This window comes from Lycium ferocissimum, chromosome 9 (assembly GCF_029784015.1).
Source record: "Lycium ferocissimum isolate CSIRO_LF1 chromosome 9, AGI_CSIRO_Lferr_CH_V1, whole genome shotgun sequence".
Classification (NCBI taxonomy): Eukaryota; Viridiplantae; Streptophyta; class Magnoliopsida; order Solanales; family Solanaceae; genus Lycium; species Lycium ferocissimum.
The window spans coordinates 10,949,805-11,021,893 of NC_081350.1; the positions used below are offsets into that span (position 1 = coordinate 10,949,805).

The following is a 72,089-nucleotide window of genomic DNA, read 5'->3' on the forward strand; positions in this document are numbered from 1 at the left end:
AACCGGATAGATACGTTCGGACCCAATGATTCTCGAGGAGCACACCTGTAGTTGGCAACATTGCGGGAAATCCGGTCCGTTGCGGATTTCACTCCGCACGACGCAACGACAGTTGTCAATCCCGTGATTTCAAGGATCTTTATCTTCAATTGATTTAGTTACCTAGTTTAATGTAAATTCTTGTACTATAAATGCGGAGGGGAGTAAACCCTCAACTCCCATCTCTTTTTACCTTCTTCCACACGATCACATACTCTTTAACTTGTTCTCTCAGCTTTATCAAAAATATCAAATAATAAGAGCATCCATAGTTCGGTCCGAGCAAAGCCCAAGTCTCAGGCCGAGTTGTACATCCAATTGAATGGCTATTTCTTATTCTTTTATTCGTAATCTGTATTTCGTTATTGTCATATTTCCTTTCTATAGCAAATCAAATCGCATATCCTTTAAACAAGTTACAAATTCAATTGTTACCTTTTTAAGGGGTAAACACATATCATTGATAACTTAATCTCGATTTAAATATGAATTAATTAAACTTAAGGACACTACTAAGTCGAACATAATGAATTTCCATGTATGTTCGGATTCATGGTGGTCTAGTAATGATGCCATGATGCTATTTTAATTAACTGAAATTGGTTTATGTTAGTTTTTGAACCTACTATGTTATCATTACTGCTAGTGGACAATTCTTTTGCAAGTTGCACCATAGACTATTGCCATTTGTTTTGATCAATATTGAAACTAAGAATCTTAAGCAGTTGGCCCAAAAGGCAATGAGGTAGGAGTACATTTTAAATGGTTTCTTTTTTGGCCCATATTAGACTATTCAGGTTTTGGGATTGATTGCTAAATGTCTTAGGTTTCTTTTTGCAATATATTTAATGTATTATATTATCTCTGTTCCACTCTTTTCATTTCAGTTCATTCAAGAAAAAATGACATCTTTTCATATTTAGTAAGAATTTAACTTTAAGTTTCTCATTTTGCCCCTGATTCAATGATTTAAGCTTGTTAAGTTGTTTTAGACTATAACATTCAAAAGCCCTTTTTGTTAAAAAAAAAAATTCCAAGCTCAATCTAACACCTTAACATAAATTGGATAGATGATTACAATTTAGTGGGAGTGACTCCCATAAAGATGTGTGTGAATTTACCAGAGTAGTTGTTTAAACAAAAAACTATTTTACTAATCGAAAAGGCTAGTTTCTACCAAAAGCTTTATAGTTTAATTTGATAGGGATTGTAAACTTATCTTTATACCTAAAAAGCAATTTACGATCACTTAAAATTTCTGCGGTAAAACGTGGCAACTAAATTGCTCAAGGTTATCGTAATTCTCTTTTTATCTCTGTTTGCTCTTTGTTTTGTAAACTTCTTGGGTTTTTTCCCCACATATACTTCAATTGCTTCGACATACAATTTTTAAATCATTCATAGGGAAAATAAAGCTATAATTTCATATTAAACATAGTTCCTCTTCAAACAGACTGAACTTAAACAATGCCTTAATTTCTTATGTTTTGTTACAATGAAGGCACTAAATTTTCTTTAAACTTTCATCGTTAAGGAATGAACAATGATTCTCTACCTACTCCTTATTTTACTTGAATTTTCAACTTATTAATCGAACGTAGAAACGTCTCATGGACTGATCAATCCACATTTGTAAGGTGAATCTTTTAACAGCAATCTATGGGAGAAAAGTGCACCTGATACTAACATATAATCATTATAAATTGTGAACCAAATAATGTATTAAAAAAACACAACCAATAATGTGAAAGCTTTTCTAGTTTTGTCTAACACATATGAGACTAGAAACCATGGTAACAATTGTCACAAACTAGCGGCTTCCAAAGCCTTTTGAACCAGCAAAACAATTTGCCCATTGTATCAAGGATGCCGCGCTCGCCTATTTGGCGAAACTTTTAAAATCAGCTTATTTTGAAAAGTGCTTATAAAAAAAAGTACTTTTGGCGAAAAATAGTCTGTGTTTGGCCAATTAGTGTAAAAAACACTTTTGAGCAGCAATTTGTGTTTGGCCAAACTTTCAAAAAGTGCTTCTATGTGTATTTTTTTTCTCAAAAGTGCTTTTCAAAAAAGTGTCTTTGGGCAGAAACTATTTTTTTTAGCTTATGAAAAACTGCTTTTACTACTCCCCAGAAGCAGTTATTTAAAAAAATAAGTACTTTTGAAAAAAAAAAAAAAAAACTAATACCAGAATACCACAAAGTCATATGCTTTGCTTCATATACCTGAAATTGCATTGAGGCGGCCTTCATAGAGAGAGAGATCTGTGCGCCGTGCCTAAGAACCAGTGAGAAAACTGTCACGACCCGGCTACGGGCCATGACGGGTATCCGGGACTAACCCCCGAACATCGCTCATTCTGTTACTCATCTGCTCTCATTCGTAATATGTGCTCGTAATCATGGAAAACTAATAACATTTGAAACATATTTACTTTATAAACATAAACCCTTTAGGCTATCATAATAATATATACACATACATATACATAAGAACTAGTGAGACCATATTGCCCACACATATGTATCTACGAGACTCTACTAAAGTACTAGACGTGTAGACGGTATAGGACCCCGTCGTGCCCAAAACATGAATATATACCTATGTACCAAAATAATAAGCAATGGCACCTCCGGAAAATGGAGTGCTCTCAAATCAGCTACTAGCTCCTACGATTCTGGATCACCTCCCTGCCTACCTGTGGGCATGAACACGGCGTCCAAAGAAAACGGATGTCAGTATGAACATTGTACTGAGTATGTAAGGCATGAATGAAATGAACATAATAGAGAAATCATAAGACATAAGATGAGGACATAACCTTCGAATGGATACATTTTATGCATATATCATACGTAGCATATCATATGACTTACCATAGCGTATACATTATCATGTCATACATATATCATCATACCATTCATACATCATCATATCATTCATACTTCATCATCGTTAACCCGCATCCGGGTAACCATCATATGCAGCCCACTAGTGGTGATCGTGTCCGGCCTTCTAGGCGCGGTGGAATCATAGTAGCCTGCCGTAGCGGTGACATGTTCGGCCAATTAGGCACGGTGGAATCACAAGCAGCCCACCGTAGCGATGACATGTCCGGCCAATTAGGCGCGGTGGAATCACAAGCAGCCCGTCATAGCGATGACATGTCCGGCCAATTAGGCGCGGTGGAATCATATCATCATGCATATCACAAACTTATCATTATCATTCGTCTCATAGGCACATCATCGCTTTATCATAACTTAGCATTACTATATATTTGTCATCAAACATACATTAGGACTTGGAAGTAGCTATGGCTATATCGGGGTGACATAAGGTCGTGAACCCCCGATTAGGTTATGGAGTGTTCATAATCGTTATATCTCACCTTGGAGGAACTAACATTTTAAGGGGAGCGCACATAAGGAAAACATTAATAGATCATAGTTAACACCATTAACTTCGTAGGAGCATCATATCATGAACTCTAGGATATTTAGACTTAAGCTCATCATTATCATTGTCGTATTCGTAATGTGTCTCCCATCTCATAAGGCTATTCATGAACATAGGCTCTTAGTCTTCCGGAATATAGGAAATTCATGAAGAAGAAGGAAAATCATGCATAGGATTCATGCCTTAGGAAGAAAGGTTGAGCCTTACATACCTTTGTCGCTAACTAAACTACCACTTGCTTGTCCTCCTTTAATGTACACGTTCTACCTTCAAGAGAATTCATATCGACATTAGCTAAACAATCATAAGAACGTGCTTACTAATGCTAGAGAAAATTGGGCAGCATTTCCCTTGTTTATATGACTTCCTCCATATTCCATATCAACTCCCAAACATTCATAACAACAATCACAATATCATAAACAATAATTCTCATTCATTTACATTATTCGCATTTCACAATTTCCCTTCAATTCTCCAAAATCATGATCGTAGTTCACCATCATGTTCCTTCACATATAATACTTATTCCATGTTCTAAATCTCATTTATAACGTATTCATAGTCACAACATATCCATATTCATGATTCAATCCAAACTACTACTCAACAATGATACTATTCACACATTTATGACCCATTTTCTATACTCTTCTACAATCCAAGTGTTTCAACTTATCAATACTTCAAACATCATGAAAATACCATGAAACTTACCTTGGATAGTGGTAGAATAAGTCTTGAGTGGAGTACTCTTCTTACACCCAAAACCCTAGTTCACTCCTCTTGAGATTCCTTAGCTTAGATGAACTTTGATGAATTTCATACACTTAATTCACTTGAATTCTTGATATTGATCTTTGATTTCCTTTGTTTTCTTGTGGATGAAATATGTGGAACCTTCTAGAGGTCTTGAGAGGTTGAAGAAGTGTGTGGAAATGAAATAAATGGTGGGAACAAACTTATATAATCAGAACTTGTTCAGTTCTTCAGGACTTCCATGGACACTTTCACGGTCCGTGGAACCTTTCACGGTTTGTGGAACTGGTCGTGGTTCACCACTGGCCAGACATAATTTCTGTTGGGAGTTATACGGACCCTTCCACGGTCCGTATAAGGTTACACGGTCCGTGGAAGTGGCCGTGTAATCCACAGCTTCTCCGAAGTTGTTCCCGTCGTCTCGTTTGATCTCCAATCCTTATGGAACCTTCTTAACACTTGTTTAACACCTCAATACCAATCTAAGGGACATTATAACTCTTCCTCAAAGCATCCTTAAAACATCATTAACTCGATACTCGTAATTTTGCCCGACACACAACTTATGACTCGCTTTCCTTAACAACTTTCTTTCCTTAACTCGAATGTCTCTGGAAATCTTAATTAGGACCATTAAAGACTATTTCTTACTTGTCAAAATATCGTATACATCCTGCCCTTCGTTAGTCTATTCACTGTGTGCTAACGGGGATTTTTTCGAGGTGTAACAAAAACTTTAGTCCAGGGGTGTATGCAGCATTGAAGGTGGGGGTTCAACCCCTAACTTTTGACGTGGAGCATAAATTTATGTGTAAAAATCTATTAAAATTGCAATAAATAGTAGACATGAACTCATAAAGTTTAATTTCTGGATCCGCCTCTGCTTTAGGCCTTGCCCTTTAGGTTTTCCCAAACTAAATACATAAATAGATACATGGATGAGAGGGGGGCAGTAAGGAGTTCAACTTATTCAACATAAATACAACACATTATTGTATCTGATAATGTATAAAAGTTGTGAAGGTAACAGGGAAATGACGGTATGAAATTTTCATCATAAAAGGGATAAACCTTTAATCAATGCATCATTTTACTAAAGATCAATGACAGGGAAAACGTCATTACGGATCTGAAATAACCCAATTAATGCACCAATCTGTGCTTATTACATAAATGCAAAGAAAAGTCTTTTACGGGAAAGCACATTATTCCGGGAAACAAAGGAAACACATAGTTTCGGGAAAAGGCAACGCATCATTACAGGAGAAGAGAATAATGCACCGTTTACATAATTGCAGAAGCCCAAATGATTTTAACCGAACCATCCGTAAATATTACCTTAATATTCAAAAGCTCTCTGAATATATGCTCTTCTTCTTCTTCGACCATATTGCTAAAAAAATATGTTCTACTTCTTCTTTGACCATATTGCTACAAAAATCATGAGACAATTACTTTATGTCTGAGAAAATCTTTCTACACAAAATCATATGCAGTCGACTCAACATTGAAAAACTACGCTACTGTTATCGGTCATGCTATGTTTGATTGTTGGAAATATTTTTTGTTATACTCCACATTTCCAGAGCCTGAGCGTGACACATGCTTCCTCAAACATTGACAATCACGTTGTTACTACATAATTTAAACTCACGTTGACGATTATATTTCGTATTTTTGTGCGCCGATTATTCGCAAGCTGAGGTGGGGCCCACACATTGAGATTTTTTTTTGGGACATGTGACAATTTATACGAATCACATATGCGAAGTTAAACATAACTCAAGAAGGACCCTTGAGCCAAATCAAAGTGGAAGTCCTCCAAACAAATATTTTTAAGTAACGTTTTCGGGTGATCTGACTTCGAGGGCAGAAACGGTATTATAAGTTTAGAATTTGGAAACATACCAAATACAGAAGTTGTAGATAATTGAATTAGCTTTCCAACCATAGGTCGTGGGTCCACAGGTGATGTCGGGACAATGAGATATGGACGTTTTAAGGCGGAAAGGTCGCTGCTAGAAGCCCAAACCGGACCAACCGGGTTAGGCCCATGACCCATGTTTATTTAAGTGATAAATCAGCCTTTTCTACTCATTTTTCAGAACAAAACACCCAGAAAATTCTGGAGAAAAAGAGAGAAGAGAGCTTAGAGAGAAAAGATCAATTTTGACCAAAATCGAAAATGAAGAGAAAAGTGTTCTACGTTGCGTCGCTCCCAATTTGAGCTAAAAATCGACCAAAAAGAAGGGGGTGGACGTGGTGGCTGCACACTTGAGGTAATATTAAGGTTCCTTTTCATTGCTAATAAGTTTATTTAGAGTTCTACCGAACTAGAACTTATAAAATAGTGTGATAAATTCATTTGTTGGCGTTGTGAATCATGGAATGAGATTTGAAGAGAATTTTGAATGAAAATGAATGTATTCAACTTGTAGAATGTGGAGGATGTTTCTATTGATGTTGTTAGTATTAATTTCGACTTCGTTACGGAAATAAAAAAAAATTATGAAATAGTTATATCGCGAATTGGTTGGTTGGAAAATTTGGAAAATAATGATTCTATGGAATATTTTGGAGCTGGAAATATTATGTTTGTTGGTATTGTTGATAATGATTTGGCAGTTAAATTCTCGGGGATGTCCAATTTATAGGAGGAGTCAAATTTGGAAAAAGTAATGGCTTGGAATTGGGTTCTTCGATGTTTATGGCTAATGTTCGATGCCTACCGATGTTATTGATCGTGAGAAGTCGAGGCTTGAGTTGGATTAGCTTAGGAAGCGATCGAGGTATGTAAGGCTTACTTTTTCCTCTTGGCATGTCTTAGACGTACTAAGGTATGACATGACTTGTGCTTTGGGGGTAATTCCGCTCTTACGTTCCGAGTATGTGTATGATCCTTAATTGCTCATAATGTGACACACTTCATATAGTCCTTAAGTCTTATGTATGTTTGGGTTTCAAATAGTGAATAAAGGATTTTGTTCCTAAAAGATTTTAAGTCTAAAAACGTCCCTAACTTTTGCAAACAAAACCGGATTACCTCGATATGCTTGAAATGATCCTCTAACGTACAATGACTTAAGTTTACATAGACTCGGAATGATTTGATATACGACTATGGCCTCTATTATACTTTGATATACTTGTAATATAAGATGTGTTTCCGAGTACCGTCCGAAAGCTATTTGATATTACTATTGTCCGGATTTTTAAATGATGATTCATGTTGACTACTTCATTGAGTCTTTGAAAATATTTTATGTGTATAGTTTCTCACTACTTCTCGTGCCCCCTCAATATGTCCTTTTCGCGTCCCGGCCAGATCGTATTCGAGCACCTCATTGCATTGTTCATCGCGCCCTCACCGCAGGGCGGCACGTTATATTTACCGCGTCCACTGTGTTATATGATATGATGATATGGGAGAGGTGGCCGGATGGCATATGATGATTCCGCACCGCGTCCTCACTCGAGGCCGGGCATCACGCACGTACGCATATGTTATGATTTTAATTTACCGCGTCCCTATCGAGGGCCGGGCACGTTACATGAACAGCTTTTATATACGTGTGTGTTATGATTTTACTCACCGCGTCCCTCCTCGGTAGGGCGGGCACGTTATATGTTCATATGATGATTTTATGACATTGATACGCGTAATACATGTTTGTAAAGGCAAGTTTTATGATTTTCCGTACTCCTTACTTCGCATGATCCCGCCACCACGTGTCATGCTTTACATACTCAGTACATATTCCGTACCGACCCCTTTTTTTATGCGCGCGTACACCCGTATGAGCCGAAGACTTTTTAGTAGGAGACATTCCGGCGGGATCGGCGAGCTCCTGGAGTTCCTCGGATACCGAGTCGAGCATTATGTTGCGACGCTTATATGTTAGAGACTTTGCGTACGTGTTGTGGGTATAAGACGTTAGACGATTTGTTACGCATTGTATTATAAGTCCTATATTGTTTTATATGTTCCGTATTTTCATTGATTCGAGAAAGGAAAAATGTACACTATTCTCCGCAAAATTTTCATTATGTATTTGTGTCATAATCCGAGAGAGGCCGTGTGATTATAAGAACAGAGTCGGAGGTTCGCTTTTGCCCATCACGCCCTAACGGAAATTAGGGTGTGACATTTTTCACCTTTTAGTTCACAAGAATATGATTGAATTTCACATACATTTGGAAGTTTGAAAGGCGAACGTTTTGGATTTAGAGTTTAAAGCGGTGCCTTTCTCTTTCGTATGGTGATGCAATTGTAGCCTTAAGTTGCTGAAATAGGTAATGTATAAATAGAAACCCAAGGAAAACAGTAAAATGAATACCTTTTCGGATCCCGACCCTTTTCAGGATGTTCTTATATGGTGGCTTTCTGCCTTCAGTAATACTGCCTCGCGGTATATGTGGGTTGTGAAGAAAATAGTGAAAAGGAAGAGTAAAAGTTAACGTTCGCGCTTCGTTGGTTTTCTTTTGGTCGAAGTTTTTGGGATTCTTAAATAGGGTTCCTTTTGAAAACCAACTTTATATATATAAGGGACGCTTTTAAGTTGCATGCCCTTTTACTATAAGTAAGATAAAGCAAAATAATAGGAAGAAAAATCAAAAAAAGGAGAAAATAGATAAATAGGATTCCTAGCTTTTTAGAACGTCACGTCACCTGATCTATGTTCTGCAATTTTATATATATAGATAGATAGATGATTATATAACCGTTGCAATAAATGGTCTATTGCAATAATTATAACTGTTGCATAAGGATAAGGTTATAGGTGATATTGAGACACTTTTACCCTTAAACCATTGTATTAGTGTAAAAAATGTTGCTATAGGGTTACTTATTGCAACGACTATGATAACCGTTGCAGTAAATAATCAGCAGCAACAGTTTGTTCGAAAAAAATAATCTATTGCAAAAGTTATTAATTCTCTCATTATTATTTCCCCTCTATTTTAACTGAACGCCACAAGCTTTTAAGCGGTTCTTTTCTAATTGAATCTGCTAACTAACTAATTACAAATGCAGCGAACTAATTTAAATACACTTTTTTACATATCTCAATAACACTGATATCATGGTAAATAATATATCATTGTACTTTTCGACATATCTCAAGAAGATTAATTAGTTTACAAATATTAGGAGTAAATAGAAAAATTGGTACTTAATAAATGTTACAATTAAACTGTGAATTTTGAAACTCTAATATATCTTACCAGTTACCAACTAGTAACTTTTAATTAATCTGAATACCAAAGTTATAATTTCAGCCGTACAGTTTATAAAAGTATTTAATTTACAGTTTTCACAATATAATGATGAAAAACTTTGTTACTTGGCAACAAAAGAGCAGGTAGAAAAGCATTTAATTTATACACACTGATGTACCAATATGATTTAATACAACATACCATGCAATTTATCTTATTTTTTCATTTCACTATCCCGCTATTTATAGACGGCTAGTTATTGTTATCCTTTTCTTTTTTTTTTTTAATTAAACCATCACATAGTGATGGGAATTTATTAAAAGAAAAAATCTGTACAAGAGTACTGCTCCAAAAAAAAGCAGAGTATGAAAGCAAAAAAAAAAAAAAAAAAAAAAAAAAAAAGCTATGAAAGAAGCTAACAGCAACAACTTAAAATAAGCAAAAAAACAGTAAAAAAAAAAAGAAGTCTTCAACAATGACCAAAAATTCACATATACGCGGGGTTCGGGGAAAAGCAAAAAACAGCAATGAAAAAAGCAATTTGAAATACAAATTCTGGTGCCTTGGCCTTCCTCCATCTCACACCTCCAAGCTCTCACCAGGTGTGATAGTTATCTTTTGAGTGGTCTAACCGTATAAATATTCTTTTATACTGTTGGTCTAGAATAGCAGTAAAAAAATTTTAAAAAAACAAAGAATATTTTTTTAGAGATTGTGATGATATGGAGTGAACAGCTAACAGTCCAAGTGTGCTGGCAGGAGTCAACATGGACCAGCTGACACAAATCATCACATATCTAATTACATTGCCACCACAAAGAAAATCAACATTGATTTCTTGCTATCCTCAAGATTTATCTTAGCTCCAATTTGACTTTTATCTTAATCTTTCCGATTGTTCTTGTACAGTACATCAACCAATCAACTTTCTTGAATTTAGTGCAACAACTATGAGTGATCAAAAGGATCAGGTCAATGTAGGCTCTGATCTCCCTGCTGGTATGAAACTTTTAATCTTAATGAATTTGGATCATTTCATTTGCTAACTGATTCACATTTTGATTGTTTTATCTGTTAATGTTGTTGTTTTAATTAGCTCTCACTGCTGAGGATCGTGCAGATCTTGTAAATTCCATCAAGGTGCTCATTTTTCCTGCTTAAGTTATTTTCATCTATACTATGCATGTGGCTGATGAGTGTTTGTGGATATTGAAATGAATGTTTTCACTTTTTAGTGATTTGACTTTTTTGTTTTTTCTGTCAGTTTATTGTTTTTACTTGTATTTTTTGGTTATATGTGCTGCAGAACAAGCTTCATGATTTGGCAAAGGATCACTCTGGTTTTCTGGACAAACTTCCCCCAAACATTAGGAAACGTGTTGATGTCCTCAAAGAGATTCAGGTTTTACTCTAATCACAAGACTTTTATCTATCTATTTTCTTACTTGACAATGATTATTTCAAGTTGTATATAGTGCTTGATCCTAATTGCATTCTTTATAGTAATTATAGATAGTATGTGAAGAAGTTGACCCCTCATTGCATTTCTAGTTATTTCTTTCCCTTTTTGACCAATGCTATGCAAGTACATTATTCTATCACAATAAATCAGATTTTTTGTAACCATTATTCACATCATCTAATTGAGTTCAATTTGATAATTAGTGAAGTTAGACTTATGCACTACAGTGTGGTGTTGAGACAATCAAGAAAAGACGCGCTGTTGCCTTGTTCAGTTTTATGTCATTTTTCCTTTTTTTAATTGCTTGAATAGGGTAGTAATTCAATGCCTAGTTGGGTACAACATTAAAATCTTTGACATGATCAATGCAGACCGAATATAATGAATTAGAGGCACAGTTCCTTGAGGAGAGGGCAAATTTGGAAGCAAGGTTCTACAAGTTGTATGAGCCACTTTACAACAAGGTAATGTGTGTGTGTGTGTGTGTAGTACATATATATGTATAGTTGATGTAACATACTCTTTGGTGCATTTGCAGCGATATGGGATTGTGAATGGCATTGTTGAAGCTGGAGATGAGAGCACAGTAGATAAAGAAACCAATGAATCAGCAGGAGGTATCTTGCAAGTCAATTATGTTTTCAGTCCTATGTTTGCTAGCTTTTTTCTGATAAGTAATGAAACTTGGATACAGATAAAGGTATTCCCCATTTCTGGCTGCTAGCAATGAAAAATAATGAAATACTTGCTAAGGAGGTAATGTGTGTTCTATTCCTTTTAATTTATCTGCCTATATAGCTTGTTCAACTTATTGATCAGCCTGCATATATTTCCACCGTTCAGATTACTGAGCGAGATGAAGATGCCCTTCAGTATCTCAAAGATGTCAAATGGAGTAGACTTGATGATGCCAAGGGCTTTAAGATTGAGTTCTTCTTTGATACAAATCCCTATTTTAGCAACAGTGTGCTTACAAAGACATATCATATGATTAGCGAGGATGAGCATATCCTAGAGAATGCAATAGGGTACAGCTATATTTTTCTTTCGCCATTAGGAAAATTCTCTCTGAAGTACTTCCTTCTAAATGCATGTCTTTGTTGGGTACCTTTAGGACAGAGATCGATTGGTTTCCGGGGAAAACCTTGACACAGAAGATCCTAAAGAAGAAACCAAAGAAGGGATCCAACGATACAAAGCCAATCATAAAAATTGAGGAATGTGAAAGTTTCTTTCATTTTTTTGATCCACCTCAACTACTAGAGGATGCAGAGGAACTTGATGAGGAAACTGTAAGTCGCTTTGGGGAATAAATTACTTCAAGATGCAAGTTGCTTTCCGTTCCTTGCTGCTGATTGGTCTCACTTTTTGTGCTGTATGTTTTCAAGGCTGAATTGCTTCAAAGTCAGATGGAACAAGATTATGAGATTGGGTAAGTCCTGTAATATTGACTGTCTTAAAACCGGAGTGGCTGTTAGTTTAACCAGTTATTAGGTAGATGAAAAATTGAAATGACATGAAAGGCATGGTTTCAACTTTGATTGCATATGCTGAACCTTAACAATCTTGTCAACTTTTCTGTTCTTGATAAAGTGGCCTTCTGCACTATCTTTTATTTGACATATGCTACACCTTTTGGAGAGATGCTGTTGTAATCTTTGAGGTACAATTCTACATTACGAGCCTCTTGTGCTGTCAGATCATTTGTCTCTTCAGCTTAACTGCCCTGCTCGGATGAGTGACTTTGTGCAGACTGGAATGGAAAATCCTTCTAGTAGTATTCTTTAGATTAAGAATAAGGACTGAGTCGAAAGTTCCAGAATGACATTTGTCAGTTAAAAATATCTGTTGAGAAAAAGAACAGGAAGGGTGCTCCCTATGTTTGCCAAGTACTAGCAAGTAAAAAAATATCTCTATAAAAGATCATTATAACCATAAATTGTCTGGCACTTGGACTGTTTGTTAGCATTTTCTTTCTAAAAATGGATTTCCCTGCATTGATTGCCAGGTATTTTTCTGATCGATTTGAGGAAATACGCTGAGCAGTTATAGTGATTTGTTATTGTAGGTCAACCATTCGAGAGAAGATCATTCCTCATGCTGTGTCTTGGTTTACTGGAGAGGCCGTTCCCACTGATGATGAAGAAGAAGGCGATGATGATGAGGAAGAGGAAGATTATGTGGAAGAGAATTATGAAGAAGAGGATGATGACAATGAGAATGAGAAAGGCGATGAAAAGAATGTAAAGAGCACCAGTGAGGTGTAATATCCCTTCACCTCATGTAAGAGAAAGCAAGAAATACCCAGCATTTAAAGTTGAAGCATTTGCATTTAAGCATACAACTGCTAAGATAGTCTGAAATGTAGCTTCAGTAGATGTTTGACCTTACAGCTATTCTAGCGATTGTTTGCAAATGTTCATCTTCTTGTTATGCTTTGGCATACTATTATTGTAGTGATAGTATGCCAAAGAGCATATTAAATTTGAATTTTGCGTCATTTTCTTGTTATCTTCCCATCTCTTAGTCTAGACTAGATAACACTTCTTCACTTTTGGTAATTGCAGGATGGCAGTGCAGAAACTAGAGGACAATAGAGGTATCCGAAGCTGCACGGAATCGTACCTTGTGTTGTGGAAGCGATTTGCTAAATACATTGATTTTATTTATTTATTATTTATTTGTTTATTTGTCTGATATATTTCTCTAAAATAGGACTCTTGCAGGAAGATAATTCATATGTTTGAACAAGCAGTTCAATGGTTTATTCAACAATTTAGCTGGTATATGAGATTGCAATTTTGAAATTTTAACATGCGATATTGTATTCCCGATGACTATCATTTTTTAGTATTATTCATTTTCACTATTTACTAGTTTAACTTGGGGAGTACCTTCTTTTTGAAGAATTTAGGCATGCGGAGAGAGGAAAATGAAAAGCAACTTTAGATATTATGCAACAAAATCCTTTGGTACAACAGAAATGTTTTCCTCAAAAATACTTGCAAGTGTTTGGCTACCTTATAATTTGGAACGTTTTCCACCAAAATGGGAAAATGACTTCGTTTTTTTCACAAATATTCCAACTCTTATTCAATCTCATCTTGTGTCAATCAACAGTTGGACACTGTCAGCAATATTTAATGTCCAAAATATCACCAAAAGATTGCCAAATGCAATACCATACACCTTGCACAATCACAATATATCACCTGCTTTTATGTCCAGTCAAATAATATATGAGGGAAAACATTTTCAACAAACAGTATTTCTGTAAAAATATTTTTCACCATACCGAACACAATATTTGCAAGAAAATAGTACACTGGAAATGGAATGGAACTGCAATGTGCTTAGCTTTGATTGTAAAAAGTTCTGATCTTTGTTATTATCCAAATGTGGAAAAAATCTGGACATGTTTTACAACATTGTATGTTTGTCACGTTTGAGGCTATCAAAATGCATCTCTACCAAGTAAGGCTAATATAATTAGGTCTTTATAATCCCATTTGTGATGACTAATATTAACCTGAAACACCTTATGCTATAATCCACTCCAATTCATGAATTTTTTCACCTCATCATATAACACTAAAACAGCTGCTGCACCAGTACTTCTGAAAATATTAGACATAGCTCCACGGTAAAATGAATTAAATCCTTCTGTCTTGTAAATCCTCCGCCAACAATCAAATGTGCTTCTGTACATTGGCTTTTCTAAGCCAGATTGCATCATCATTCGCCTCCGAACTGTATCCAAAGGATAAGAGAACAGGCCAGCAGATGTTGTGACTGCTTGAGCGACTACCCAGCGTTTCCATAATGGCACATCTGCTTCAGAATTTTCAGCCATCCTGTCTTTTATGGTGTCAAAACCCCCAAAGTAAAGCCCTCTGTGAACAATCATTCCATGAAGAGAGGCGGGAAGTCCCCTGTAAATGCCTCGAATTCCATCTTTCTCATGTATTGTCCTCAGAAAGTGGTAAATGCCACGAAACTGACGAGCTTCATACCGACCAAGGTCAGCTGCGAGTCGTGTATGGGCAATATCTAGTGGATAAATGATGATCAATGTTGTACAACCAGCTGCAGACCCGGCAACAAAATTAGCTGATGAACCAGCCAAAAGGTGACCATCTTGAAAGTTGCTGTGTAAGATATTCCTATAGAGATCCTGTGTTCAGAAAGTATGCAATTAGTTCTTGAGACACAATAAGCAGTAATTGAACTCTTCAATCCTCACTCAAAAGACACAATAAGCAGCAACAGAAGCTCTAGAGGATTTTAGTGGAAAAGTTAATGAAATATTTAAAATAATAGTCACGCCCCTCCCCACAGGAAGCATGCACAATTTCTTATCAACCACTAGAGGTAATTTCTGTGGCAACTCAAATATACACTAAGTCAGGGGAGTGTATATATCGTGCATAAAAATATCAACAATCGTGTTTGCATATGACATGGCTGGTTCTGTAAAACCAGAAATAGGTTGCAGATGCCTTCGGGTGGTGGTAAGTTTAGAAAAGACACTCTTCCATTAATGTATTTGGCTGTGCTAAGAGAGCCAGGAAAGAGGCAGCACATTGACATTTGTAGTCAATCACATAACAATGAGAATAGGTACTTTTTTGAAAAATAAAACCTGTTCCAGACTCAAAACTCTGTGCCCGTGGCCGGACAACTCAGAGTTGACAATAACATGATCTCATAGTATATGCTGACCTTAACAACTATACCTAAAGAAAATGAGGTACATGGTGGATTTAACATGCCAGGAAAACAATGGAGTAGAAAAGGGTCTCAACAAATGACTTGTAATTCCGAAATATTTTGGTGTAATTGTTTTACAATTATAATATGAGCAGACTGTAATTTTCAATAGACGATTATGTTATGAACTTTTTTGATAACCGAAAGATCAAAGGTAAAACTATCATGCTGTAAACTAAAGCCAGAAACTATTCAAATGCCTGTTTTGTAGTGTACAAACAAGATGCATGGATCCCCATTCTCCAATGACCTTTCACATCGGATTCCATTTTGGAGAAAATAGAGGAGGAGGAAAACAAGCAGCTCAGAACTCAAAAATCTTCTCATAAAGAGTCACCTCTTGCTGCTGTAACAAGATACTTGCTAGCATGAACAGGAAGTATGATAGATTTCAGCTTTACATATGATAGATTTCAGCTTTACAACCATAACTCAAGCAAATATAGCAAAGGATTATGTTTCGCGGAGATTTTATCTTTTGTATTTCCAAGCGCTTAGTTCCGTGAGTTTATCTTTTTAATTTAGCTTTACCACTGGAATATGATAGTTGATGTGCTAGTTGGAGTATTAGCAAGCTAACTATATAATAACACACACTTTTCAAGCAGAAATTCAATTATTCTCATAGTATGCATAAACGAGGAATTATGGATACCATTAAAACATGTTGATGCTTCCAGCACAGCTACAGCTATGTCTTGTAACTCAACATTAATTGCCATAAACATTGGTTTCAATGGTCTGAGAGACTAGGAAGGGAAGAGAAGGACCTAGAGAGTAGCCAAATTGAGAGTGGCCAAATTGCTAGAGGACATAGAGAAATTCCCAGGTACCAGCAATGTTCTTGATTCATTGAGATGGAAACAGAGTGAAGATGGGGCTTTCTCTGTTAGCAGGGCATACAAAATGGAAAGTATCCAGCAAAAAAGTAGCTTTGAGGAGAATGGTTTTGAGAAACTTAGCACCAACCAAGGTAAAATGTTTTACATATTTTGTTGCCAGAAGGGCATGCCTGACATATGAAGTTATAAAGAAACAAGGAATGACTATAGTATCCCGGTGTTCATTATGTGGGAAGGTAGAAGAGACCAACAACCATTTATTTTTGCATTGTAGTTTCACAGCACAGATTTGGGCCACCTTCTTTAGTCTCACTGAGACAAAGTAGACCATGCCTGAACATACCGCAGGTCTACTGAGTTGTTGGATTAGAAGAGGGGGAAGTAAGAGCCAAAAGGCATGGTGGAGGATAATCCCACATTGCATATGGCGGACAGTTAGGAGAGAAAGGAACAGTAGCTATTTTGAAGATAGGTCCAATTCCATTCAGAAGGTTAAGTGGAATTGTATTGTGTCTTTTTATTTTTGATGTAAAGAAGATAGGTCCAATTCCAGTAGTATTTTCCTTTCTTGTTGTAGTAGTATTATTTCCAGAACAATTCATTTACATAACTAAATTTGGGAATTTCTGGATTTTAATATGCGAGAGTTCGAAAAAGATTTGACATTTTTGATGTGAAACAAGAAGACAAGAAGTACAATTAGTTTTAAAAATTCAAGAATGATGCATTTCTTATTTTAGTATTCGCATATTACGTGTTCTTAGTCTTCTATTACTACTTACTGTTTCTTCTGCTTTAGTTTTCTTGCTATCCTGATGATTGTTCCTGTTTTACTTGAGCCGAGGGTCTATCGGAAACAGCCACTCTACCCTACAAAGGTAGAGGTAAGGTCAGCGTACACTTTACCCTCCCCAGACCCTACTTGTGGGATTACACTGGGTATGTTGTTGTGTAAAGAAAAAGGTGTAGAGGAAACAGAACAGCTTGTAGAATTATTAAGATCTTTTTTTTTTTGTTTGAAACTGGTAATTTGTATTCCTCAGCATTTAGGATATGCTGGAGACCATCAAAAAGAGTTAAACTGAAGACAGAAAGAGTAAAAGAAATAGTTACATTGACCTTAATAAATCTACAAACTGATCTATATCGTCTAATCCTATTTCTTTACACCAAAAGTAGAAAGATACTATACAATTCCATTTGACTTTCTGAGTGGAATTGGATCTATCTTCAAAACACCTTTCATTCCGTTCTTTCCAAATAGTCCACCAAATACAATGAGGGATCATCCTCCACCATTTTTTCTGGCTCTTGCTGCCTCCTCTTCTCATCCAACAACTTAGTAAATCTACAGTATGCCCAGGCATAGTCCAGGTAGTCTCTGTCAGGTTGAAGAACAAAGACCAAAGTTGTGCTGTGAATTTGCAGTGAAGAAAAAGATGGTTGTTAAAGGGGAGCCTTGGCGTAACTGGTAAAGTTGCTACCACGTGACCAGGAGGTCACGGGTTCGAGCCGTGGAAACAGCCTCTTGCAGAAATGCAAGGTAAGGCACACGTACGGTGAACCCTTGTGGTCCGGCCCTTCCCGGACCCCGCATAGCGGGAGCTTAGTGCACCGGGCTGCCTTTTTAAAAAAAAAAAAAAAAAAAAAAAGATGTTTGTTGGTTTCATCTGTTTCATTGCAAAGATAACATCTGGAAACTATGATGCGTCCCTTTCTTTTCAATACTTCATGTGTTAAACAAGCTCTCTTTGCCACCAGCCAAGTGAGACGTTTCACCTTGGTTGGGGCTGGACACTTCCATATTTTGATCCAAAAGTTTGACTGCTCCCCATTCTGCACCATGTCCTCCTTTTTGTAAGCCCTGTTTACAGTGAATTGCCCATCACTATTGTGTCTCCAACTCAAAGTGTCTGGATCAGAGGTAGTGCCATGAAAATTACCAATCCTATTCAACAGACTAACCACCCTTTCCACCTCCCAGTCATTCAAAAATATTCTAAAAGTTAAGTCCCATCCCTGAGCACTCCAAACTTCATGTATAGCGACCTCTGGGTTGTCACTTAAAATGAATAGATCTGGATAAACTTCCATAAGTGGGACTTGTTCATTCCAAGCATCTTTCCAGAACTTTGCTTTTTTCCCATCTCCTACTTTCATCTGTAAGTTCCTTTCCAACTTTGGCCACAGAGCTCTTATTGTTTTCCAGACTCCAACACCATAAGTACCATTGCTCACATTAGTACACCGTGGAGTGAGTTCACCAAATTTGCATTTAATAACCTCCTTCCACAGTGCATTTTCCTCACTATTGTACCTCCATAGCCATTTCATCAATAAGCTATTGTTTTGTGATCTCAAGTTTCTGATGCCCAAACCACCCCCCTCTTTCCCCTGCATTGCTATCTGCCATTAAGATCTTTGTAAGTATTTTTTTCTCTGTTTCTGCTTCTGAAGGTCCCTAGCATCTCCTTAATGCTGAAGAATACAACATTACCATTTTCCAAGGGGGAAAAAAAAAAGGAAAGAGGAGGACCTAATAAAATAGCTGCCTAGTAAAAACCATTCTTCCATTTCATCTTCTTCTGTTCCCACCCTAAACAACTGAACGTAAGGCAGCAATACTTGTGTTGAACTTGAGTCTGAACCAGAACCAGTTGAACATGACTTTAGCAAGACTATGATTAGAAGGAAATGATGAGAGCTTCCAAATAAATTACACATGCTGTGTAGCATTATGCTCAATCTAGGATGTGGAACTACATAGTGCTAAATCATTGTTGTAATGTTGAGTTACTTAATACTCTCTCTCTTAATGCTAGAATCAATGAATTTAATAAATGATTATTATGTCTTTTCATTTTTATTTTTTTTCTTTAGTATGTGGTTAGTCCATGATATTTCCCCTAGTTTTCACTTTTCACCAGAAGATTCGAAATAATTCTTTTCCGACTCATCCCCAGTTCTCACACAGGTTTGAGACTCGAGGGAGTATTGGCCTGCCACTCTATCCTCCTCCCACTTAAGTACCAGGCTTTCATCGGCGGTAGGATTCGAACTCGTTATGTGCGCCTAGCCGCCTACCACACATCCCGAATCATACTTTCTTTACCATTGAACCAAATTCCTGGGGGCAAGATCCAGAATAAATCAAGTGGTTTGATTTTTCATTTAGCAAACTCTTAGCTTTTGTACCGCCTTTTTCTCCAATCTAACCAGTGTGGCAAAGTCCAGCTGGCAGGATTTTTGGCCAGTGCTTCTCCTGTTGAAAACGAAAGTGAAAGTGGGAATCGAAATGAAGCAAGGTAGAGTACTACCTGCTACATGCAGAGTGAAGAAAGACAAGAAGGGGGAAATGTTATCTGGGAGCACGGCCGGGTGAGAGAACCTTTCAGAGAAGGCAAGAGGCGGGACAGAGTGAAGTGGGAAAAATCCGAACAGGCGGCAATCTCTCTTCAGATCAACTCTTCGTCCCTCTCCTCCTACAGCAGCATGTCCATCGTCAGCCGAAAATATAACCCACAGGTACCCCCTCATTTCCACCCTCATCCATAACGCGGTAACGGCCTCTTCTTCAAGCCCCTCCACCTGTGTCGTTCTGTGGAAAATTCCTTTCAACCACCCAAGACAAATCCTTTGTACAGAAGAAAATATTCTTCGTTTTAAAAATCAGTTCCCTGTACAAAAGAAATTGAATACAGTGAAGGGAACGTAACTGCTGCAGTCAACATTATCTGAAGAAGACAGATGATAAGATTTTCAGACCTAATGATTACTGACGTTGAGTCTTTAGAGGAGTTTGGTTTTCGATTCATAAACTATATTCCAAGAATGATTGGTAAGTGGTATTTTTATGAAACTCCAGGTCTATTTATCTAGTTGCCTTCAAGGTTGTGGGATTTTCTGATATCTCAGAGAAAATAGATGAAATGGAAGAGAAAGAGGGAAATAACTCTGCGAGCAGGGCCGGGTGAGAGAACCTTTCAGAGGAGGCAAGAGGCGGGACAGAGTGAAGTGGGAAAAATCAGAACAGACGGCAATCTCTCTTCAGATCAACTCTTCGTCCCTCTCCTCCTACAGCAGCATGTCCATCGTCAGCCGAAAATATAACCCACAGGTACCCACTCATTTCCACCCTCATCCATAACGCGGTAACGGCCTCTTCTTCAAGCCCCTCCACCTGTGTCGTTCTGTGGAAAATTCCTTTCAACCACCCAAGACAAATCCTTTGTACAGAAGAAAATATTCTTCGTTTTAAAAACCAGTTCCCTGTACAAAAGAAATTGAAAGCAGTGAAGGGAACGTAACTGCTGCAGTCAACATTATCTGAAGAAGACAGATGATAAGATTTTCAGACCTAATGATTACTGACGTTGAGTCTTTAGAGGAGTTTGGTTTTCGATTCATAAACTATATTCCAAGAATGATTGGTAAGTGGTATTTTTATGAAACTCCAGGTCTATTTGTCTAGCTGCCTTCAAGGTTGTGGGATTTTCTGATATCTCAGAGAAAATAGATGAAATGGAAGAGAAAGAGGGAAATAACTCTGCGGGTCAGGGTAGTGGCAAAGCATACAGGGCAGAGCAGTAGTGGGTAATGAACCTGTGAGGCAGGGTTGTGTTGAAGAAGGGTAAGTCTAAAAGCCTCTTCCCAAAAGCAACCTAGTGTTTGAGAAGACAGAGAAACTGTATATGATTGAACTGTCACATATCCAACTAGGAAAGTTACACTTGAACACATCTACTGAACACGGACAGAGTTTCCTCAGATGGAAGGAAGTTGATTTTGTTTGCTGAAAGAAAGCTGATTTTGTTTCCAGTATCATGTTTCCAGAACAAATCGTGGTAGCTTTTAGTTTTCTGATACCTCAGAAGCAACAACTTTGTCCTAAGCTTCTAGAAACAAAAATGATGAAAAATTTAGAGTGGACTTAACATTTACAGGTATAGATACGGGAAGGAGTTGGAAGCAGGTGTCAGATTAGTGTTAATTTTGGGAAGTACAAAAACACGAGACTAAAACTAGGATCTTATTCGCAGTTGATCTCAGATTAAGTCCACTTCCATTGGCAGATCTGCTAATCCAAGAAATAAAAAATTGAAGTGCTGTATGCATATGATCTTAGACAATGCTATGGTAGGCCTCATATTGTCTTCGACCAAAGCAGTTGTTCCACGAGCATTGAGCTGCTTGAAAGAATTGGAAACAGCTTGGGTGGAAAATAACATATATTATCATGTTATTCATCAATTCATGATGCTCTATGACAAGCCAACCCCAATCTTCTTACATTCATGAAATTTAAGAATCAAATTATTTTCAATTTATATTTCCTTCCATGTGGTACTTGGAGCCAGGATAAAGGTGGAGAAATTTGGCAGGTTGATGAGCCAGCTTAGAAATAGTTAAATATAGTCTAAATATGATGAATCCTCTAGTCCTGAAATTGGATAGCCACAACTAAGTCGAGATTAAGGGTAGTTGATATATTGACAGGTCAATGTTGGAGCATCACACCTCTAAAAGAACACAATATGTGTAAAATCTCAAAACATCAAAGACGCAAATAGGACGCGAGACTACATCTACTAATCCTTCTTACTATTGACAGCCTCAACCTCCACAAAGCAAGTCAAAACCAAATAGAACATGAGTGTTTTTCCCTTTTTTTAATTTATTTAAACATAAGAAGACAGAACATAACATCCACTATATCACGAATTCATATATGATTGCCTTCTTTTGAAATTAGATCCTTGAAACTATTCATCTCGTACTAGGATAAATTTTGAATTTTCATTATTCCCCCAAATATCCTTGTGTTTCTGATTTTCATTAGTAAAAGATTGTGACTCCAGTCCAAAAAAAAAAAATGCCTTAAAAATTCTCAAACATCCATCTGTTTGAAGCAAGAAATGTTAGTATTTTACTGGCACTTAATAGTTCATAATAACTGGCATTTTCCCACTCTGCATTTCCAAAATCGAGCCCTATATAATAGCTTGGGCCTCTATTATCCATTCAACTATTACAGCTACCCTGTCCTCTGAACATTTTTTTTCCAATATCAATTAGTTTTATAAATAGACACCAAGATGGATTATGAGGATACAGATATAAATGTTACAAGGATGAAGTAAGCATCCCAGAAACCAATCCAACAATCTATACAACAATGAATATCCTCAATGCGCCAAACAAATTAATTAAATAAGAGGCAGTTCCTTGACATTTAACATAGCTCTCAAGTCTGTCAAATGTTTTTATATTTCTGTCATCAACACCAGCCAAAAAATACACAATGAAACTGTCTAAACATTTCCTTGCATTTTACTTGTTCAATCCCAACCATCTATGAACTGACCTACTGTTCTCTGAAGTACTGATTTCACATTGAGAATGGCAAATATTGTGGCTCATTGTTCAAGGTAAAACTACAATGAAGTAGTAAGTGATCCACATCTTCCACATGGTTGTTACACATGCAACACCCACTGACAAAATATAACCTCTACTTCTTAAGCTATCAGCTGAAAAAAAAAAAAAAGTAGGGACTTAGTAGCTCAGTTGGTTGGCTACCTGAACTTTCACCTTATTGGTGAGAGTTTGAATCCCCAAGTTGTAATCCCCTCCCCATTTCCCCCTCCCTACCCCCTATGTAATTTAAAAGAATAAAAATAAAAAATAAAAAAAGGAACATCTGAAAAAATGGCTTCCCATACAGCACACCATGCACAAAGAAGCTACTCTTTTAAGTTCTTCGTTTTCCATAACGACAACCATATGAAACTTGTATTTCAGCCAGTACTCGGTTTCTAGGATGACGTTATAGAGATTTTTAGGAAATTTACCTCTAAAAGTTTCTCTGAGAAGTCATGCTACCCTATCCTCTAAACTACTCCAAAATAACCACGTTTCGTATGCGTTTGTTACTTTCTTCCAACATAACTAACACTTCGAACTAAATGGATCAATAAACTTCAGCATACTTTTGCTCAAGACTATCATAGCTTCTATTCATGACATCAAGCCACATTACACCTTTAATCACCTTGACAAAATGGCATTTGAAACTCTTAATCATCCACATACACATTAACCAATAAAAGAAACTGTCAAAGGACAATAATCACCAACTGAAATATCAAAGTCGACTACACGTTACTAACTTTTTAATCTTCAATCCTCACACAGATTACTATTTCTTGTCAGCTCTAATAAATATCACCATACATTTTAAACAAAGAAGAGAAAATATCGTCACAAAACAATCAGTTCAGCAGTTCACATAAACAAGAAGTTACACAGCAAATGTTCAATAAAGACATCCATTTCAACAGCAACACAAAGATAAGCAAAAGTAAAAATAAAAAGAAATATGAGTACCTTACCTTAAGAGAGAAGTTGAGAGCAACAGAAGGATAATATCTGATAACACTGCTACCATTACCTCTCCAAAGAGAAAGAACACCTTCTTCCTTAACAGTTCTAACTATACAATCAACCATTCCCTTAAACCTCTTATGAGGACCACTCAGTATAGCTATATTGCTTTCTTGGGTTTGTAACAATAGTTTTGCTCTCTCAATTGGTGCCACAATTGTGTGTACAGCACCACCCATTACTGCTCCAGCCATTAGATCTCTATTGAATGTTACCCACCAATTTGATGGCTCAGATTTTCTTGAAATACCCTTTTGTTCCCCTTCACCATCCTCTTCCACCATTTTCTTGTTATATTAAAAGTAAAAATGCAATATTTGTATGGTTTCTTGATATGAAAAGATAAATACAAACTTATGGGGTTGCCTTAAAAATGAAATAGCTTGCAAGGTTTTCTATATGGGGTTGCTTTGATTTTCTTAGTTTCACCAATCTTGAATAACGATGGGGGTGTTTCTGTTTCTGTTGTAATGTTATATGTTTATCCTTTTCAATTTTTGTGTCTTAAAGACTGTTTTTTCTTGATAGAGTCGTGTATAACAGAATTACAAAGCGTGGTTCATTTCATTTGCTTGATGGGATTGTTGACAATTGAGAATTGAGAAATGAGGTTTTGAGATAGATATTCGGGTTGGATGTTCAGCTTAGCTTCTAACTTGACCCTTTCCTATATAAAGTTTGACATCTCTTGTTATATCATACTCCTCTTTCTAATTTACGTGCCACAAAATTAAGTCTATTTTTGAAACTATATTTACGCTGTGTAGTTTATATTTTGTGTATAAACACCTGATTTAGTGTATAAATACTTTTTATACATTTTGTACAAGATTGATACATTATATTTAATATTTTTTCGTCGGTATAATATTGTATTAGGCTACGTGACATAAATATTTTAAAAGGCTGTGTATTTTTGAAAATTTTCTTCTTTTTTTTTTCTGTTCCAAAATAGATTTTTTTAGATCACAATATAGTAGTAAAACTTAACTTGTTAAACTTTGTGTAATTGAGACGGAAACAGTACATAATAGAGTAGTAAAATGACATAAAAGGTCCCATCCCTCCTCTTCTTTTTTTTTCTGTTACAAAAGAGAATTTTATTAGAATATAATATCATTATATCTTTGAGAAATCGCAAAGAGTAAACTCAGTAAAGGGTAGCATAAGTAACACAAAATTGGAGTATAAGGAATGCAGTAGTAGGTACATATCTTACTTTCTTTTCCATTTCACTTCTTTCTTTTTGTTTGGTTGAGAAAAGGAAGCATGCATAAGAAACTCAAATTAAAGTAATCAGACAGGTTGATTCGATTCGATTTTATAAAATTTCGATTTTCGTTTTTTTCAGTTTTGATAACCGAAATCGAACCAAAGTAATTTCTGCTCGATTCGATTTTCATATTTTGATTCAATTTTTCAATTTTGGGCCAGTCAAATTAAACTTCCTTTTCAAACAAATATATAGGTCTTAAATTTATTTTTGTTGCAATTTTTTTTTTTACTCCAAGTCATAAAATAAATTACTTAAGTAGTTTATACAGTAGCTTCTTGGAACTTCAAGCCAAACTCAAAATATCAAACAATATTGATAAGAATAAGAAAACGATAAATCAATTCCGGCAAAATTGAGTAGCACAGCTACTTCATCGTTCTTTTAGAGCCTACTTCCATGATTTGTGGAAAGTGATTAAAGTGGACCATTGATTATCTTTTTGAATCATTTAAGAGTTTAATGACGAGTAAATTACAATTTTTCGACGTAAAACTCAAATTTCTGCTATGAAAACCAAAATGCACACATAGCACCAAAACATTAATGCATGAGACAACCTTAGCATGAGATAAGATTGTTGATCAAAATGAGAGGTAAGGCACAGGCAGGCGACCAGCAACACAATAGTTTGAAATGGATATGTGCTTCTTCGGAACTGGATTTGATTTTGGATTTTTAAAAAAAAAAAAAAAATCAGTTTTTTGATTAAATTGAAAACATGAACCCTTAAAATCAAATACCTCACCGAAATATTGAAATTGTAAAACAATTAACTGTTAACTGACTGAATAAATTGAAAAATCAAAAAGTTTGATTCTATCGGTTTTTCGATTTTATGCACACATGAATCCCTCAATGATACACGATCAGAGTGAAATGGTCAAGTTCACAAAAGTGGTTACAAGTTAGGAAGTTAAAAAGCATTTAGAGTCCAGAAGTTAGTTAGCAGTTAGTTAACACTGTTCCCAATAATCAGTTAGTCAGTTGACTGTGCTTAGCAATTACAGTTAGTATTTTGATTGTATTGCTTATATACTCATTGTAAGTATACATTTGAATTCATTCATTGAAATAACACAAATTACTTCTTCTTCTCTCTCAATTCTATCTTTCAATTAGCTTGATTCTAGGATCAATTCTCTGAACTAGCTTTCACCTTCCTCGACAATTCTTCTTCTGGATTGGTCAATTCCATTTTTACTAGTGGTTGTGCATCATTAAGCCTCTAACCAGAATTTTTGGGTTTGAGTCTTGTTACCTTAGGAATTGAGAAACTTGTGGTGCGAATTTAAACTAATCGGATCGTCAGGTATTAGATATTGCAAGATTATAAAAGAAAGTATGGATACGCTTACTTTTTCTTCACTCTTTTTATAAAAGAAAATGGTAACATATATATCACTCTTCTTTTATTTTCCTCTAACAAAATTAAAAATTATCGCGAGAAATTACTTTTATCTAAGTTAACTTTTCTTTTTTCTCATTATTTTAGGTTTGATTTCGACTTTTTTAAGAGTAAAGGAAGTCTTCTTCTCCTTAAATGCATGCGCATTTTATGTTCGGATAATTTTAGACAAATAAAATAGGGGCTAAAACGTTTCTCTTCCTGTCACAAATAAAGGAATAAAATTCTCAAATAGTCATTTTTTAGTCATATAATTGAAAAATAGTTATTGTCATAAACTTTAAAATTTAACAGGAGAAACTTCACGACATTATCAAAAGTTTCAATCGTGAAATTTCAAACTCTATAAAAGTGACTACTTTTCAATTACATGATGAAAAGTGGCTAGCTCACGCTATTACTACTAAAAAATAAAGTCATCTAGTAGTATAAGTTACACTAATAAATGGAATATTTTCCCTAAAAAGTATCTACAAACTTTTATGCACCCTTTTCTCTCTTTTGTTTCTTTTTCCTTCCATTTTTCTTTGTTTTCTTTTTTCTGCTCTAACAGAATATATGCTTAACAATTAGCTTACATAGGTACTTCTCTTTTGTTTGTTGGGGCGGGGAGGGGAAAGGTGTTTGTGTTAAGGTTCTTATTAGAGGATTAAAGGAGAAGATGACACAAAAAAATGATTATTCCATAACAGTTAGTCTTAACTTTGTGAAATTTTGACCTAGGCATCTGAGTTTGTTCATCAACATTAGGTACTTTGAAGATTTGATTGGAATTTTGTAAAAGAGTGGCTAAAATTGAAAGAACAAGAAGCGACATAATCGAGAAGCCTCGTCTCCTAAGATTTTGTTAACTTTTGCCTACGGAAAAGCATTTCATGTCAAAAGACATTTATTTTTATTCCTCACCTTTCCACATCACTGCCATTGTGTTTTCCCTTCTTTTTTTTTTTTTTTTTAACTCGGTGTTCGGTATCCACATACTGGATCCGGATTATATCAAGATTCGCATCGCGTAGGGCCACACAGGAGAAGCGCTCCTTATCAAGAATTTTTTCATACCTAAAACTCGAACCCCAAACCTCTGATTAGGAATGAGCAGCCACAGCCGCTGCACCACATCTTTTGGTGGTGCCACTGTGTTTTCCTTGTTACTGTTTACGCAGTTCTTGGATTTTTCCTTTCATGAAAAAAAAAAAAAAGGATACAAAAGTGGTTAGTTTTTATCAAAACAGAAAAATAAAAACAAGTGCGGGAGGATATTCAAGCAATGAGTAATAGTTTCCTCGGATTGAATACACTGTGGGCAGACCGTTGTGGGAGTTAATCTCTTTTTCACCAATCGACCATAAGTTCGCAATAATCCTCTGAAAGACCGCCAAAGAAAGTTATGTATTTTAGGAGGTAATGAAAGGTTCCAAATAAATTTCCAAAGCTTGCGATGTGCACTGGTGCTACGTTCATCGTCGGACTCGACAACCACTCTTCACAAAATACATTCCTTAATATTCCAATGCCAAATCCAAACATCTATTCGTGGCATAATACTCAATAAAATCTGTCTAATCCCCTCTACCTCTGGCATGCTAAAAAGTTCTTTCAGAATGTCAAGAACCCATTCCTCTTCCTAGGCTTGAGCAAGTCGGATACCATTAGATCATCAACATCGGACCCATTTCAGTAGGAATAAAATGAAAGCTAGTAATGGATATCCACAGGTCAGTGTATACCGCTGTAGCACATCCATCTCCAATTCAGTGTAAGCACCCTCGTTTTAACACAGTTTTACCTTCACAGACAAAGCTCGGATTCGTACCAATATTAGTCTTTAGAAAATTAGAGTTAGCATAATATTTAGCCTTCTTGCTGAGTCATAATATTCCATCCTGCCTTTGTTAGCATTATCATATTAGATTGTCTTAACTTCCGAAAACCCATACCTCCATCCTCCTTCCTGGAACACATATTCTCCAATGAGAGCCAATGGATACCTTTAACTCCCCCCACTCCATTCTTATACCAAAATTCATTCATAGTCGTTTGGATGGACTTGCAAATATTATCAGGTAACAAAAAAGTAGCCATCAAATAAGTGGGTATAGCCTGAACCACAGTTTTGAGTAAAATTTCTTTACCTGCCCAGAATAAAATATTACTTTAAGGAAAGATGCATTAGTTGTTGTTCTAGGGATCTAGTAAGAGTTGGTTGGCTACCTGAACTTTCACCATGTTGGTGAGGATTTGAATTCCCATGTAATTCCCTCCCCCATTTCCCCTTCCTCTACCCCATATGTAATAAAAACAATTTTTTTTTTTTTTAAAAAGCATTAGTTGTTGTTGCTTTTTTCATTTAATGTGATAATTTAATAAAATGGGGAATTTTTTGTGTGGAAATGATGTGGTTATACAAGTTTCAATTCCCAGTCAACGAGATTTTCGGTTGGCTCGGTGGGCTTATCCGACCCATTTCGGGGTTTAGGCCACAACTCAGTCCGAATGATGCTAGATTGTGAGAATCTCTAGGGGTCGTTTGGTAGATAGTCGAAATTATCCCGGATTATAATTAAAAAGACTAATTTATCCTATCTATTGGGATTATTTTATCTGTCTAAAAGATGGTATAAAATAATCCCAAAGATAAAATGGGGGACAAAGGACAAAGGTATAAAATTTGGATATCCCAAACACTAATTTTTGTATCATATTTGGTACAAGGTATAAATTTATCCCAGGATAAATTTATACCTTCTACCAAACATGGTATTAAAATTAGTGCTGGAATATCCCAGCTTATACCTTCTACCAAACGACCCCTTACAGATTAAGAGAAATTCATAACAAGGAAAGGAAATAAAACTGAATGTCATACTATAAGTCTATACCACTATAAAAATTAATGTTAAATGCGACCCATATAAATAATTTTTAAGTATTGTTTTGCCCATCAAATAACGACTCATTTAATTCTCTAATATTCGCTCTTAGAGCTCAATTAAACAATGGAAAAGGGCTAGATCTGTCGGTGAACTATATGATATTACACACTTATGGCCGTCGTTTAAAGGTTGGCACAGACGTGCCCTTACCGCTATATATTCCAGCCACCCACGCCCTTGATTTAACGGAAACTCGAAAAATATATTGGAGGCATATTTGATTCAATCTTGCATAGTATAGGCGCATATTTGATCCATTAAAGTTTTTGAACTACATATTATACCAACATATCTCTTTTTTTTTTTTCTTTTTCGTGTACTTTATGCTAGCCACACTTTGCTCTCTTATTCTTTCACTTGCTTATGAATTGTTGGAAGCTTCGAGTTCTTCAAATAGCCATGGAAGGGTTTGTGGATGTGGAGTTGCTGGACTCCATCTCACATCGTGGATTTCAAATAATTCTCGGAGACGTTTTTTCAGGTGTCATAAGTCTGAAGTTATCTCTTTTTCCTTGTGATTTTTTTGCAACAGATTTGTAATGAATTTTTTTATGCTTATGTTTATGTTTGGTTGCGACAGATCTTTTTTCTTGTGATTTTTTTTGCATGCATTATCTTGTAGGTATTGGGACTGAGAAGATGAAAAATTGCCCGAAAGAACTTTCCAGGTCATCAACAAATTGAAAAATAAAAAGGGTGTTTTCACTGGTGTAAACAATCTTTTGAAAGGAGAGAATGGTGCTCTTATTGGTGAAAACAATCATTTGAAGGAAAAAGTAAATTCTCTTTAGCTTGAAACTTTAACGAAGTAGTGATTGAGTTTGAGGCAAATTCTTCTACTTTGATAATGAGGATTTTAAGGAAGTAGTGGATGAGTTTGAGACTTCTTCTACTATTAATAATGAGGATTTGAAGGAAGTAATGAATGAGGTTGAGGCTTCTTCTTCTATTGATGAAAGACTAGGGAATATGAGGGGGAAAATCTATCTTATGTTATTGGGTTGTCTTGTTTGTTTTATGGTTAGTTACATGTTATGAGGGAAGACTTTAAAAGATGGATGTAATTGCATTTGGTTTTTTAGTTGTATAATTTAAATGTAATGTAATGGTGGATGGATTGTAATTGCAAATGTTTTTTATGTTTTGGAATGCAATTATACTCTATGCCATATTGTTGTTTTTGTGCCATAATAATCAGGAAGTTCAATTGATCAAATATGCCCCTATACCATGTGAGACTGAACAAATATGCCCTTCAATATTTTTCGTTAAATCAAGGACATAAGTGGCTGAATATATAACGGTAAGGGTGCGTCCGTGCCAACCTTTAAACGACGGGCATAAGCGTATAATATCGTATAGTTGAGGGATACAAGAGACCCTTTTCCGAATAAACAACTATGATATATGTAGCTTTTTTCCGCAACATGCTTTCCCAAAAATTGATCTTTTTCTTCATATAGAAAACCTTTTTTTTCTAACTTATTGCTATAAATAGTTACTAGTTTAAGCTTGATTTGCTACCTTTTCAATTAATTGCTCCTTTTTATATTGTAAACCATTATTTAAATATTGAGGGCCTGGCTAATTTGAATTCCAAGCACATAAAATTCATTAAAGAAGAAAACACTCTGATTTTTTCCGTATTTAGATTTGAACTTGATATCTCCAATTAATAGTGAAGGGATCTTTACCCATCTCAGTACAATCCTTAATTATTCCCTTCCTTTTCTTTGCAGACTCACTCTATAGATTTTTTTTCTTTTCTAAAAGAAAAAGGGTTAGCATCTTTAAAAGAGCATCCGCACATATGACTATATATGACATAAAATGAAAAAGGGGAAATAGTGGTTTTCATCCCTGTGTTATTGCCTACTTGCAATTTAGGTCTTTGTAATATTGGGCTTAACACGTTTAACCTGTAATTATACAAAGTGAGTGCTTATAGTCCTATTACTAACAGAGGCTAACTGTCCAAACAGAATGTTTGCTACTGCAAAGGGCAATTTGGATATTACGCAGCTAGTACACTTCAAAGAAGTTTTATTGACTAAACCTCGTTTTATTATCTGGCGTCAATTCTTCTTTTTAAATCATTGAATAAACATAGTACTGTTTCATTGTGAAATGAACTTGTTCAACTTGGTTGCCACGTGAATTGTGTAAACCTTAAATTGCTTGCCACGTGAATATCCAATGACCATGTCGGAGAAGTAACACCCTAATGTTAAAAGTAGTGTAGTTATAATACCGAAACTACCCTTTGTAGTGGTAAACATTCCGTTTGAATGGCTGGCCTCTATTAGTAATTTTTTTTTTTTTTTTTAAGTTAAAGCTATTAGTAATAGGACTCTATTAGTAATAGGACTATAAGCACTCACTTAAATGTGCTAAACCCAATATTACAGGGACCAAACTGCAATTAAGCAATAGCACAAGGACGAAAACTGCTATTCCCCCAATGAAAAAAAAAACAAGTAAAACGAGTTAATGGGACAAAGTCGAGTCCTAGTAGAAGGAATTTTTTTAAATTTTATTTTATGTTTTTTTTTCCCATCCAACAAACATAAAGCTTTAAGCTGTTTGTTCGCAACAGTCAGCATTCAGAACACAGCAAGTATGTTTATCTGGTCATTATTTGTTAATTAAGTCTTAACCAGAGACCCTCTAACTATTATCATTGTTGTGAACTTTAATTACGTAAATATTGGAAGGTATCTAGTGGTACCAACTACCAAGAGACAGCTCAAAATGAGGAGGCTAACAGCAATTTGTTGTGTTAATTTGTTTTCTTTTTTTTGGTCTTTCTTCTCTTTGAATAATCCATTGCACATTCTTTAAACCCCTGGATACAAATGGAATAAGTCATTCCCATATCAAGAATGAATTGACTCTGTATAGATAGGGAACCTTCTAAATTGGAATCCATTCTTTATATTAGTTTGAGCAGCATTCTTAAATTTAACATCACTATCTATGTCGCTTCATTTAAGCCATTCCGATCTGATATTGCAGTAAGCATATTTATGTCGGGACGCGATCGATCTCAGGAATGTTAGATTTTGCGGAAAAGGACCAAATGTACCCCTGTACTATTAGAATTGGTTTAAATATACCCCTCGTAATACTTTTGATCTAAATATACCCTCGTGGTTATACTTTCGGTCCAAATATAAGGGGATGGGTATATTTCCACTGAAAGTATAACGACAAAAAAGATATTTGGACCGAGAGTATAACAAGGGGTATACTTAAATAATTTCTAATAGTACATAGGTATATTTGGCCCTTTTCCGTAGATTTTGCCTCCTCTCAATTTTTTTGGATATCAATGGTCACAGACAGCTACATCTTGTACTACAATTCGCAATTTCCTCTAAAAAAAAACGGGGTCATATGCAACATGACAATAATGTCCATGAAATTTCTTAAATGTATACTCTAGACTAGCTTTATTGTCCTTTCTGCTCTTTGCTCTTCAATTTCATTTCAATTACAATAAGCATGGATTTCCAGTAAAATAATAGTAGCTTCATAAGGGAAGAAAAATGAGTTAAGGATAGACATGGATGAATTTCATCAACTTTGCGGGAAAAAAATGATGTGCTTGTACTGCATTTAAAGAATGTCCATTTTTTATCCATAAGGCAGTTTTAGTCTCCAAAAATCATTTGCAAGTTAACATTTATCAAAAATTAAATTTTATAACTTAAAAATGGTTTTTGGCAACTCTAAATTCATGACAATTTTTAAAGGGTTCCAATAAACACATTTCATCAATTTTGCTAAGTAAATAATACGAGGTAAAGGGGGTTGGGCCTACCAAGCCCAACAGAAATAAATGCAATTTTAAATTTATCCGCTTCAAATCTACTCCAATTGATGAGGTTGACTCGATCTAAGTGAGTTGGTGGGCCTCATTGGCCCCACCAATGAATGGGGATGTCTACAAATAAAAGGGTATAAAATACATTAGTATTTGATTTTAAGGACATAAAATTAAATTTACAAGGCCAAAATTTAAATTACAACACAACTGGGCTAAGCCCATAACTATTAAATAAATGGGGAAGGGACAGATATGCAAAAAGGACATTTTAAAAAAAAAGATATATCGACTGGACCAGTGTACAGGCCCAACTAGCCCAGCTTTTGAAAACATACATGAAATTTCTAAGTGTTGAACCATGATATACATGGTATACTAGGTGATATACTTGTATATAGAGAGCAAAACCCTTTAGAAGGGCATACCCTCCATATACACTAACATACACTACACTTCCCCAATATTCCCCTTTCAAAATAACTCATCCAAATTACCCAAAAATACATCAAGATTCCCAGAAAAAACACTAAGATTTCCAGGCTTAAACTACCCAGAATCCAGCAGTTGATCAAGCAAAACGAGCAGTCAAATTTGTAGTCTAAAAATAACAAGTTTTAGGCACAACAAATCAAGTAGTATTCCAATTAATCAAATAGGAAAAGATCAACAGATTTAGCTAAGAAAATATGCATGTATCAGCCTCTAAACTCAGTACAAAGCAAAATTTTGGAGTCAAATGAATACTCAAAGTTCATGGTTAATCCAGTCCAAAATGAAAGCAATTCTTATTCAATAAAGGTTTTCCAAAATCTCAGTTTTAAGAGGTTGATGCACAGGTTATACAAACACAGTTCACAAGCAAAACTTTCAATCCAAACTCAATTGATTCAGAGATGAACCAAGCACACAAGTCTTTATGGTTTCAAAACTACAATTTCCAAACTATTTTTTCAAAGCTTAACTACACACGACTTCCTAATATAGACTCAAGTGAATCAGTTTTAAATAATGAACAAGTAGGGAGAAGATAGTGATTCAAAGCAACAAACAGCAATTGTGACAAGTGACACATCCATGCACAACTGAGAAGAAAGAAACAGAGAATGCTACCTGAACTAGTAGCTATCTAGTCGCTCAGTTGGTTGGCTACCTGAACTTTCACCTTGTTGGTGAGGGTTCGAATCCCCACATTGTAGTCCCCTCCCCATTTCCCCTTCCCCTACCCCCATGTAATAAAAACAATTTAAGAAAAAAAAGAAACAGAGAATGCCTTATGGTCTTATCGGTGCCCCTAGTTAGCAACTATGTCAAATTCAAACAGGATTCAATAATGCACAGTACCATAAGAGGTTCAAAACAAGATAGCACATTAAGTAGAATGAGGAACAACCAAATTATTCAACAACAGGAAAAGTAGCTTCACATTTTCAGAACTTTCAATTCATTTCCAAATTTCACTAGCAATCAGTTTCTAGCACAAACAATAAGTCTTAAACTTATCATTTTTGAATATTTAGCTTTCCAAGTAGGTTCTTATTTTCAAATGTAACAAGACAGTCAAGTAATACACACACAAAGATTTTTTTTTTCAAGTCAATTTAAGTTTTCAAAATCTCAATGCAGTATGTCTTTAAATAAGCAGAAGTGCCCTTTACTTTAACCAGAAAATTCCCAAATAATTGACAAGTTGTGACATCAAACAGTATCCTAAAATGTCTACATGCTATGACCTGTTTGATCAACCAGTTTTATGTTAAGTACCAACTTTTGAGAAATTCTACCTGAAGGCAGGATCAGACAAACAAGCAAAACAAATTCTGGTTTTTGTCAGTTTCATAAAAGAGGTCCTCAATTCTCACTTTTAATCAACCAGTTTATTAACTAACTTAGTGAACAAACAAGCAAACTAGGATCCACTATGACAATTTCAATAGCCTATTCTAAGTTGCAAAGCAACAATCATAAGGATCACATAGGGGAGAGGCAGTCATGACATGGAATAAATTTTTATTCAATTTTGTAAATCCAGATTCAAGAAGACAAATAAATTACAAGTTACAAGATAGCACATAGCCACAATTTATCAATTCAAGGTCAAAAATAGGTTCATTTTAATCCCTCTATGACTTAAGTGATTCAAAACAGGAGTAAGTGTCAAAACAAAAGGGAATTTCTAATCTTTTTTGTTATCTCAACTCTTAAGACTTCAACTAAGCACACATAGCATTTAAGAACTGATTAGGCTCCATTTTATCAAAACAGGTTTCCATTTTTATTAAATAACTCCCATATTAACAATTTATGATCTCAAAATCCTACAAGTTATATACTAAGTCATTTTCAACCCTATTAGACTACTCAGTCAAGTTGATAGGTCATAAAACTCATTCAGTTTCTACTTTCAAAACAGTAATGACACTTAAGCAATTTTCAAAACTTCAAACTACAAATCAGCTTCCAAATATGACTTAAGGCCATTTTCACAAAGAACTGTAAATACATTAATCATAAACCAAGTTATAAAGGACTTAGCACTAGTTTTGTGTCATATTTTAGCAATCTAGAAAGTAGAGGGGTAACAAAACATGATCATCAAACCCAAAGTAAACTCAAAGTATCCAATTTCAAATAAAGACATTCAAGACTAGCAAATGATTCCACAACTTCATTTTAAAAGAGAAACTTACTAACTTAAGACAGTTTCCATATATCAAGCAAGTATAATACTCTAAAATGAACTTTAGTAACTACTAGTAATCACATTTAGCTAATTTAACAACTAGATGTGGTCCAGTGACTAGATAAATCAAGGTGGGTCACTTTTAATCCTTAAAAAATAATTTCAAAGGCAGCGTAGGTCATTTCATCAAAACAGTCTAAAAGCCATATTTTTTCACAAAAAATATAGAACTTAAAAAAGGTAAAAGATTATAGCCTAAATGTAGATCATTTTCAACTAAAAATTTCTTATCACATTTATCTAAAACAGCTACCTCAAACAGAAACTTAAGAACCTTAAACCCCTCCCTCCCATTTTAGCTATTTATTCTCATTTTTTGAACCTAACAAGTTATAATATTTACTTAGTGTAACATAAACTGACATTTAATCCATTTTGTAACTTTAAATGATCAAAACAAAGGCAGAATCATCATAAAGTAAAAACTAACTGTTTATCACATTCTAAATAATAAGCAAGCTAAAAATAGTAAATGCTTAAAACTGAAAGTAAAGTAAGATTGAAGAAAAGGGTTTACCTCTTATAGGGGCAACCTAAAGACCAAAAAGGGATTCAAACTCCAACTTCAAGCAAATAAATCCCTTTTTATCTTCAAAATCCTCTTTCTAATACTTTCCTTCTTATATATATCTATGTATATTGATTGAACATTTATAGTATTTTCTTTGACTGTTTATGTATATATAGTGTATATACAGTATATAATTTGGTATAACTCTTATGTTTTTAGGCTTATGCTCTTAAATGTCGAAAAAAGGATCCGGATGCTTCTCTTCCTCTTTTCTATCTAGTTATAGACTTATCATAGTTAGGTAATCCTAGGAATGGAAATGGACACCTGGTCCTAGATTCCCCCCCCCCACCCCACCCCAAAACCCCCAAATTTTGTACCTTATTACTAAAATTCAAAATTTCATCAGATAAGACAACAAAAATCACAACTAATTGTACCCTAAAATCCACAAAAAATCCAATAAAAATAAAAAAATACTAGGATAGTACGAATACAACAAATTTTGTACCATTCTAACGGTACAATTGTACTAAATAGTACAATGAGGATAAAATCCCCAAATTTGTACCTTAACCGTGAAATATCTAGGAAGTTTTCCCTAGATTCTTTATTTTAGTGCATATGGTGCACAAGATGGCTAAGGGCTCAAGGCCTTGCCCATGGCAACCATAAACACATAAAGAATCCAAGTAACAACCTAGTATGATTCAATTTAGGTATGGAAAAACGAAATTCGAATGAAAATAAACCTGGAAATCATGAGTATTCATGATTGGGCGTGAAAGCCCTCAAAAAATTGGCCAGAAATAGCCCTGAATCGCCATGAATTAGCCATAGTATATGAAACCCTAATAAAATCGCAAATCGCCTCACGAAGGAGACGAGAGAGTCAGGTGAAAATGAAATAAGAATGTGGGGTGTGAAGTTTGTTTTAACAAACTTCACACCCCTTCCTTTTTTAAAACATTAACCCCTTTATTTTTTAAAATAACAAACAAAACCCCCCTCCCTAATTTAAATCAATTAAAACCTATATATTATAAATACGCATATTACCAAGTAAAATAATTATTTAGGCTAATTAAAATTTAAAACTCGCAAATTCAAAATATTAGCTTTAAAACAAGCCTAATATTGAAATAGTTCCGGGCATTATTTTAAATGTAAAAAAATATGGTCAAAATGAGTCGTAATTCATACGTTATTTAAATTAACAATTTTCCCAGACTAGACGGAGCGGGATGAAAGTAAATAACTCGTATTTCTTATATTTGTCAGTTTTTTCAGGAAATAGTAATTAAACGTCATTTTTGCGATTTTCTCGGGATGTTTAAAATTTTAAAATTGAAAGGAAGTATCCTTACTCCGTCTTTGACTCGGGAAATTTGAAAATTAAAATACGCATCTTATGAGGTGAAAATTAGGTGTCAACAGTGGAAATAGATCTACAGTCAGACTTCTCTATAACGGCACCCGCATATAATAACACCTCTCTATAACAGCTTAATTTTTCCGGAGCATATTTTGTATGTTATATTTTACTTCTTTATACTACAACAGCAACAACCAACTTTATAACAGTACGCTATTTGTAAAATTACCTCTCATATAACAACTATCTTCTTTTTTTGGTAATATAATAATTAACCATCTTTATAAAAAATAGAATATCTATGATTACCAATAATAAGTGTAGAGATTTTGACCAAATATTTGATCATTTAATATACTAAATTATGACAAAACATATATATATATATATATATATATATATATATATATATATATATATATATATATATAAACTATTTTTCTTCGTTATACAAAGTGTGATTAAGCTTAAAATTTGACAATTAAAATGAAAATTAGATTTTATGCATCTTTTTAGCCTATAACAGCGAAGTATTATTTAAATGGCAATGCCGTTATAGGTGTATAACAACCATTCTCTATAATAGCTGAAATTTTTTGAACCCAACGATGTTGTTATAGAGAGGTTTGACTGTATTAAATGATAGAACTTTGTTTTCAGAAGCTATGAACTCTAAACATTATATTCTCTCCGTTTCAATTTATGTGAATCTATTTGACTGGGCACGAAATTTAAGAAAGAAGGGAAGAAAAGCTTGTGGTGTTAAATAAATCACATATATTTGTGTGGTTATAAATCATTGCATAAAGATAAATTATTTTCAAATATAGAAAAGGGTCATTTTATTTGACACGGACTAACAAAGAAATAAGTTCAGAGAAATTAAAACGGGAGAGTATTTCATTATAGACCCGTAGTTGACTTGAAAGGTGTTAGATAGTGTCCTTTTCATATCAGCAATCTGCTTTCCATTAAAAACTTAGGGCCTGTTTGGAAAGCCACCTGGTAATTGGAATTGGTGTAATTCTTGGGTAGTAATTACCGTATAGTAATTACACAAAGAGTGTAATTAAACGCATTTGTTTGTCATTGACGTAATTACGGTGTAATTACAAATATCTTGTTTGGTTGCACTGGTGTAATTACACAAAATCAATTTAATTTAAAAATAAAACTTAATTATAAAATTTAAAATTAATATTTAAAAAATATTGCCTTTATAAATGATATTAAATTAGTTATTTAATAACACATTGTTTCTTGAAAATATATTAATTAATAATCATATATTTGTAACTAATATTGTAACAAAAATAATTGATATATATTTTTCAAATTAATATTTAATTTTAATTAATTATAAAACTTAAAAGAAGACTTTTTTTGTGAGAACTTCATGGATTAGATGTTTGATAAAAAAAAAATATTAATAAATATAATGCCATAACATTATTCAAATGTTTGACACAAAAAATCCAACAATGTAAGTGAAAAATAAACAACATGCAATGTGAAAGCAAATAACTTAAAATTGGAAATATAACCTAAATTTAAAATCCAAAAGAAAAAATTCAACATAATACTCTTATGTCAAATTTTAACATTACATAAGTAAGTTCCAACGTAACTTAAGTAAACAATTCAAAAGAAAGGAAAAATATAAGTCTATAAGCTCATTCACGATGAAATTCTACTTTAATAACGTCACTCGTTGTATGTCAAGTTTGTTAATGACTCATTCTTTCCAATATTAAGAGGTGTAGTTTCAAATATTAGAATAATAATAAGGTTATGCTAAATGAATAAAATAAAAAAAAAATAAAAAATACGAGCAATTACATGGAACCACAAGAAGTAAAGGTTGGGAATGAGAAGAAAGAAAATGAATAATAAATAATATAAAAAGAAAAATACATTTTAAAAAATAAAAATAATTCAAAAGTAAAAATAAAAAAGAAATTAAAATTATAGAAATAAAAAAAAATTAAAAATCAAAAAAACTAAAATAATAGAAATTAAAAATAAATTAAAGTAAAAAAAATAAACAAACTAAAAAGTAACCCTGTAATTACAGGGTGTAATTACACCCATTCTATTTTACGTTTGAGAATTGGAGAGTGTAATTACATCACATGTCAATTACACCCAATTCTCACCTAACGTGTAAATCTTTCAAACAAACAATGCCAAAACTTGTAATTACACCCAATTACACCCAATTCCAATTACCTGGGTGGCTTTCCAAACAGGCCCTTACTAGATGTACCAAGTTCGACGTTATTCTCATTTTTGGATAATTTATTTATCCATCTGTAGTGTCTATCTTTAGGTTTTATAATTTGGGATTTTAATAATATACGTTATTTCAATTTATGTGAAAGTATTTTTTTTAATTCATTGAAAATGAATGATCTAGAATTTGGAAATAAATTCACTTTATGAAATGATTTACAGCCGTACAAATATTCAAGACTTATTTTGAACCACAAGTTTCAAAAGTCTTCACTCTTTCTTAAATGTCGTGCCCAGTCAAATGGATTCACATAAATTGAAACGGAGTTAGTATGTTTTTTTTTTTTTAATCTCGAAGCAATTGATTTTCGGAATAATCAAGTCTACTGGTGTGGAACAGATTGCCCAATAATTTATTATCTTGTGTTGGATTTGAGCAACATGCTGAAAATTTGATTTTACGCGATGGACAATAGGCAGGGACGGAGAAAGTCTTGGCGAAGTGGGTTAAAATGACAACCCTTTTTTCAATCATATATTTGTATTAAATTTTTTGTCAAATATGTACAAATTATTAATTAAAAATCAAGAATTTTAAATAATTAAACTATCATACAAATTGAATCACGCTCTTATCGCCATAATAGGAATAAACATCTTTATTCATCATAACTTAAGTTATCGACAATAGTCACTAAAATATATTGGAGGTATGATATTGGAACAAAACACGCTTGAAAGTGATTGTTCACATTCCAATAATCTTACTAGAAGCAAAAATGTGTAGTGCAATAGGTGAAACTTCCCCATCATTGTTTAGGATTCAATTTATTTTGAATGCTTGAAGATAAGAGTGAGCAAGGAATATTTATAGAAAGTGTGTTTGACGTCTTGGGTTGCCTCAAATAGAAAATGGGTCATATAAATTTGGACAGGGGAGTAGCTGACATCGTGTTATGTATATGACTTCATGGCAAAAGACATACTTACAGAAAAGACACATATAATACAGAAAAGGGTTAAAAAAGCCCTTAAACTATGCGAAATGAATAAAAATGCCCTCTGTTCATAGGTTGGTTCAAAAATGCCCTTAAACTATACGAAATTGAACAAAACAGCCCCTATTGTTACTTAATTGGGTAAAAAATGTTCTTTTCTTTCAAACACATTATTTTTAAGAAACCTTTTCTTGTTTCTTTTCTTTTAAAATCTCTTTACCTTATAAAAAAGTGGGAAATAATTTTTTCTTCTAAATCTCATTTTATCAATCAAATAAAAATATTCCATGCATATTAACCACATCATTAATCCATCAACGTTATCTTAAATATATTTTGTGATTTGAAGCAATGCGATAAATTTTCTTATTTTATGGCATTATGATTGTTGTATTTAACTTTAAAACCAAGGATTATATCAGCAAATTCTTATCCTACTTCAATTCGGAAAAGATTAAATAAAAATATTTTCTATTTTATTTAGGAAAAGGAATTTTCTCGTTACATAAATGAAAATTAGTGAGGGGGTTTCTATGATCTTATACGTATGATATATATTATCAGTTAAAAAAGTACATGGAGTAATTTTATTTTAATTGATAAAATGAGATTAGAAGAGAAAAATTATCTCCCTCTTTTTTATTAGGTAAAGAGATTTGAAAAGAAAAGAAACAAGAAAAGGTTTCTTTAAAATTAATATTCTATAAAAATAATGTGTTTAAAAATAAAAAGAAACAATATGTTTATTAGGAAAAGGACATTTTAACCCAATTAAGTAACAATGGGGGCATTTTTATTCATTTTCATATAGTTTAAAAATCAATAAAGATTTGGCATCACTATTTAATCGGAGGGCATTTTTTTACCTTCTTCCGAACAAAAAAAAAAAAAAAGATTTTGAAATTAGATCTCAAGAAAGCTTTTGATAGGCTTGAATGGTCTTGTATCTCCAATTCTCTAAATGAGCTCAACTTCCCTTCACAACTTATCTCCCTAATCATGAGTTGCATCATCACCACCAGCACTGCCATTATCATCAATGGCAAACCTACTGACTTCTTCCAACCCAGTAGAGGGATAAGACAAGGGGATACCCTATCACCCTACCTATTCATTATATGCATTCAAGCTCTTATTAGAAGAATTAACCATGAAATAAACATAGAAACTGGAAGCCTACTAGAATAATCAAACTGGCCCTAAAATATCTCATCTCTTTTTTGTTGATGTCATTGTCATATTTGGTGAAGCTACATCTCATACTGCCTTTTCCATTGTCCGCACCGTCACCGTCAATGACCTAGCACATCATTCTTGTCAAACAATTAACTTTAATAAATCCAAAATTCTTTTCTCCAAAAGTGCTGCTCAGGAAGAAGTAATCCAGATTTTCACCATGTGCAAGATCAAGCTCTCTACAAACTTTGGTAAGTATTTAGGTCTTTCAATCTCTAATTTCCATCCTAAGGCTGCTGAATACCAACCCATCCTAGATAGAATGAACAACAGGCTGAAGGGTTGGAAGGCTAAAATGCTAGTATGGATGGTAGATGCGCCCTTACTCAAGCTGTCCTTAATGCCGTCCCAGTTCATCAAATGCAAATAAACCATCTGCCCGCTTCAACAAGAAACCACATTGATCGCATTCAAAGAAACTTCATCTGGGCACTACTTTTGATTAAAAAAAAAAAAAAAGGTTCACCTAATACATTGGAAATCTGTAACTATGCCAAAGGACAAAGGGGGTTGGGTATAAGCGTTGCTACTGGAAAGAATATCTCCCTACTTCCAAGCCTAATTTGGAGAATGCACAAGAACACTGAGAGCCCCTGGGTGCAAATCCTCAAAAACGAGTACAGAAGAAATACTAACTGCTTCAAAAACAATCACTCTTATATATGGAAGAGTATTACCAAACCGGGACCTATTTTTAAGAAAGGAATTACTTGCTCTATAGGAAAAGCAAACACCATTAACCTCTATATAGATGGATGGCCTCAAATAATACTTTGAGAGAATTGATCCAATGTCCCATCAATCTTAAGGACACCACCTCAACTGTTAATACTATTATCAAAGATAACTCTTGGAATATTGACAATATTCCCTTTGAACTAACCCACATCCTCCAAAGAATTCACAACACTTAAATCCCTTTCACCAATACAACCCACGACTCTCTATTCTAGAACATCTCTTCTGATGGATCTTTCCACACTAAAGATGCTTACACCATCTACCAAGGAGAGGATTTACACCTCTTAACTTCAACCACAGTTGAATTTGAAAGTATCTGTGTCTAAACAAACTCAAGTATTTTCTCTGGTTGCTGGTGCAACACAGGCTACCCACAGTAGCTCTGCTTCGCCATCAAAATATTATCTCTTCTGACCAATGTAAATACAGCAGCTCTCAGGAAAATGACTACCATATCCTCATTTAATCAACTAGTCTGGCAATACTTTAACATTATTCCCCCAACTGAGGTTGACTTCACTGATTGGATTAAATCTAGATGCAGATCTAATTCTATCACAACCATGCCATTCCCTTATCAACACTCATACCCTTCGAATTATGGCATATTTGGATGAATTGGAATACTAATCTCTTCAACCATCAAAACAAGTACACTTATGTCGGGGATATTACTTCCCACACGTTGAAATTTATCCATGTTGCTAATTATCATCTTCAGACTCACCCAAATCATAACATTACACCACTCCAATGGGAGAAACCACCCATTAACTTCTTTAAATTAAACACTGATGGCTCTTATAAAGGTAATAAGCACATTAGTGGAGCAGGAGGATTGATTCGCGACTCCTCGGGAAACTAGAAAGAAGGTTTAGCAAAAAAAAAAATCATTGCAGTACTTCATGCAGAAGTGCAAGTCCTCTTCATTGGTCTGGAATTAGCATTTACAAAGAATTTATTTTCACTTATTGTGGAAATGGATTCCCAGGTACTAGTAGACCACTTCATAATTGCAATAAGACCATTTGTGCTCACACAAATTTATTACTTGATTGCAGCTTCCTACTAGCAGCAATGGAGAGTCCTCTGGTACAACACAGGAACCGTGAGGCAAACAAGATTGCAGACAAGCTAGCAAATTATCTGAGCTCCCAGCACGTCCAAGTGATAGAAGAGGGAGAAACAATATTTTGGAATGTTCCTCCCCATTTTATCATTTCTCTGTTAACCCTTGACTCTTCAAACAATGATTTAAGGATATATAGCACTGTGAAGGTCTGTCCTACCTTTGTAATGATTCTTGAGATAGTCTGTTAAGGACTATCTCAGTTTATTTCCCTGCTTTCCTTTCCCTCAGTTATAAAATTTCGTCTCTTCAGCAAAAGGAAAAAGTCTAAAATTGATTAAACCATCATAATCACGCAAAAAATGTAGAACTAAATTTAAAAAATTGAAACAATCACATCGTGATGCCTTTTTTGGTCTTTCTTCTGAGCATGTCTTGGGTAATCCCAATAAGTTGGTATAACATTTTTTATCGAAAGGTATTTTATTTTCAGAATTTAAAATCAAGACGCCTAACTAATTAAGGATAAGAGATCTCAATCGTCTCACCACACTTCTTGATCAAACCACATATAAAGTCATACCACTTCAACATTATTTGTCATTCATTTCATCTAATAGAACTCGAAATACATGCAAATAGCTAGTTAGGGTATTCCAGCAGGTGGACCACGATAAACATCACATTTCTTGTTGAAAAGACACTCAGCCATGGTAGCGAAACATCCAACTCCAGAAGTAGTAGCACAACACCAGCACGTATGGCCTTCCACTTTTCCTGGTATACATTTTAGGTGTGGCCATGCATTTGTTCCATATCTATTTCCATTCCTTGTAGCTGGTGGTGGTGGTGGTGGTGGTGGGTCTTCATACCCTCTTCTGCATATATCCCAGCCTGCAACACATACTTTTAATTAATTGCAACATAAAGAGAAATTTCTTAATATTTTGGTGGAGCAAAATAATTCTAACAAAAAGAATTCAAGAAAACACAAGAATGTCACTGAGATTCAAACCTACGACCTGAACCAACTTTTAAACCACTTTTACTGGTACACTAGAATTTTTCGAACGCAATAACATAATATATATACGAAAAAATGAATGAGGAGGAAATTTGAAACTTTGAAAAAAGAAACGTGTGTTCAAATATAAGATAATATTTATATAGAGAGACGAAACCAGAATTTTGAATTAATGAGTTTTGAATTCTAGAAAAAGCAGCTTACTGAGTTATGAATAGTTTATTTATTGTATTAAACAAATTTCTTAATACGGATATAACATTTTAGCCAAAGCTACTGCCGAATCCGTAACTTTTTCTCTAACTCCTTCCTACCTCTATTCTTCATACATATAAAATGTAAAAGAAAAAGTACTAAACTTCAATTAGGTGCACATCCTAGAATCAGATCAACATGGCAGAACCTTAATTCTAATTAAAAGAAAATATGTACATATACTTACATTCATGCGAAGTCAACATAGTCATAAGAACAAAGAAAAGGAGAGCCAAACGAGTGATCATTTTGAAGGCTAAGAATGAAAAGCAACTTCTAAGGAGAAGAATAACCCTCTTGCTTTTGTAGTGTTAATTTCCAGTCAACTTCAAGATTTTATTTTATTTATGACATCCTCATCAAGTTAAGATCTGTTTAATCTGGAAATTTGTTGCCTACCAACTGTTATTTAATCATATTTGCCAATTATATCTAGCAAGTTATTAATAGCAATTGTTATTTAATGCTTGTTTGACCGTTGTTACTTTTACTTACTGTGGGTTGTGTTGGAAAACATATATCAAGAACACGAAAAATATATGACGAAGAACACAAAGATGAAGGCTTGAACATATAAACAACGAACATTGGATTGGAGGCTTGAAACACGTACGAAACGCTTTTCTAAAAATGATATTTGCTCCCTCTCCTCTGCGAGATTGCTATGGGATTGTACGCAAATAATTTTAGTGAATATAACAGAATTTTTGACCAAAATAAGCTATTATTTAAACCAATTCACCAAAATAATACGTTTTTAATTTTTTTTACAGAACTAGCATAAACGTATTCCTGAGTAACGTATTAGGCATTATTTTATTCAAAAAAATTCTGACGGGAAAAATAAATGAAATGTTAACGTATTTAAAAGCTAATTCGTGACTGTGAGTAACGTATTATGCCTAATACGTATCCCAAGACCACGACTATTAGTTGTCTCTTCATTTAAAATAATCTGACATTGATTGATGTTAAAGTCGTAACTCGAGTTACGATTTTAGGATAAACGTAATCGCAAGTTGCGTTTCTCAAACTAAACACTGTGAATCGAATCTTGCAGAATCCCCGCAAATTGGGGAATCCGCTGACGATTTGACTATAAAACGTGATCAATAGTTACGTTTTAATTGTAAAACGTGACACACAATAACGACACCGCTAAAGTCCCTCTTCCTCATACGTTTTGAACAAACCACCAGATCATTATAAAATATAGTGTATGAAACGAATGTTCAAACACATTCCAACAATTTTCAACCAGAAAGCTTCTACTGTGTGGCCTATTGTTGAACAACATTAAAAAATTCAACAGGTATGAGTTAATTAAGTCAAATATGTTGTAATATGTTAAAATAATACTATAGTTTTAATTTATTTTTCTGTTTTATTAATAATAATAAGTGTCTTATTTTCGCGTGTAGGAGTAAAGATGGCCAATTTTGAACATAATGTGATGGTTGCTTTTGTATTGGGGTAGGCGAAATAATTCTTGAAATGAACGGATTCAGTATACTTGAAGGTGCCAAAATGATTGTTAGCATGTTTATTTCTTGAACTAACTTTGCAATTGGTTGAACGGATTCAGATATTTCCTTTGTTTTAATATCTGAGACTTACAATGCAGAATTCTCTCCCATGCCCAAACTAAAAGAAAAAACATTAATTTCAGCATCATTTAATGCAATCTGCTGCAGTAAACTAAACAATCAACATCATTTTTTTCATTATAGCAAAAGGAAATAAAAAATCTTATCGTTTAGCTAGAAAGAAAATAAAGAGAACTATATGTATACTGGGAGGACATTCCATGTAAGAAGGTTAGAAAAATCTAATTAGAAGAAAGAGAACTATACGTTTAGGAATTGAACAAGTTTTTTTTTTATAGATACAGTTAATACTTTTATTAATATTTTTAGGTATACCTGTAGTAGTGGTAGGAATCCCGCTATCTCATGTTGCTCAGCCTGTGAGGCCTTACAAAGATAGTGATACAAGCATGCTAGGGTCGCACTACCCCAATTAAGATCCTATTGTGTTGACGTCCCGAGCATAGGTAAGTACATAAGCTTCAAATTACTTCCAGATGTATCCGCCATCATCATACCAGCAATCATCCAAAACATATAGCATCTAGCCTTCTGATTGACCATATCTTGTGTTGCCGTGTCAAGTAATTTTGGATGACGTAGCACGTGTTGATTAAGCGCGTATACCTTGAGGCTATTTTTTTTAAAGTCTCCGAAGTGAACTAAAACCTAATAATCTTTGACAAATGTCTTTCCAATCCCTCTCGTGCTCCTCGCCAACTCATTCCCAATCTGGATCACCATTCACGGTAAGCCATACAACACCTCTACGTCTTGCAACGTGATTGTCGCTTCTCCCGTCCTAAAGTGGAACGATGAGTTTCAGGACGCCATCTTTCAACTAATGAAGTAATCAAACTACGATCAATAGTAGGTCGATCAGATCTATAAACATCGTACAATCCCGATAGTCTAATCACTTCCAAGACTCGTGTATCAATTGGATGTTCCTTTACGAAGTCCCAAAAATTTCCATCACATCTCCTTGTATTCAAAATCACATTATCCTTTCCATCCCATATATCCCGTGACCTATGGGTGAGTTGTTCATTCAATACGGATGAGTCGAGGACCCGGATCCATCCGATATGTATTAATTTCCGCCATAAAACAAAAATACCTACACAAGTGAATATTTTCTATGAAACTCTATGCTTGTTTTCCCTAAAAAATGTGAACATCACATCTTCTTAAGAAAGTGAAAAAACAGAGAAAAAAACTCTGTATTTTCCCAAACGAAAAACACAGAAACAAGAATACTACATTTTTTTGAAGATAAAGGGGGAAATTCATCATACCATTATCTTCTAATCCGAAATTGAAAGTTTGAAACGTAATCCGAATTTTTCCACTATACTAGTGTGTGAAAAAACACATACCTTAATCACGAAGATCCTATTCCACGGAGCAACGACACACAATGACAATTGCAACTCAAAACCCCGATTGTTCACAAGGGAGCGATCGAAGAGGCGTCTAGAAATGTATACCATACACGCAAACGCAAACCACGTAGCCGCTGGAGAAAGTCGAGAGATCATGAATTCACCACAAGATTAGAAGCAATGAAGGCGCATCAACAAAACAACACATAACATCGGAGCAGATTTCTAAGCAATTTCAAATAAAAATCGAAGTTGCGGAGAAAGTCGTAAAGTCCGAACTCACCCGCAAAATTGGAAACAATGAAGACACATCAACAAACAACACACCATATTAGATCAGGGGATTCGAGCAATTTCAACCCAAAATGGAAATACCGAAGTACAAATGGGAGAAATCAAGAGGAGATCAAGCAACAAACCTGTGTTGAAGGAGCTTCAAAGATGGAATTTTGTGGAGGGACGAAGGCCAAATCATCACCAGCAACGTCAAGGAACCAGCAGCAACGGGCCGCTCAGATTGACTTCAATGGCTGCACTTTCCCTTTTCACTTAGCTTAGTTCATTTGCTTCGTTGAAAATCACGTTTTCAAGACATTTGGTTTTAGTTGAACCTTTCCTTTATTAATAAAATATCCACTAGGTGGCACAAAGCCTAGTGGCCTTTAATTAAAAAAAAAAAAAAAGTTTCTGCTCACCTAAGTTTATTCGATTTTAGCAAGTAAAATCGCATGTACAAAATCCGAGCTTTGAAAGTTTCACATTTAAAATTTGTGGCAAAAAATTAACAACGTCACAATCTATATCATTTAACAAAATCAATTTGCAGAGATAGATAAAATAATATATGGATCGAAAAATTTTGTTGTTCTCTTGATGATAGTGATGCTAGGGTTTTATTTTTGAAGAGGGTTTTAGGTTGAAAAGGAAAATTTGTTCAATGAGCGTTTACTTCTCAGTTGTATATCTGTTCACATATATTAGAAAACATTGAACGATGTCGTTATTTTAAATGAAGAGACAACTAATAGTCGTGGTCTTGGGATACGTATTAGGCATAATACGTTACTCACAGTCACGAATTAGCTTTTAACACCGTTAACCCCCAGCTATTTTTCCCGTCAGAATTTTTTGAATAAAATATGCCTAATACGTTACTCAGGAATACGTTTATGCTAGTTCTGTAAAAAAAAATTAAAAATGTATTATTTTGGTGAATTGGTTTAAATAATAGCTTATTTTGGTCAAAAGCCTATGAATTACTGCACTAAGCAAATAGTGAAGAAATTCTATTGGAAAGCAAGAACTTAGAACTTGATCTTTTTGGAATTGATGAAGAAAGAATATTTTGCAGACAAGAAAAATTCTGCACCATTAAAAAATTATATTGGAATGTTAAGAAGTTGGCTTTAAATAGAAGTAGTGGTAACCAAAGATTGAAAGGACACAACCTTTCATTTAAAAGACATCTTTTCATTTAAAAGCTATTTAATTTATTTTAAACAAATTTCTAACAATCCCCCACTTGTTTAAATATAAATTAGGACTCAAAGATCAAGTTATGTTCACGCATAAAGTAAGGTATCTTTCGATTTGAACATTACCTTAGTATAATATCACAAAATGAAATCGAAATCCCATGTAGCATAATAGCTTTGAACATGTTATTCCTTGTGACAACATCGGTGACATTATACACATAAACATTTCATTCCTGCTTTCCACTCACATGCTTAGCACTTTTATGGCCATGTGCTATCCAAAATTCATGAACATTTATGAGAGTAACTCCATCTCTCAATCGAAGCGGCACCACTTCTATGTTCATATAGGTGAAGTTTTTTCAGTGTCTTTGTCACATTTGAGACACTTGTTCCTTGAACTGAACTTCATTAAGAGTATAAGAACTCAACCCTCTAATGTGTGACAACCAGTACTAGTATATCTCTTACTTAAGTCTAAACATCCACTTATCAATAGCTTGTTGTTCTGCTTTGAACCCATAACTATCATTTCCATAGTCTTTGGTAGGGTTGCCATTATTGGTGGACACGATTAAGGAGTTTTAGTTTAATTAACTCGAGGTTGGTTTTCACCAACTTCCTTATAAGAGTCTTAGTAATTAGATCACCAAAATTACGTTTTTTTTTCCCTCCACTATGAAAGTAATAATTCCTTCTTGAATTAACTTTCTCACATAATCACATTGAAAATTTATATGTCTGACCTCACATAATATATTTATATGCTCGAGTTAAAGTAGCCTGACTGCCACAAAGTTGAGCTCACACTTTGCAAAATCAATGGATTTAAAAAAGAATCCCTCAACCACTCCGCTCTCTCTGCCCTTTCTGCCTACGAGTTTATTTCTTGATTTCAATAAATTTCACCTCCTCCCAAAGTAAATACCCATCATGTGATAAATTTATTTTCTCACATACTCGATATTAAGCCTGTCAATTGGGTCGGGTTGGCCGGGACGAAGGGCCGCCTAACTGACCCGCCATGGCCGTCCCCCAACCCGATAAGAGGGTGGTGGGCATCTTCGATGGAAAAAAATTAGGGGCCCCAGCGGACATGCCCGTTTAGCCTGTCGCGCGGCCTGTGAGAATGGTTACGGCCCATATGGGAGACCGGCACGACCCACTTCGCATTAATTTTTTTTTTTTAAAAAAAATTACTTAAGTGGTATATTTGTGTATATCTTGTATATGTTAATGATATATTTGTGTATATCTTGAATATGTTGTTGGAATGAAGACTCACAACGTGCATTTAAGTCTTCAAAAATTATAAAAAGTTGAGAATGTGATACAAGACTACATAAGTAATTTAAAATAAAACTTCAAACTTAAATTGATAACATTGCAAATTCAAAACATACAAACTTGAGCGGTTAACTTATAACAAATGAAAAGTTCAAAATGCTAGCATCGATGGAGAAATTTAAAGAAGAGATAAACTTCAAAGTTCAATTTTGTGCCTTTTGGCCAAGTGCCTACGTAACGGACCGGTACCCCCAAAAACCGGTTCGGACTTATGGAGATATATTTGACCACAATGTTGACATTTAACATGTTCCTCGTCTACTCGCTCAAAATGCAACCACCACAGGACTTGAAATTGATCTTGGACGGAGGAGGAGGTGGAGGATTATCATTATCCAGATTAAATTTAAAAATTTGAATCCAAAATTTGAACTTGGAAGAGAGAGAGAGAGAGAGAGAGAGAGAGAGAGAGAGAGAGAGAGAGAGATTTAGAGAGAGATTTAGATGAGTAGGAAATTTAGGGAAAGAGGAGAGTAGGGAATTGTGAGATAATATGGAGAAGAATGGATGGTATTTATAGATTGAAAATAGGGCCAAAGTATAATTTAAGGAACTTGATGGTTAAAATAAAGTTGACAATAACTAGCTTTTAAAGTATCAAACTTAATAAATTTTAGTATTAGAATTTTTTTTTAAACTAATTAAAATCCATTGTAACCCACTAACTAAAACACGGCCCCGACTCACTTAACCTACGCACCCCCTACCGGGTAGGGGGGGGCGGAACACCCCTTTCCCTCATCCTTCGGCCCACTAACTATGGCCCGGCCGGAGGCCCGTGTGACCCCCATTTATATGGCCGTATTCCGCGGAGGCTTACTCGATATCCAACTTCCACGGTATATCCTTATAAAAGAGTGTATGAAACTTAGATTTTATCAAATCTTTAGTTTTCTAAAGAAAATCAAGAACTAATGCAGCCTTCAATAGCACTTGCTTACACAAGTTAAGCCACAATTCTTCCATCATTATTAGTAACTCGATCTAGGATCAAATAGGATATTGACCTCTTTTATATTTAAGTAACTACATTTATCTAGCACTTTCTTAATGTAATGAGATGAACTCATTACATAACCCCCACTATTTCATTTAATCTTGATACCCAACATAGTATCAATTTGTCCAAGATCCTTTATTTTGAATGTGGAAGAAAGAAAACCTCACCGTTTCCATTTTGCCGTATTTAATTTTGGTTATACCATATAATCTCTTTCTTTCGAACATATCAATTGCTTAATAACAAATGAACGAATTAACTAGCACAAATAATTACCACATACTTTGGTGCACATACAATTTTTCTAGAATTCATGAAAGAATACTATTTTTAAATGACACCCACTCATGAAGGAACACAAGTTTTTCACTTTTAATGCATAAAAATAATTGTCTTAAATTGACTTCTAATCATAAGCCAAACACCCCCACACTTTGAACATATCAAGTGCCATTTCATATGACATATAGAGAAAACTCAATTCACTAACTCATGTTTCTTAGATCTCATATTCTTATGACAACTTTCAAGTATAGTCACGTACTTGTAAATAATGTAATATTTCATATCATCCTATAACTTGAAAGTAAATTTCACATATAATCTTTATCCAAGAATAACAAATCACAATGATCACCATAAGAAAATGTTATTCCTAAAATTATTAAGTGTACGAAGATCATCACAAATATATCATTTACCCTAGTATTTATGAAATAGATTTCACAAATCACAGAGATAAGAATTAATCAATAGATTATAACTTAAAATGAGAGAAAATAGAACCCGTTTTTAATGTCGTTTCAATCTCTCCAAATCAGTGGCTTGACACCGTGGTACGATGCCATTGTGATGATAAAATCCTCCGTTTCAATTCCTGCTCTGAACCATTCATTGAGGATTTCCCTCATCCATAAAAAGACATCATCACTCCTCTCACAAGGAACCATACCGTTAATACCAACAACCTCACCATCACGTGACAACATTCTTTCAACTAATGCCCTTCTTAAGCACGGTACCCATTCAGGAGTTTCTTTCTTCGGTTGGAAACATGAACGGATCACGTCAACCAAAAACTCTAAATCTTCATTAGGCCGTTCTCTGTCAAATTTACTCCAGTCCAATTCGACGCAGACAGCAGCATCACAAACTTCACACCACACTCTTTTGAATTCTTCTTATCAAATATCGTTTTTAGATTGTTGGAAAACATATACCAAGAACACGAAAAATATATGACGAAGAACACAAAGATGAAGGCTTGAACATATAAACAACGAACATTGGATTGGAGGCTTGAAACACGTACGAAACGCTTTTTCCAAAAAGCGATATTTGCTCCTCTATACCCTCTGTGAGATTGCTATGGGATTGTCTAAATAGTTTTAGTGGATATGACAAGCCTATGAATTACTGCACTTAAGCAAGTAGTGAAGAAATTCTATTGGAAAGCAAGAACTTAGAACTTGATCTTTTTGGAATTGAAGAAGAAAGAATATTTTGCAGACAAGAAAAATTCTGCACCATTAAAAAATTATATTGGAATGTTAAGAAGTTGGCTTTCAATAGAAGTAGTGATAACCAAAGATTGAAGGGGCACAACCTTTCATATAAAAGACACCTTTTTATTTAAAAGCTATTTAATTTATTTTAAACAAATTTCTAACAATTGAACATAACCCAACTTGGATTTAACAAACCATTATGCCTAGATTCTCTCTTCTAAATTTTTTTGTTATATAATTACGTACATATACTAATGGAAAAAGACTCGATCCATGATTAGTCAGTAGGATTTTATTTCAGAACTAGAAAAGAAAAGGTCAATTTTCTCTTGTTTTGCAACCGACTTGCTCATAATATCCAAATTAGCATAACTATGCAAGTTTAAAATACACTTTATAAATTTTTTAACCATATTCTCAACTATCATATGGTGGCCATTAAAAATTACATCCTATAACAACAACTCTTTTGGTCCATTAAAATAGGTATACTTATACATAATCTATTAAAATAAGCAAAAATGAACGAAAATAGAAGAACTTCCGTCCAGAATAAATTTCTCAGCAAGCCATTGTCTCCAATTTACACATTCTCACGACAGTACAATAGCATACTCCAATTCACATATTATTACCACATTCAACCACTACGATCCATACATTTACTCCATTAGCAATCATCTTTTTAGTTGCCACAAATCTGGAAAAACATAAAAAATATCACCAACACTCTCGTAAAATTAAAAGCTCCATGAGAAAATCATTCCAGAGGAGGGTCCTTCTCCACCTTCATAAAAATAACACAAATTTACCGAGTAGATTATACGTATATAATCCGAATTTTATATCAAGTAAAATGATAAAATCTAGAAACAAAATATTAATATAAGTTTACAAACAGTATATTTTACATATTTACACAATTTATGTGACATATTCTGTGTATATATGTGTATAAATATTTTATCAAATAATATACAATATATATATAACAAGAAAAATGAGAAGATGCATTAGCACTATGTGATCTTTCGAACAATGAAGAGAACCAAATGAAGAACGGAGCTTGTTCAACTGAGAACACCTCACTACAATGACCGGCTTTAAAATACACTACTTATATGTAGTACTAGGAGCCCGTTTGGCTTAGCTTAAAAAAGGTGGCTTATTAGCTGGTTTGACCAAAAAAAATCTTATAAGCCAAAAAAAAAAAAAAGTCTTATAAGCCAAAAAAATAAGTTGCCCCCCCCCCCCCCAAACTTTTTTTTTGGCTTATTCTAAGTACTTTTTTAGCTTATAAGCTGGTTTGCCAAACACCTAAAAAACTAAAAAACAACTTATAAGCTGGTTTGACAACTTATAAGCCAATCCAAATAGGCTCTAGAAGGTGATAGAGCATCCTTCTAGATATGGAAACGGATTTGCGTGAACTAGCGGACCGATCACTAAGTGGGGATGCTCCCTCCAGCATGAGCGGGCCCAACATTGTAATCTTAAATTACATTTGTAGGTATTCATTTATATTTTGAAAAAATAAATTAATTAATGACAAATTAATTGCATTTATAGGTATCCAATTTTACTTTTGATTTCCCACTCGATGTCCCGTATCTCAATTGGAGCCTGACTATATTTGGATGACGCATTGCAAGGCCCATTTATGGGGCGACGCTCCTAATAGATTTTTTTTTCCATGACCCGCGACCTCTGGTTAAGAGTGGATTACGTGTTCTAATAATCGAAAATTATTCATTGAAGAATGGAGTATAAACAATATAAATTGAAGAATGGAGTGTATATATATATATATTGTAGTGTAAAGAAATTTACATTATTAAGTTCCATTATCTATTGTAGCACGCGGTCTGCTTTATTTTAAAAAATACAAATTTCATTGTTCATGAAGACTTACTTCTAGATATTTTATATAACCTTATAACAAAGATTTCGTTACTTTAACGGTGTATATTACTTAAATTAAATTCTTATATATATATATATATATATATATATATATACACATATTGTAGTGTAAAGAAATTTACATTATTAAGTTCCATTATCTTTTGTAGCACGCGGTCTGCTTTATTTTAAAAAATACAAATTTCATTTTTCATGAAGACTTACTTCTAGATATTTTATGTAACCTTATAACAAAGATTTCGTTACTTTAACAGTGTATATTACTTAAATTAAATTCTCAAATTAATTAAACGTATAATTGTAGTCTTCTAATACAATGAGAACAAAACTCATAACTTAAATTAACTTTTGAGGTTTAACAAATCATAATTTTAAAAATATCTTTAATCATGACAATTATTAATTTTTAATTGCTTTCAAATAGTGTGGATAAATAATACCTTTTAATTATTTGCCAATATCTTTTTTATTGTCCTACTACAATAGTTATTTTGCAGAGTAATTAAATATGCAAATAAAAATTAAATATACATTTTACATGGACACTTTTGTTTTTCAATACATAAAATTGAAAATTGTATCCAATATTGTACCGCATAAAAATAAAAGTTAATAGGAAGAGTATTTGCAAGCAGTGCAATACTCCCTACCATAGGTACACGTGAGAGATGGGGTAATCATTAGTCAATATTGACACAGTGCACTTAGGACAATGTTGGCATTTGAAATGGACTCTGATGAAATGACAATAACGCCCTTGGACGACCTATATATATATAGAAGAAATAGAAATAAAATGTTATTCTTGAAAGATTTCAGAAGTTATATTATTTAGAGTCCACAACTTAAATGACCCAAAAAGTGGGTTTGGGTACCAAAATAACGCATAAAAAAAGTTACCAAAGTACCCTTTGCTTAGTCATGTTTCAAAACGTCCGAATATCAATATTTTATATAGAACCTGGTATCTTTTTCTGCAAACAATAATGTAGGCTCAATATATCAAGTATACGTAAACGTTTAGATCGTCGTTTTAGGGGTTGTAAAGTATCCCGAAGTAAGTTTTGTTTGTTTGAAAACTTGTTATATTTAGGTTTAAGTGTTTTATTTTATAAGGTTTTGATTTAAGCGTTTTATTATTTAGTCAAGGCATTACTTTATTTCGAATATGTTGAGAATTTTTTCATAATTAATTTAGGACGTCACACGAGTTATTAATAAACGATAATAAAGACTAAGATAACTAATTATTATTAGGAAAATAATACCAGTAAAAATATAATATTAATATAAAATGTACAATTTATTTACATATACAGAATCTCTATCCACCTTCTTCCTTAGGTCCCACATGTGGGAGCCTTAAGAGTAACCCTAGGCCTAAGCCGATCCCCACCACCCCCACCACCCCCACCATCATCTCCATCTCCCTTCTTCCTCTTAATAATAGGATGCTCTATGTTGTGATCATCCATCCTTCCCTTCCTTGTGCCCTTGAGCATAACATGCTTCTTGTGGGGTCGAATTTGTATGATCGGAATCTCATCAGCATAAGAATATAGGTCAATCTCAGCTGGAGACAGGTCCACAGGCGCAGAAGAATGAACCTGAAATAACATATAAACAATTAAAAACCTAATTATAATTTAGATTTAATTAATACATTATCTTTTTGTGAAAAACAAACCTATGAGTCGACGGGCTCTAGAGATGGATGATGAGAGGGCTCCCGAGTTAGCTCCTCAGTGGTCTCCCGAGCTGGCTCCTCAGAGGTCTCCCGAGCGGGCTCCTGAGCAGGCCCCTGTGTGGGCCTCGGAGCCGGAGATGTAGATGGTGCCGATGTTGGAGACGGATCCACAGGCGCAGAAGAATGAACCTCAAATAACATATAAACAATTTAGTTTAGATTTATTCTAAACTAAACCTAACATATAACCAATTAAAAACCTAATTATATTTAGATTTAATTAATACATTATCTTTTTGTAAAAAATCAAACTTGTGTGTCGACGGGCTCCTAAGATGGATGATGAGAGGGATCCCGAGCTGGCTCCTCAGCGGTCTCCCGAGCGGGCCTCGGAGCCGGAGATGTAGATGGTGCCAGAGCTAGATCCTAAGAAATGGAAAATTATATAATAATTAGTATAAGTATTTTAATTTGTTAAAATAACTATTTCAAACACTTATATCTTGGCTCCAGCTACCGAAGTCCAGGAATGTGAAGTCGTACTCCAGCTCCCTGCCACCCTATCGATCAAGAACTGGGCGTTCACCCTGTGGATGACGAACTAGCGGCTGCGTATGGTATGCCTCTAATGATGGCCACTCTATGTGCTCTGAAAATAGCTCTGCCGGCGTATATAGAGGTGTCGACGGTTGGTAAGAAGTCGACAGGCGCTCTAAAGTAGATGGATGCTCTTAGGCTGGAGAGGGAATGATAGCATGCTCGTCAGGATCATCTACTAGACGGAGGCCTCCACCGCTACCACCTCGGCCACCAGCCTCTCTGGCCCCACCCCTTTGGTTACCAGCCCCTCTAGCCCCACCACCTCTATCACCACCGCTTCCATGACCACGACCACGACCACATGCTATAGGGGCCTGATACGGGATATCTGGAACATGCTCATGGATACGTCCGAGCTCTTGTGATTGTTGCATACCACTATCGGCTAGCTGAACCATCCGGGCTGCGTATCCTGCTGTCTCGGGGGAATGCATATGGGCCATGCTCTCCCAGCGCATCGTCTGTACGGTCCGTAGCTGCATTTGTTGGCAAATATTAAGGATTGAATAAATTTGTAACATAATATATAAGACGATTAATTAAGTTTAAGTGGGGTAAACTTTCCAACACCTCATACTCTCCCGCGAGTGCTGCATATCCACGGTCCTCTGCGTGACGCGTCACGAGGTTACCAATTAGGCTGTGTCTGATCTGCCGGTACTACTCCATGTACTCGAGGATCGGAGTCGTATGTCCGACCACCGCTAGCCACCCCATCCTATGATCCCAACAATGGAGCTGCGCCAGCATAAAGGCCAAGAATGCAGCATCGACAACCGCAAGCTCGTCCGGCGTATAGTGGTCGTGCTCCCAAACAACCGGCTCAGGTATGTTCTGTGCATGCCCGAAAGCGTCGTAACACGCGGTGGGGCGCGTGATCCTCAACGATATCCATGTGTATCAACGGACACCGAGACCTCCACATGAACTCACCAGCCCTACAAAACGCTGACAACTGATCCGAAATCTGATCATACGACCTCCATAAAAAAAACTGCAAAAAAATGAATTAGTAAACAATACAAGACAAAAATAGTAAATAATAATAATAATAATAATAATAATAATAATAATAATAATAATAATAATAACCTACCATGTCCGCCGTCATACGATCTAGTTGATTCCTGAACGGAAGAAGTCTATGGTGCGTGTCCACATCTCGAATTACGGCTCCCGTCCATCTCCTTGCGTAGGGCATGCCCTCAACAATGAAGTTCGGCTGAGGGTGCGTAGCTACGGGATGAAAAGGCCTCATCCTAGACCACACCCATATCTGAAAGGTTATTTAAAAAATGTTTTATTAGTCGTCGTTTCAAAAAGCTATATTTAGAATAAAATTAGACACTTTTAAATATATTACCTGGAGGAGCGCGTGAAATCCGCCGACTTCCACACGCCCTCCCACATACGCTCGACATAGTGATCGATATAGGTAAGCCAAAACAGCAGCTCCCTAACTATAACATCCCAAATCACCCAGATCGTCCATATATAGCAAATACCGTAAACTCACATGGGAACACGATGTGTTTGGGAACAAGATGCCCTCGAATATGATGAGTAAGTACAGACGGGCACGACAATCAATATCCACCTGAGGTGTATCCTCTGTAATAGGATGCTGGATGTCTATGAGGCGTAAGTGAGTACAGAGGGAAACTAACGACAATTGAGTTTGTCCCCAAAATTCATAGTCCTCCCAAGAAGAAACCAGTGAGACTAGTCAACTCCTGCCGATACCATCTGGGCTGCTGATGCTCTTCAATATATAATGGGCGCCCGTCTACCCGTAGACCATATATGACCACATCCTCAAGCGTGATAGTGGCCTCACTAGTACGGAGATGAAATGTGTGGGTCTCTGGTCGCCATCGCTCAATCATGGCCGACACAGAGCCCTATCATGCTGTACTCGACCAACAGCAACGCAATGGTAGATACTGCCCTGATAAAGCATATCTAATACGCGATGATGTGGGGGCCGAGCCCCTACAAGACCCCATGCATGTTTTATCCTACAGGGACGGAACAACGTACTATAATGTATCTTCCCATTCTATAATAGCTGGGACCTATGATTTCCCCGTAGATAAAGTATTGATGCATCGAAGGGCCCCGGACGAAGATGGTTGGGATCCATGGAGGTGTCGTATCTGTATTAGTTATTTTTAATTGATCATTAACATGTAATATTAATAATGTAATCCTTTATTGAAAAAATATACTAGCTAACTAATCCTTTAATGGGAAATTATATTAACTATCTAAATTTGTGAATTAATAATTGTTAATTAATTATTATACTAACTAAAATTAACTAACTAATATTATATTAATGATATTTTTAATGTTAAACTAAGGATGTTCAATCCTAAACTAAGGATTAACTACAATTAACTAACAAATATAATATTAAGGATATTAAGGTTTAACTATTTGTCACGACCCGACTAGGGCCATGACGGGCACTCGGGGCTAACCACCGAGCATCACTCATTCTATTACTCATCTGCTTTCATTCATATTTCTTATGCTCACAATCATGGAAAACTATTTTCATTTAAAACATATACACTTTATATACATAAGCCCTTCGGCTATCAAAATAATACATATATGTATATACAATGAGAAACTTGTGAGACCATACTACCCACACTGCGTATCTACGAGCCTCTACTGGAGTGCTAGACATAGGGACGGGACAGGACCCCGTCATGCCCAAAACATACATATACATATATACCAAAAGAATAATCAATGGCACCTCCGAAAATGAAGTGCTCTCAAATCGACTAATAGCTCCTACGAATGCGGGTCACCTCCTCGTCTACCGTGGCATGAACACAGCATCCAAAGAAAACGGACGTCAGTACGAACATTGTACTGAGTATGTAAGGCATCAGCAACAATGAAACATCAATGAAATGAGGAGGCATCAAATGAGGAGCAATCTGTAACTGACTGTATCATAAAAGAAATAATGCATGCTAGCTTACTTTCATAATCATCGTCATATCATGTATGCATATATGTATAAACTGCCCGACCATATAGGTACGGTGTGATAATCATTAGCATTAGCATTAGCCTGCGTCCAGGCCTCCCGCATCCGGGGTACCACTAGTGGTATCTGCCCATGGTGTATAGCTGCCCGCCTTAGCGGTGACTGCCCGGCCATATAGGCGCGGTGTAATATCATCATCATATGCTCATCATAACATGCTCATCATAATATGCTCATCATAATATGCTCTTCATAATATGTTCATCATAATACATGCATGGAAACTCAAGGACAACTAGACTTTATCGGGGTAACGTAAGGTCGTGAGCCCCCGATTCCATTATGGAGCATTCATAAACATCCTGCCTCACCTTGAAGGAATTAGCATAAGGTGAGTGTATATAATGATCAACATTAATGGATTATAGATAGCGTCATTAGCTTTATAGGAACATCCTAACATGAACTCTAGAATCTTTAGACTTAAGCTTATCATCATCATTATCGTACTCATAGTTCATCTCTTACCTCATAAGGCTATTCATGAGCAAGGACTCTTAGTTTTCTTGAAGATAGGAAATTCATGAAGGAGAAGGAGGAACTTCATGCCTTAGAAAGAAAGGACTAGCCTCACATACCTTTGTCGCTTAGCTATTTTATTGCTTTCTCGTTCTCCCTTAATGCACTCGTTTTACCTTCAAGAGAATTTGTGTCGTCATTAGCTACACAATTACAAGAATGTGCTCACTAAAGCTAGAGAAAATTGAGCAGCATTTCCTTTGTTTATACTACTTCCTCCATATTCCATATCAACTCCCAAACATTCATGACGACAATCACAATATCGTAAACAACAAGCATCATTCACTTGCATTACCCGCATTTAGCAATTTCACTTCAATTCTCCATAATCATGACCAAAGTTCACTATCGCGTTCTTTCTCATACAATTCTTATTCCATGTTCTAAATGTCATTTATAACGTATTTACAATCACAACATATCCATTTTCATGATTCATTTCAACTACTACTCAACGTTGACACTATTCCCACATTTATGACCCATTTGCTATATTCTAGTACAATCCAAGTGTTTCAACTTATCAATACTTCAAACAACATGGAAAGATCATGAAACTCACCTTAGATGATGGAGGAATAAGCCTTGAATGGTAATACACCTCTTGCACCAAAACCCTAGTTCATTTCTCTTGGAATTTCTTGACTTAGATGACTTTAATGTGTTTCACACTCTTGATTCTTGTTGGTTTGATGAAGTTGATCATCAATTTCCTTTGTGTTCTTGTGGATGAAGTGTGGAGAATATTCTAGAGGTTTCTATGCCCAAAAATGGTAAAATAATGAATTTGGGTCGAATTTGTTCTATATATAATGGTCCAGAAAATTCTGGACCGACACAAAATGCGGCGAGCTTTGCTAGACGCAAAGTATGCTTTGCTAAACGCATGTTGTGTCGCAGACCTTGCAGAATCACCAAATTTCACTGGCACACTTTGCTGAGCAACTGCGTGGCCGCAAAGTGCGCTTTGCTGCTCGCATGTTGTGCCACAAAGTGCGCCAGAATGTGATATTTTACCAAACTTCCACCGAAACTTAACTCCGATGATCCGACGAGTCTTAAACCTTCCCGAGGCTTACTAAACATGGTTTTACTCCATTATATACTCAAGATGGACATATCTATCCCCATGACCTCGAAAAAATTTGTCCGCTAGGACAATTAGCTTTTGGCGAAACTCAACGTATGAAAATGAGAGGTGTAACACTATTTCTAATTAACAATTGATAATTAATTAGACACTAATTAGTACATTAACACATAAATTAGATAACTAATTAGCACATAAAATTAGATAACTAATTAGAAAATAAAATTAGATTAGCACATAAAATTAGATAACTGATTAGCACATTAATAATTAACATGGATTAAACAATTTAACAAATAAATAAATTAACAAATAAAGATATTATTAGGAGATTAGTATATTTTCCTATAATCAAACAATTAACGAATCATTAACAAAAAATTAAAGATTAACATATCATTATCAAATAATTAACAATTAGCTAATCAAACAATTAAAAAATAATTAACTATTAATATATCATTAACAAATAATTAACAATTAGCTAATCAAACAATTAACAAATAATTAAAAAAAAAATGAAAAAAGGGGCTGATTGCACCGAACAGCCCCCTATTGCGATTTTTTTTTTTGCGTAATATTTTTTTTTTCCGAAATCCGCAATTATTAAACATTAATCATGGGTAGGATAATAATATATTTAACAATGTAATAGAAAATTCATAGTAAAATACCTAGATTAAAGGTTGTTTTTGAGTTTTTGAAATCAAGTTATACTACGTTTATTCGAAATTCAAGCTTTGAAACTTGTTCCTTGACTTGAATATACCAAGAAATATTGACTTTCAGATTAAAAAATAACACAAAAATGATGTTTTTTGAATGTGGTATCTAGGTTTTTGGTTGTTAATGGCGCTTTAAAAAAAAAAATAAAGAGGGAGGGACCCATCGGGGTGGGGAAGATGGGGGGTCATTTATTGAACCTCTTTTATAGTTTAGTCCTATTGCGCACTAATTTAGTGCGCAAAGGATACTTTGGTATAAAAAAAAACATTATTTTGGTACCCAAACCCACTTTTTGGGTCATTTAAGTTGCGAACTCATATTATTTATGTAAATAACTTTAAAAAATGGCATAATAGGGTAAAATTTCAAACTTTTAACGTGTGATTCATTTTTAGTGGGACTGTTACGTAGGTCCATGTTTGTGTGGGTCCAGATTGCTTCAGCTGTTAAACATATATCATCCATATTTCTACATGTTGAATTATATGAAGAGGTATATATGAAAGTTCCTCACGGTATGATTGTAAATTCGGCTAACTTGGTTTGTAAGCTCAATAAACCACTTTATGGTTTGAAATACGCTTCTAAACATTGTATGACAATTTTTTTTTTTTTTTTTTTTTTAACTTTTACTTCTTTAGAATTTCAACATTCCAAAAATTATTGTTCCCTATTCTTTAAACATTCAGACTCTGGGTCATTTTTCAACCAGAGAAAGTGTTCTAGTGATTTTATTGTTTTGGGATGGTGGATTGTTGTTATGCTAAGATATTATTATAGGTTTAAAAGGTTAGAATTTTTTATGAGTAGGATCATACGCTCTTATGAAGGAAGTGTTTAGAATTGGAGGTAGTGGGGGTGGAGCAAAAAGGTCTTTTCTTATAATCTAGCGTACTTATAGGCTTGGGAAAGGTTTCAAGGAACACTCTAATTGAGTAGCTTGAATCACGCTTAACTCTACTAAAAAATAATTAATTCAGGACTTTGTTGATCCGCAGTATCGGACTCTCTCTTTATTTACTATTTTTTTTGTCTTGTTTCATTTCAGATAGCTACTTTTTGGATATATATTGATTACTCTTAGATGTTCTTGTATTCATATCACCAGATTTTGGGTGTATTTCAGCTATTTTCCGCATTTATGATTATCGAAACCCAGTTATGACTTATTATTGTTTCACATGCTTATTTTTCCGCTTAAATTATAAAAATAGAATAAAACTAATAATGATTCGCCTACCAAGTTGGGGTGCGGGTGCCCTTACATGCAGGGGCGGATCTATGTAGGACTGTGGGGGTGCCACGCCACCCCCACGCATTGGTTGAAACTTTGCTTATATATGTATATATGTATCAGAATTCTTATAAATATAACCCGTGCCACCCGGAGGACAAATTGAGTTTGTGGTGCCAGTGGTTAAAAGCCATGTTTTCCTCTCCAAGGACGCAGGATCGATTCCCTGCTACCACAACTTTTAGAACATTTTTAGGTAAACAATATTGTTACTGTCTGTATGGTGCGTAACAAAGTCTACTAATCTTCTGTGGATTTGGACCATTTTTCTTCCGGAGTTGGACCATTTTTCTTCCTTTTTATTTTAAGCATAAAATTTCAGTAAATATTTTTCTTCTTGCAACAAACCCTTTCTCTTCTCCCAAATTCTCTCTCTCTTCTTCAAAATTTTAATAATCTTTCCCTGTTGACCCGGCTTCTCTTCCGTTGTTGTTTCTTATATTTAATATTACATGTTATTTTATTTTTATTTAAATGATTTAATAAATACAAGAGAAAAGGGTATGTTTAGTCTTGGTGCACGCTAATTTAGAAAAGAAATCTTCTTTATGTTATAGGAGTAATAATTATGCTCGTAAACTTGAGTTGTTCTATATAATACTTGGAATAATAGTTGGCTATGCAAATCGAAAAGATAAATAACTCGAATCGCAACTCACATTTGATCCAACTGATCAAATGTTTACTCTATTTGGACCATGTAAATTGCAATACGTCTACTTTACAGCAGAGTGGCACCCAGAACCTCTAAATCCTAGATCCGCCTCTGCTTACATGTCCAACTTTTAATTGATCTGTACTTTTTAGGTATCAAAGCGCCAGAGGTCGTAATACATAAGGTCACCCAACTATGGGTAATGATCTCTTAAGGTCATGTTTCTTTGTTTTGTAACAAGAAGGTCACCCAACTATGGGTAATGATCTCTCAAGGTCATGTTTCTTTGTTTTATAACAACAAGGTCACCCAACTATGGGTAATGATCTCTTAAGGTCATGTTTCTTTGTTTTGTAACAACAAGGTCACCCAACTTTTCCTATATCATATCAAAAGTCACCCAATAACTATTTGACAAATAAAATATGACATGGCATTTAATTTAGTCCACATGGACTTTTCCTTTTTTTTTTTCTCAATCCATGTGGCAAAAAGATCCGACTCGACCCAAACCCAAATTAACCCTATTCTCTCTTAATTAAAATAGAGTTTCTCTCTCTCAAAAAAAAAAAAAAATGGCTCATCGTTTTATTAAAATCGTGTCGTTTTCTTTTTTCTTCTCTTATTTTGCATGACTAAGGAGCAAGTTAACGTTACAGACGGTTTTGAGAGTGTCAATAACGAACAAGTTGAAGTCGCGGAGAGTGTGAATGAAAAAATTGCATTTTCTGATATTATGTGTGTGTTTCAAAAAGAGGCAGACTTTTTAAGAAAAGAGTCCTAAAGGACTATGTACAAGAACTCTAAGTGTTAAAGAAGGAAAAAGAAGACGACATGATTTTACTAAAATGATAGGCCAATTTTTTTCAAAGAGAGAGAAACTCTATTTTAATTAAGAGAGAATAGGGTTAATAAGGGTTAACTTAGGTTTGGGTTGGGCCAGGTCGGGTCTTTTTGCCACGTGGACTGAGAAAAACAAAGTTCATATGGACTAAATTAAATGCCATGTCACATTTTATTTACCAAATATTTATTGGGTGACTTTTGATGTGATATAGGAAAAGTTGGGTGACCTTGTTGTTACAAAACAAAGAAACGCGACCTTGAGAGATCATTAACCATAGTTGGCTGACTTTGTTGTTACAAAACATAAAAAAATGACGTTGAGAGATCATTACCCATAATTGAGTGACCTTCTGTGTTACTACCTCTAAAGCGCCCCTATGACACATAATGTCATAATTTTCACATATGAATCGCGCATAAACAAGTAAACCTTTTTTTGTCATTATTTGATTGTTTTTTAATACAATCATAGGCAAACAAGGAAACCTTTCATATATAACAATCATCAAAAGGTCCGGGTATTATATGAATAAACTAGTCAAATACAGGGAAAACGGGATGGATTTCTGTTATATCCCGCCTTTTTGCTTAATCGGAAAAATTCGAAATAATTGTGATTTATAAGAAAGGATGCCATGCTTGAATTTTTCTTAGTATGTGTATGACGGTTATGGAAGCTTGAATGTGGAAACACCGGAGAAGGCCTAAGGGCAAAATTGGAATTTTGGGAATTTGTTTCGGGAATTACAAAATAAGATTCATAGCCAATTGGGCTAAAAAAAAATAAGAAAATTAAGGCCCAAGAGAAGGGGTGGCCGGCCAACTACAAGGCCAAGCCCATAATTAATTATTTTTCCATGTGCTAAATTAAATTAAGGGAGTCTTTATCATTAAGAAGTTTCAAGAAAATCAAAGCAAGAAGAAAGAACAAAAGAGGAGCCATTCGGCCCTAGAGAGAAAAAGGAAAAAAAAAAAAGAAGAAAAATTTCCTAGCTTTCAATCTTGTTCCAAAAATTGTTATCTTGTGATAATCCTACTAAGTTGAGGGTCCTCTACAACTTGGTGTAATTGTTTTGGAAGGAAGAGCACTTGTTTTCTTCAAGTTGACTTGGTTAAGTGAAGAAGATTGTGGAAAAAGGTAAGAATCAATTCCTTTTCCTTATGTTATGAAGGTTTGTTTGTGTTGTAGTATGTAGAAATGAGTAGAAATTATGAAAATATAGAAGTTTGCAAAGTGGGTAAAAAAAATGGCATGTGGCCGTGTGTGTATATATGTTGTATATCTATGGTGAGTTGAATTATGTGTTGTGTTCTAGTTGTGGTTATGGTGAAATTTATATTGGAAATGAAAGTTGAATGAATTCGGTTGAAGTTGGAAATATAGGTGTTGGCCGTGTGGTACCTTATGGAGAAATGAGAATGAATTAATTTTGTTTAATATGTTGGTTGTGTTGTTGTGAATCTTATTATGTAAATGAAGGTAAAATGACGTAAGTTTGCATTGAAATGGAATGTAGAAGCTTATGTGTTTTAGTATGATTTTATAACCTTATGGAAACTAAGTTGCTAGGGTGCAAATTATGATGATTGTTGATGGAACTAGAAGGTGGAAACATGTTATGAATAAGTATGCCAAAAATTAGAAGTGTTGGATGAATTATGGCTTTGGCGGAAAGTTTGTATATTTCGTATATCTTGAGAATATATTGTAGAAATGCTATGAAATGCTCCAAATTATATTGTAATGACCTTGACTAGTAATGAATGAGATATATGTTGGTATTGATTTGAAAGTGTGAAGTCGAAATGAGAATTATGGCATTATGTTGGAAAGTAGACTAATTGCGTTATATTGTGATTTGTGGTGATTGTTATTGTTGTTGGTGTTGTTGTTGGGTTGTTGTTGATTGTTCTGGCCGAGTTAAATTCTCGGGGATGCTATATGTATAGGAAATGCTTGCCCAAATTTTGTAGAAAAGTATAAGTTAAGATTCAAGTTCTAAAGGCTTGAAATTGCTAATTGGTAAACATGACCATTTGTAGATTTTGGGCGAAACGGGAATTGAATTGGGACGAGCGTAAAGCGCAACTAAGGTATGTAAAGTCTTTCCATTCATTCTTAGGCATGTTCCAAACATAATAGACCTAGACGCGAGCCTTAGATATGACTCTGTCTCTCGAAACCCGAAATTGAGATTGGCCCCATTTCATTCAGTAAGATTGAATTAGTTTCCTTATAAATTGTCGTCAAAGTGATTTATGTGTATGCAACCTTCATAAAAGGAGTCGGGTCGTTCCAAAACTCTCATGCATGACTCCATAAGGCCTATGATCCGTAATTTGAGTTCACCAACCCGATTGGCCCGAGGTGGGCCCATAGATCCCGAGACCTCCTACTATGGTTTTGTTTGACTTATTTCTACACCGTACTTAAAAGAACTTTTGATCATTGTTCCGTTTGACAAATGATAAATGTGATGAGTCTATAATACAATTTGATATGTGCTACGATCCTAGAAATATGATTTGATATACTTAATCGTGCCATCCCCAAAAGAGGCACACATGTACGCTATGACCGACGTCCAACTTCCTTAAGATGATGTTTGTCATTCGAATTGTTACGTTTGTTAAAGCACGACCATTCTGACTATTCCGTTAAACCCCATGGTATATTTGATATGTACGAACAATCTCAGAAATTCTGCTTTGACATAGTCTGTCGCAACTTACGAAAGGTACATCCTATGACTTTTTATTTGGATTGTTTATTGAGGTTTGATCTATATGTACATGTTTCTGCACTATTCTGTTCGTGCAAGCCACAGTGTGTCTTTTCACTGAGCCCGGCCGGGGCATCTCGTGCGCACTTTTTTCGTACTATTCACCGAGTCCCTCGTACTTGCGGGCCGGACACGTTATCCGTGTGTGTTTATGATATGATGATACGGGGATGGCGGCCAGGATGGCACATGATGATTATTCACCGAGACCCGCAGTAGAGGGCCGGGACACGTTATGCATACATGATACATGATTCTGACATGCATGATTTCGCTTACCGAGTCCCTTAACAGAGGGCCAGGACATGTTGTATGTTCACATGATGTTATATGGTCTGACCTGCATTATTTATACTTTGGCATTTCGTTTTCTGAGGTCTCGGATAAAGTACTCACCTTTTGTACTTCGGACTCCGACTATAGTCCCGTTTGTTATATTTCTGGATCTCCGACTTCGAGCATGACTCCGTTAGCTATACCTTTTATCCCCGGCTTTAATTATGGTTATGACAGTTACATATCTGTACTCTTGTTCCTGATTATGATTATATTGGTTTCATTTCCGCTTTACATACTCGGTACATTTTCCGTCGACCCTCGTTCTTCGGGCCGCGCTACATGCCCGCGGTACGGACGCACCGCGTGATACGCCACCCGATAGGACCCCGTTTACGTTTTGTTTGGAGTGCTCTTTGATCGGAGCTTATACTTTTGGTATATACCTTTTTGCTGTTGTATATTACATATGCTTCTTTGGGGTACGACGGGGCCCGTCCCGTCATCGATTCTTATGTATGTTTGTGAGGCACGTAGACATGTATGTGGGTTATGGGTTGTCACTGTTCAGGCAGGTACGTATGAGTCTGTGACTCTGTCTGCTATGATAGCCTCAACGGCTTACGTGTAAGTCCGAGTATGTTTATGTATTTATATATATTTCTGTGCGCTGTGTTTATATTGGTTTGAATCTGTGTACATCTAATATGAATTAGCTGGTTGGTACGCCAACTTTGTTAGGTAAGTACGTACGGGTATCCATTTAGGATACCAGTCGCGGCCCACGGGGTTGGGTCGTGACAATTTCTAATTCAATGGAATCTGAATTGTCCGAACATATCGTTTTCTTTTTCGAATAAAGCTAGGGGATCTTGGTATTGGTCAGTGCTTGTATTGCGTGGTGCTATTCACTAATAAGATTTCCTATATTCACATAAGCCTTTTTCTCAAATATGTGAGTATGCCAACGGTGAAATTAAGGTGATGTTTAGTTGATTTCTCTTCTTCAACCTCCTCATATTTTATTTAGTTTCTATATATATATATATATATATATATATATATATATTTCATAATCATGATTCAGGTGATAATTCAAGGGACAAATATCTAATACTATAAATAAATTGTTGCTTTATATACATTCTCTGTATTTTTATGTTTTCATATTTTTTAAAAAATACTTACGTTCCCAATAAAAATATGGAAAAGGGTCAGATTTGCCCCCGTACTCTCACAAATAAGCTATATTTGCCCTTCGTTATACTTTTTTGATATATTTATCCTTGTCATCCAACTTTAGGGTTATATTTTCCCTCCGTCTGTTAAATTTCCTTGTCCCCACCTATATTTTCCTACGTGGCGCATTTTTCTCTCAAATTAAATTAAAAATAAACCAAATTAAATAACACTCCCCCCCCCCCCCCCCCCGGTTTGTCTTCTCCACCACACCCCATTTTTTTTGTTGAACGCCTCTCCCATGGTGGAGACTGGGTTGCGGCTCTCACTATGAAATTATTCAAACAATATGAAATCCCCAATTTGGCCTGAGATTAGAACTATTTTTTTTTTCAAAGTCTTCATTTGTATAAATGTCACCAAACATAACCAAAAAATGCATTTTAGACTAAGCAGACAAAAATCAATTAGAATGGCAAATTTGCATTTGAGAACTACTCAGACAACCTAAGATAACTAACACCGATGAAAACAAATGTTTTGCATTTAGAGCATTTAATAAAATTGGGGAAGAACAGCCTGCAATTCAACATGGATGTAACTGAGCACAACAAAAAAAAACCCATAATTTTGAATAACTGGGCATTTTAGCAAGATTTTGATTCGATATATGAAGCATCAGAATACAGAAAGCAATGAAATTGAGTTCTGCTTCATTTAGAAATGGGATCCAACAAAGGTGATAAACTGCTGAAATCTTTCAATTTAATAACCCGATTCACAAGTGGGTCTTTAACAAAGAAACCATATTCACAAATGGGTCATTAAATTAGTGAGAATTTAACAAAATGGGTCTTTAAAATTTAAATAACCATCTCCACAAATGAGGACTGTTCAATAAAATAAAAATGGGGTGTAGTGGAGAAGACAACTTGAGAGCCGAAACAAAAATAACCTCAGAAAAGTGTTTTTGAACCAAACTACTCCAACAAAAAAAAAAGTTACAAAACTGCCTTTAGAGCAGTAAATTACTGTGTTAAAGGGTTCCTTGTTTTTTTTTTTTTTTTTTTTTTTGGTTAACCCCTCTTTCATTACACCTTTTAACGTACTTTGACCATAGATTAATCATGCTTCGGGACCCCGAAACTTCAATATTTTATATAGAACTCTACTTATTTTTGTGCGATTAATAAGGTAGGCTCAATACATCAAGGATAAGAAAATCTTCGGATTGCCGTTTTAGTGGTTGAAAAGTGCTCGAACGCCATTTTTGTTTGAAGACTTAGTGTCATTAGCTTTAAGTTCTTTACGAATACTTGGGTTTAGATTTAAGTTTACTATTTTTTAGTCAAAATTACAACATTCATACAAATCTCAAAATAATTAAATTGCATCATTCATAACAATATGAAAATACTTAAACTTGTTCATTAATAAGAAACCCAAACTTTTAAAATACAATCATCAAAGAAAGAGAAAAACTTAAAAAACATTCATCAGTTAATGCCCTTGAGATGAT

The 72,089-nt window shown here is 34.9% G+C and overlaps 3 protein-coding genes and 1 long non-coding RNA gene across 5 annotated transcripts; 1 reads left to right on the forward strand and 3 right to left on the reverse strand.

The window, feature by feature from the left end:
• Positions 1-2,224: 2,224 nt before the first annotated feature.
• On the reverse strand, positions 2,225-8,773 carry LOC132069210 (uncharacterized). Its single transcript, XR_009417699.1, has 3 exons — positions 8,592-8,773; positions 5,593-5,647; positions 2,225-2,313 (listed from the first exon to the last, which is right to left on the reverse strand). It is a non-coding gene; the product is annotated as an uncharacterized LOC132069210 (long non-coding RNA).
• Positions 8,774-10,129: 1,356 nt separating this feature from the next.
• LOC132029622 (nucleosome assembly protein 1;2-like) lies at positions 10,130-13,756 on the forward strand. Of its 2 annotated transcripts, none has more exons than XM_059418906.1 (12): positions 10,130-10,473; positions 10,571-10,614; positions 10,781-10,876; positions 11,308-11,400; positions 11,475-11,553; positions 11,631-11,692; positions 11,780-11,964; positions 12,051-12,228; positions 12,325-12,368; positions 13,005-13,197; positions 13,504-13,535; positions 13,663-13,756. In XM_059418906.1, the coding sequence occupies exons 1-11, from the start codon at positions 10,425-10,427 to the stop codon at positions 13,531-13,533; spliced, it is 1,053 nt and encodes a 350-aa protein (XP_059274889.1). In that variant the 5' UTR covers positions 10,130-10,424; the 3' UTR covers positions 13,534-13,535; positions 13,663-13,756. The 2 variants fall into 2 exon arrangements, with proteins under 2 accessions (XP_059274889.1, XP_059274888.1); XM_059418905.1 differs by having other exon boundaries at positions 10,131-10,473; positions 13,652-13,756.
• Positions 13,757-14,204: 448 nt separating this feature from the next.
• On the reverse strand, positions 14,205-24,644 carry LOC132029623 (probable ADP,ATP carrier protein At5g56450). Its single transcript, XM_059418908.1, has 2 exons — positions 23,940-24,644; positions 14,205-15,110 (listed from the first exon to the last, which is right to left on the reverse strand). The coding sequence occupies exons 1-2, from the start codon at positions 24,273-24,275 to the stop codon at positions 14,481-14,483; spliced, it is 966 nt and encodes a 321-aa protein (XP_059274891.1). The 5' UTR covers positions 24,276-24,644; the 3' UTR covers positions 14,205-14,480.
• Positions 24,645-44,736: 20,092 nt separating this feature from the next.
• Positions 44,737-45,955, reverse strand: LOC132069211 (uncharacterized). The gene is made up of 2 exons (XM_059462632.1): positions 45,803-45,955; positions 44,737-45,230 (listed from the first exon to the last, which is right to left on the reverse strand). Exons 1-2 carry the CDS (start codon positions 45,861-45,863, stop codon positions 44,983-44,985), a joined length of 309 nt encoding a protein of 102 aa, XP_059318615.1. The 5' UTR covers positions 45,864-45,955; the 3' UTR covers positions 44,737-44,982.
• Positions 45,956-72,089: the final 26,134 nt, after the last annotated feature.

Coding starts and splice junctions, on each gene's coding strand:
- LOC132029622 (XM_059418906.1), top strand. CDS start 10,425: ATGAGTGATCAAAAGGATCAGGTCAATGTAGGCTCTGATCTCCCTGCT. Junction 11,554..11,630: donor AACCAATGAATCAGCAGGAG/GTATCTTGCAAG, acceptor ACTTGGATACAG/ATAAAGGTATTCCCCATTTC. Junction 12,369..13,004: donor GAACAAGATTATGAGATTGG/GTAAGTCCTGTA, acceptor TTGTTATTGTAG/GTCAACCATTCGAGAGAAGA.
- LOC132029623 (XM_059418908.1), bottom strand. CDS start 24,275: ATGGTGGAAGAGGATGGTGAAGGGGAACAAAAGGGTATTTCAAGAAAA. Junction 15,111..23,939: donor CTCTCAACTTCTCTCTTAAG/GTAAGGTACTCA, acceptor TTCTGAACACAG/GATCTCTATAGGAATATCTT.
- LOC132069211 (XM_059462632.1), bottom strand. CDS start 45,863: ATGATCACTCGTTTGGCTCTCCTTTTCTTTGTTCTTATGACTATGTTG. Junction 45,231..45,802: donor TATGTTGACTTCGCATGAAT/GTAAGTATATGT, acceptor TATGTGTTGCAG/GCTGGGATATATGCAGAAGA.